General features: G+C 32.7%; 1 protein-coding gene across 2 annotated transcripts; it reads right to left on the bottom strand.

Moving 5' to 3' along the window:
* Window positions 1-14,661: 14,661 nt before the first annotated feature.
* On the bottom strand, window positions 14,662-52,099 carry LOC148272187 (formin-binding protein 1-like). Of its 2 annotated transcripts, none has more exons than XM_088240389.1 (14): window positions 51,989-52,099; window positions 44,866-44,916; window positions 43,025-43,169; window positions 41,546-41,707; window positions 40,905-41,051; window positions 38,750-38,887; window positions 36,201-36,446; window positions 25,631-25,729; window positions 24,895-24,988; window positions 23,591-23,723; window positions 22,653-22,757; window positions 21,575-21,786; window positions 19,559-19,718; window positions 14,662-17,569 (listed from the first exon to the last, which is right to left on the bottom strand). In XM_088240389.1, the coding sequence occupies exons 3-13, from the start codon at window positions 43,139-43,141 to the stop codon at window positions 19,564-19,566; spliced, it is 1,608 nt and encodes a 535-aa protein (XP_088096515.1). In that variant the 5' UTR covers window positions 43,142-43,169; window positions 44,866-44,916; window positions 51,989-52,099; the 3' UTR covers window positions 14,662-17,569; window positions 19,559-19,563. The 2 variants fall into 2 exon arrangements, with proteins under 2 accessions (XP_088096515.1, XP_088096516.1); XM_088240390.1 differs by having other exon boundaries at window positions 25,631-25,705.
* Between the last annotated feature and the right edge of the window lie 18,320 nt (window positions 52,100-70,419).

The raw sequence follows: 70,419 nt of genomic DNA, 5'->3' as shown, positions 1-70,419 counted from the left end.
AAATGTTTTTAGAGTGTATTTACATAGGAATATTATACAGTGTAATGTAAAATTTATATTGCCATGTGAATTTAGTATAAGGAACACGATTTAAGTAAAAAACTTTTGTTTTAAGTATAATGATAAAATATGTGGTGCGGTATTATAAATTGAATTATAACCAAAGAATTTTGAGTGAAACCTTGTACATAGATAAAGAGTAAATATATTATTAATTGTGTATTGCATGCTCCAGGGAGAAAGCTTGCCCTGTGCAGAAGATCTTAAATGACACCATTGTAATTTCAATTTTTCTTTAAGTTAAAATGTTTCATAATGCATCATTTTCGTATTTATTAAGCATCATGTTTATAATTAAGTTTTACAAAGCTCTTAGTTTAGACAATGCAACCAACTATCAGCAGCTCTAATATTTTAAAGGTTCCCAAATGACTGCCCTTGCAAATTCTCTTGTCCCCTTCAAAGTAATTAATTACCATCGGATATAATACATTTATATTAGAATTTTTTTCGCATCTTATAAAATCGCATCTTATAAATTGCATCTTACTAGTTTATCTATTGAAAACCAACCGGGTGTCCAAAATGGCGAAAAAGAGACAGATTAATTATAAACTAGAGTACCGATCTAGGGAAAAAAATAGACCCTCTCAATTACATTTAAATTCGAAATTAAAATATTCTGCCTGTTTTTTTTATTAACCTCGTGTGGTAAATGAATTTTGGGAAAATGTGATATAGATTCTTCCTGGGCTGGTATTCCAAACGAAATTATAGCGCGGTATAGCGCGTTTTTACGTACTAGATACGCATTATAGCGCGCTGTAAACGCGTTTGGAATACCAGCCCTGATAATATTTAGAATTTACTTGTGCATTTTTAGATATGAGAGGTTACAAATTTACTATAAATTGCTAATGAAGTTGGCCATTTAAAGAGTTCGAACTCAATTTGTATTGATACTTTCAAATGCACAAACTTTCTCAAAAATATCAACCCTCGGTTGAAAATAGTCTAAAAATGGAAAAAACAAAAAGTGAGTCATAAGAATGCTGATATATTGGTATTTCATCATCATCATTATCAACCGTGTCCAATGGTAAACATAGATCTCCACATCTCCCTATCCCGAGTGAACCGCGTCCAACCACTTCCTGCGACCCGTCTTATGTCATCAGACCACCAGCCTGAGGCCCGCTGATACATTTTATCCCTGTTCTGGGTGGCCATTCTAGGAGTCTCTGGTTCTGGCTATGTGACCGGCCCAGCTCTATTTCTGGTTGGCAACCCTGTTGACCGCACCGGTGACCTCGGATCTCGCTCTTATTCGTGCATTAGTCTCGAAATATCCAGCGTTCTCCTTTCCTTAGACCGTTGTGTCGCTGGTAATATCTTTAATTGTTAAAAAATAATATCTTTACAAACGGCAGTCATAGTGTCTATTCATTTATTATAAATTTGCATAAATCACTTTTTTTCTATCACTTAAAGTTAGTTCTAGAATCTTCAGCCAACCGAGGATTTATTTTCAATGGGCTTGAAGATTTTATTGACACATGTTTGGAGCTAGTTTATTGATAATATTACGATTCTTTTTACACAAAGCCACGATGCTCTATAGGTGCTCTGACATAATGAATAAGTTAAGTTAATTTCTGCTTATGTTGCAAATGAATTATGTTAATAAAGAAAAGAGAGTATTTATTTTTGTATGTATATATTATGCATGTTGCGTGGAATGACGCTCAAAACCGTTTGCAATTGCTAATAAAATAATTTTAATTTAGTTTTAAGTTGTATTTTTGCACCAAATGCTTCTCGTAGTTGATTAAGACGTGAAAACATGAAATGATTTTTGTATTTTCTTTTACGCAATACTATGGCAATTATAATGCATAATATTGACTAGTATAAATCTTTTAAAAGTACAATTTACACATATTTTTATTGGGGAATTTTAGAACAATAAAATATGGCAAAACGAGTACAAAAATGTGTTAGTATAATTCAAAAACATTTTAAAATAGAAATGAGTTTTATCGATGTTACTTAACCCTTTTATTCCCAGCCTATTATGCATAGAAGCTGCAAAAAATCTCTAAAATGGTAATTTTCTGACAAAATTATTAGTTAATGTATATATATTTTTTATCTCGGGTAACATCTACTGAGATGAATAGTAAATTCAGTTAAATTAGCAAAATTACAAAATATTTGACCTACAAATTTGTATGAAAATTTTGAGGCCAATGATCAAACCCGGTGGGATTAAAAGGGTCAAAGCAATTTGGATGAGCTGTGTGACAGTGTATCTACAAAGTATTGTTTATCTTTTATGGCCTTATATTATTTGTTTGGCTTCTGATTTTAATGTTATAATTGTATAATGCTAGCGTGGTACATGGTTATTAAAGTGACTGCTTAGTATAAAAAAAAAAAATGTCTTATATAATTTTGTTTTAAACCACTAAATATGAAAAAATATAAAATATTGATATCAATCCCGCCAGGGAAAAACTCAGAATTGGTCTATGAAGATTTGGGCATACCCAAAATATTGCTAATAAAAATCATTGGTTTTAGTTTTGAAATATAGATTTCTGTTCTATAAAAAAAAACTTACTCCTTTCTAACAAAAGATGTCGCTAGTTTTCTACATATTTTCATTGTCTATAGTGAGCCAACATATGTGAATATGGAAGTCAACTACCTTTAGGCAGAGTGGTGAATGTTACAGTGTGTAAAGTGACAGTTCATAAGCTCTGTAAATGCCTAGACTTCTACGTTCTCGACAACTTTATCTCTGTTGAAAAAATATCTAATTTAAATTTTTAGTGAAGCATCCCTTGATTTTATCAAAAAATACATTTATTTAACATCTATTTGTACTTTGCCAAAACAAGCAATAAAATAAAAGGGGCGCTCAATTCTTCTAAATTGAGTCTTTCATTATTAAAATAATCATCTAGTGGTTTAAAACCAATCAATATATTCATAATTACAATGGCAAAATTTAGCTTAAATAAAGTAGAGACCTCACAGTGGATTGAAAAGACTGAATTAAAGGGAACGCTTTCACGACTCGACTAAATGGATAATGGCGCTTTTTGGCTGTACTCGGTCCCTTAGTGCACTAACCATTGTAATTAATATAGTACGGAGGCTTATTCCACTAATGCTCGTATTGGAGATGCTTTAAGTAAACTTTAATCCAAACTCATCCAATGTGATGTATCAAAAGTGAGCAAATTATACAAGACATGTATTGTTAGATAATTTACATTAGAATGAATATAATTGTCATTGAATAACTGAAAATCGATAAAGTTTGTTTTAATGTAATGCAAAAAATGTCCATAATTTTTTTATTCATCGTGGTTAAAACTTGAAGGGTTGTTGAAACATTTTTGAAAATTGACATAGGTTTTTGTAAAGTTGCTAAGCAATGAACGATTTTGGTATTTAAATCAAATGTATTATAAACAGCTTTCTTATTAAAGATAAAACATTAAAGACATTCTCTGTATTTTGACTTATTGTTGCAGTTACTATTCTGTAAATTAACAGGGAGTATGAAATTGCATTTGCCCATTATTTTTTTTAAAGCTTTTGTTTTGTAAAATACCACAAACTTTTTTTTGGTTTAGTTTAATAGTCTATTAACATTTTTTTTTCTTTTAATAAAAACAGAAATACTTGAGTTCCCATTATTTACTATAATATTTCAATTTACAGACCATTTCTTAAAAGTTCAACAAAAAAAAGCTGAACTTCCTCATTGAAAAGGAGCGTTTTTTTTAAATATATGATGGGTAATATAACTCAAAACTTAAAATTGTTGACTTGTCCCTCTATGGAACCGGGCCATCAATTTTTGTTTTTTAAATACCTGTATTTCAAAATATCTCATCTTTTGCTTAATCTAACACGACGTTACAGCACTATACCCTGAGGGGTTTCTTCGCAGTCTTTTGAGAGTTAACATCGTATGATCACTGGTCTAAAAATGCACATAGAGTGAATTAAAATAAACAAATGGAAGTTTACCATTGTTTTTCATTTCAATACTGCTCCGAGAACAGTGAAAACAACATAGTTTCACTTAAATTTTAATTCAAATCAAGTTTAAAATCGCATAAAACCTCTTTTGAGGTAGTGTTACGAAAATTGGACTTAGAAAGTTATCCACAAAAATATTTTAACTCTCAAATGAAAGTTAAACTATTTTTCAATAAAATTAATCGTCATTCAATTCCAACAATCATTAATACGGAGAATGTCTTAAAATAATTAGTCTTAAAAATAAATTTATTCATATATGTTTAGTTCTTTCACTGCGAAATATTATTTTGTAGTAAATTTTCCAACAAATGCCATGAATATATTAGTAGATGCCCTATAAATATATGCCTAAACTCTAAATGTGTCACCTAAAATAAGGAATTAAAATCATATCTAAAATTGTACAAAAAAATATAATCATCAGATCCTTTTAATATTTTCATTGTCACGGAAATTATTTACACTTTGACTTTGATTTTTATTTTTTTAAATGAATTTTATTCATATAAATGAGGCAGTTTATCGAGCAATGAGGGACAATATTTTGTACCAAGAAGATGTAAGCATTACTGTAATTCTGTATGTATGTGTACCAAAATAATATTTGTACATACTTTTAGAATAACTTTCCATCGTTGGATGCTATCTATCAACCTAATTTACTCTTTCCCGTGATTTTGATTGGCTGAATATGTTTGGCAACAGCCAATCTACTGCACTAGCCGTGTAAATATATTCACTGTGCTTAAATCAATGTTAATATTATAATAAATGAACCCCTATAAAGAATACCTTGAAATAAATTATTCATTGTATAAATGTCTGAATGTATTACGATAATTTGTATTACTACTGTTATTATGTGTAACGTGAATGTTATACTAGTCGATGGATTTCTAATTAATTAGCGGGCTCAATAACACGAAAAACTACCAGGACAACCGAAAACAAGACAAAAAGTATTTTTTACCAATGGTAATTTTTCAAAAGCAAATTTTACTTGCGGGTAATAGTTTTATTTATTTTAGAATGGATAGTTTTATCTATGAATAAAATATTTTAAAAATTTAATAAACCAGAAATTTTCAAACATAACAATTGTCGAGTTTGAGAATCTCTAAGTTATATTACATAAAAGTATACAAGTTGTATTTCTGATTGTCTAATGGCTTGTTTTGTCTTTTTAAGACCTTTATTAATAATTAGTTTTTAAATCACATGTTTATGGTGTGTGTAGTCTTTGATGTGATTCGCAAAATATTTATTGTCAACATTGATAATAATTAGATTCTTGTATAAAAATTTGAAACCCGCATAGTATATTAATAAAAAAATCGAAATTTTCATGAAATTGTGTTGTAAATTGCACTACATTGAAACAGTGCCGGATGCATATTTACACTGATGATTTGTAGAATATAAATTGTTCTCTGTTTTGTAAATATGTGTTTCGCATTATATGACCAAACGAATGTTATTTATATTACTCTATTCTGTTAATCATATCATGTTGAATCTCATTTTAGGCTGATGTATTGATAATAATTGTTAACTCGGTGATGTAATAAGTTTTACTGTAAGGTAATTATCAACTTGCTCCTGTCGACAGGGTCACACGACATAGTGAAAAGAATCTAACATTTGTAAATTGTCTTAAGTATCCTTTGTCAAATACCTTCCTATTTCTTAATAACTTACTCCTTCTTAGTATCCAAATGATATATAAATGTCTCCTAGATTTCTTCAATATGTGAATATTTTATCGGCATAAGAAATATCTCGATTGCTTCTCTAGTTACCCCAAATCTTCTTCATATATATAATATATAAGTATTTATAAATTAATAATAAACGCACTCGTTCTATCTCCAAATAAATGTTAAATCTTTTTATGATTTTTAGATATCTTCATGTTTTAACCTATAAAATTAGATGATAAAATAACATTTAAAAACTTGTAAAAAATAATTAATAAATGTGAAAAATCCAAAAAACTAACCATTATAAATATCTCAGAATGCATGAATTATTTGTAAATTTCCTTCATTATAGTTTTCCCTGCATAATAATTTAAGTACATGTGGTAAAATTATGATTGAAAAATGATGAAATATTTATATCTAATTTGTAGAGAAATACACTTTTATTGTATCACTGGTTTGCCTGAAATACAAGTCAATTGGTGTACAGTATGGGTTGCACACACCTTCCAAGATAAATGTATTTTTTAATGATCGAAGCTGGGTTTTGGTGACACCCGGGTGCTGTTTGTAACTGGGGGAGGGATGCTGTGGATTAAGAAATAAACACAATATTTTGAAATAATATCTTTTATTTTAAATAGATATGTAGTTATTTTACTTGAGACAAATAATTGACTCCTTTTTAAAAATATATATTTTTCAAATGCATAATATAGATAAGGAACGAGGAATGCCAGTGATTTTTTATTTATCAATAGACAATCTAATAGTCTTGGCCAAAAAATATATTTATATGTATCACTATTTATGTATGATTTTTCAAAGTTTACTAGTTTTTAAATTACTCTGCATGTGACGTCACTGTTAAGTACTGAATTTACATTTTTTATACTGACAACTCATATAAGACTGTAAATATCCTGTTCCTACCTAAATCCTTCTTATTTCAAATTGTTCTTCTACCGTCCTGTGAGCAAGTCACATTGTGAAAAGTGTATCTCTGATAAATCCTCATCATATCCCGAGTCTGCATACTTCGGACAAAGTGAAGCTAGTGCCATATATAAACAGCCTAAATTATACAACTCCTTATCATCTACACGATACCGGTATTTGTGCAAATAGCAAAAGTGAAGTGCCTCGTGAAAGAAACAATCGGAAGATCTTAAAAGTGAGAAAACAATTTCCACACAGTCCACAAAATTCTAATTCTCGCTGTTATCAGTGTACAATCAATGAATCAGGTTATGGTCCTGTGGCTAGTGTCTCAGACTCGCGGATCAAAGGTCCGCGGCTCGAATCCCACTCTACCCCAACTTGATCACCATTTTCTATTAGCGATTTATTTACAACTGGTTGAAAATGGCCCTCAAAATGGAAATTTGGGTAAATCATAAGAATGCAAATAATTATTTTTAAAAAAAGAAAAACAATGCAACAAAAACATTCCTTTTTGGTCCTGTTCGAGATGAATAATATAGATTATAGATTCTTTTCTAAAATTCATTCCCGATTTCTATTACAGTCTTATATGAAGTTTTCATTGTTCATTTGTTTTTTTTTCTATCGGTGACACGCTAATTCAAATAACGGTCGAAAATGAATTTGATTTGTAGTTTATGTAGTAGGAAGGTAAACCTTCACAATATTTCTAAGGCAATTAATTATTTTCTTATGGCAATTTAGGTACGTCACAATTCACAATAAGAATTATAATATAACATAAATGTCAAATGAAAATCTGACAGCTGTCAAAGTGAAACAATACCCATTAAAAGTGCTCAAAGTTCTTTCTGTTTTTTGTATATGTTTTTGTGAAGTTTTTTGTAAAATTTGGGTTTTGGATCATTCCTTATTCTTTTTTACATTTATCTAGTTTATTATATTCACTAATTTTTATATTTGATTAAAAAAATTACAGTTTTTAATTTTCAGAGTCAAATTGCAACAATAATCAAAATTTAAAATTTATTTTTCTTTTGTTATCAAATTTTATTTATGGATAAATTCTTATTTTAGAAATATGGAGAAAGGGGAGAAACTTCCTGACCCTCCGGATGGGTAAAGAATAGAAAAGGTTTTAGAGGAGAACAGTTGCAATTTAGGAAGTCTTATTTTGCATTTTACCAGAATGAGAGGCAAACGGCCTCTTAAGTCGGACTCTTTTGAGGAGGTCCTCCCGCCTGCAAAAGCACTGAGTTTGACCCCAAAAAGAATTCGGAGGAAACTATCAACTACATTTATTCTGATAAAGATGCGGTCCATTTATTGTGCACATACAAAAAGACATTAAAAATTCTTCCTCATCTATCAACTGTCTAGATGTAGGCAAATACCTACATTACAACAATGTTCAAAATATTGTTCCTCGAGGAAGAATAAAAACCATAGGCATAATAGGGTGTCAGTTGAATTCAATTCTTTCTCAGCAGCACATTTATTTACTGAAAATCACTCTAAATGATCCTCATTCCAACGACCATTTTCCCACTATCCTAACTTTCTTTTTATCCCGAAAAAAGCCGATTGGCACAAATTTTCAGAATTCCTCGAAAAAAATATCTCTTTGTTAAAACCTATCTCTGACTCTAAAAGTACCTCCGATTGTTTTTCCTCGCTGTTAGACACAATAGTTGCAGCTGCGGAGCCTAGTATTCCAAAAACCAATTATTGCAGTGCAATCAGTCACGCGCCTCGGTGGGATGAGGACTGTACTAACGTTGTTAAGGAAAGAAAAGAAGCAATGAAAGCCTACAAGAATTTTTTTTTTGTCTGCTAAACACTCGAGCGAAAGCCAAAAAACTTTTCCGCAGCAAGAAACGTCAAGGATGGTACACAATTTGTTCTTCATTAAGCCCAGATACCCCATTAACTTTAGTATGGGAAAATATAAAACGCTTCCGGTCTTCTTTTATTCAGCCCATCTGAAGCCATCTAGGTCAGATTGGTTACAGGATTTCGTCAATAAGTCAGCTCCACCGTATGTTCCCAATGAGTATGAAGTACTATTATACAACCTTTTTGCCTTATTCGCGGGGTGTATGTTAAGTACTGAATTTACATTTTTTATACTGGCAACTCATAAGATTGTAAATATCCTGTTCCTAACTAAATCCTTCCTATTTCAAATTGTTGTTCTTCTACCATCCTGTGAGCAAGTCACATTGTGAAAAGTGTCTCTCTGATAAATCTTCATCATATCCTGCGTCTGCATACTTCGGACAAAGTGAAGCTAGTGCTATATATAAACAGCCTAAATTATACAACTCATCATCATCTACACGATGCCGGTATCCGTGCAAATAGCAAAAGTGAAGTGTTTCATGAAAGAAACAATCCGAAGAACTTAAAAGTGAGTAAATAATTTCCATACAGTGGACAAAATTGTAATTTTCGCTGTTATTAGTGTACAATGCCTGAAAGGTATTGAGCTGACCATACAGTCACTCTTTGGTGAGTTGGCTGGCTTCCCGGAAACCGGAAATCTATCACAACAATATCATTGGTTGATTTAGAGGAGCTTGTGACATCATTTAAAGTAGTTTATTTTTATTAATTTTTTCATACAATTTAGAGAAACATCACCATACAATTAAATGCTCTAATTTTTACTGGATGAAAGCCGAGTGAACACAGTTGAAATGCGATCTCCTAGACGAATGTATGGGAAATCAATGTATGACAGGGTTACGAATGATGAAATCAGGCGAATGTAAATCTGAGTCAAGTATAATTGATAAGATTAAGAATTAAGAAACTGAGATGGTTTGGTCACGTAGAACGAATGGACGACGAAAGAATGGTAAAACAAGTACATATGGCGAAAATGGACGGTAACGTGAGACGAGGACGGCCAAGGAAGTTGTGGCATGATCAGATAAACCAAAATCAAAGTCTGGTCATGTCAAAAGCAGACAGAACCGAAGGGCATGTATGACAAGATGTATGAATGTGGAAGAAGCTAGAAATGTATGCCAGGATAGACGTGTGTGGCGGTCCGTTGTTTCTGTCTACCCCTACGAGGAAATGGCGCGATGGTAGTAGTAGTAGTAATATTTTTACTGCATTTAAAAAACATGTTTTATAAATAATTTCTCATGGCACTGAACTTCCTCATTATGGCATGAATATTTTTGCCTTGCTTCTTTTAATAATAATCTTTATGAACAATATTATGTTGCATAAAAACTTTGTGATTGCGAAACTGCGAGAGGTTGTTTTTTAAACTCATCTGTTTGGCCTATTAAAAATAAAATAAAACTATGCTAGGGCTTTCAGTATACAGATAGGAAAGGATGCTATTCTGCCATTGCATAAGAAAATGTTAAAGATAGTTGACCTTTGCAAGATGTTCTCCGGAGTGTTTTTAAAAAAGTTTTCTAATAAAAGCAAAATGTACCCCGAGTGCCGAGCATTTTGCCTGCGCACACTGATTTTTTAGCCTTTTTTTTGAGAGCAGATCTCAGCTCCGGCGCTACTGATAACCGATACTGAAGTAGAGAGCTGAAATCTACACTCTGGCATTTAAGCGGTTAAAAGCTGTTCCTCAACCAAGTATCGAAAAAGCTTCGATGTGAAGTATCCCACAGCGAGATTGAAATATTATAATTATGAAATGAAGACACATGTTTGAAAAAAGATTAATTTATTTATTTTAAATTTTAGACAAATAATTTGCAATACCCAATAATTGTTTAGTGTTGTCTTGAAAATAAATACGGCTGAAGAAATTAAGTATCGAGTATATATAAGTATTATATTAAGAAGCGAAACATATAATTTTTACTAGCTAAAATAAATCAAATTCATGAAATATTAAATGAATATCTTTACATGGTAATTAGCTACTTAAATATTAATAGCACAAACACAAGATATGTTTAGGGAGAAGCTTGCAAAACTACAGCAAGCTAACAAGGAACCATATACTTCAGGCTCTTACAATATTCAAATTAAATTAAAATAATGAATCAAAAGCATAAAACAAATCAATTTAAAATAAAACATAAAAAAACAAGGGAAATGATAATTACACCTCACAGCGTGTCCGAAAGAACATAAAATAAAACAAAATATAAAAGAAATAATTTTTAATATGAAAATAAAAACAAAATTATAAAAAATGAAACAATTCACATTCGTCTATAGTTTTAGCACAGTTATGAATATAAAATATATACAATTTGTATCGCACTAAATAAATTTTCAATTTAATATAAAGGGACATCTTAACATGAAACATTATGGCGTGGAATCCACATTTCCACATAGAAAACAATCAATTTGTATTAAACTTATAAATATATGCACAGAAATACATAATGATTGTTCAACAATGGGTCAAACATAAATATTACATTAACTTAAATGAAAATTTAGCGTAAACTCTCTAATATACAGCGGACCTTTTCCAATCAGTTAAATTGTAATCGACAATAGCGAATAAATATTAATGAGAACTCGTGTTTGAAATGCCATCTTACAAAAATATCATTGTAATAAATAGCCAACAACATAACATAATATACATTTTCTACTCGAACAAATGTTGGAATGTTAGCAAATCTAGCTCTCGCAGATGGAACCGAGTGTCCGCCCTATATCGGAGATTACGGCATCTTTTGTTCACAGCGTTTTAAAGGTTAACACCGCTGTTTTACCAATTCATATCATGTAGATTACTCTTAGATTCAGAAACAGCAAAATATAACATTTCACTCAATAATAACACGGAGTATAATAATATGCGCAACAGAACTAAATTCTTCCGTCGATTGAATAATTATTTTACAATATTCACTAAAATTACCGTATTCATTTTGAAACGACACATTAAAAATACAGTCACGCCCGCAAAGTTGAATAATACTACATTTTAATGTCCCTAACCGGTTCTAGGTAGATTAGAATAATTAAACTGTACGTAGATACATATTGCTTTTCAAATGAATGTAATTAAACATTACATTTTTAAATACACACAAATTTAGATTGTTATTCACATTAATTTATATTCTGATGATGAAAGAAACTGTATTTATTCGGAATCTAATTTTATGGGAGTGCTATTTTTAAATTCAGTGTTCACACTTCTAACGATCGGTACAACTTCGTCAGAACAAGGCGGGCGGGGAATATATTTCAATAATCTATTGCCATTGTGTCACTACTGTTGTATTTGACATGATAAATATTGATTTAATATTTCGCTATAAAATATTAAGTACATTATTAGCACATAGTACAGATATTAATGTCGCAAGAATTCGATGTTTTAAATATTATTTTGGAATTCTGATTATATTCAATGTAAAGATGAATTGAAATGTTAAAGGAACACAGAGCTACATTGGTAAATCTCAACGCTTTCTATGAATTTCTGATTGCAAATCTAATTCCTATGGCAACTCAATTTGAATACTAAAGTTCTACGAGACAAGACCCTGTTTCAATTGAGTGTTTATTATATAACATAGCCAGCCATCGTTGTCATTAAATTATTTCTGTCTTAATTTCGAGGATGTTAAAAAAAAAAACTAACAATATGGCTCGAAAACTGAGAAATATAAATGTCTGAATCATTTTTAATAATTATTATTAAAACAATCCGTAAAACACTTCAATGTAAGAATGAATTTGTGTTTAAAATATAAACAAGTTAATCATGTACCCTTTTCAATAAGAAATGTAAAAATATATGAATGTTTAGCATTTTTAAGAGTACCTTTTTTTTTACATTTACATTTTTTTTTGCACCACATCAGGCCAAGGAGGCCATTAGGCCTCCTGTAATTATACAGTGGTGAATTACATCACAGAGCACCCAGGCTTGAGAAAAATCACATTTTAATTTTTGTGTTCTCACCGGGAATCGAACCCGGAACCTTCCGTGCGTGAGTCAAGCGTCTTGACCACTACACCACGGAGGCCGCCAAATTTTATAGGCCAAACGGTTGTGCTGGACAGCAATGGAATATTTTCAGCGATCAAATATTTATATTAATGGTACTATCTTTTATGCTTTGAAAATTTATTTCAATCATCGGCCCCAAGAGAGAATTTCAAAATTTCCCCTTGAGAACTCCAATTTAATGTTCAGTAATATTTTATTCAGTGCCGGTCTCGTGGTGTAATGGTCAGCGCGTTTGCCTACCGTGCAAGAGGTCTCGGGTTCGATTCCCAATATGGTTCATATGAAATATTTATTTTAAAGGGTGTTTTTACACTAGAATATTTCTCAGTCCCTGGACTGGTACCTGAAGCGTAAGACTGATCATCTTACCTCCATGTAACAAAAATGATCGAGATACGCCGCAATTGGTGTACCGATGTAGTGCCCTATGCACCATTAGGTGTGGAAAGGAAATGATTACTGTTTTTGTAGGAAAATTGGTTGGAATTTTTCCAAATATGCTAACATCTATCCAAAATAGGTTAGCGCGACAGTACAGTTATTTGAATGCAAAATGCTTTTAGTTTCCGTATCCCGTCTGTTCAAATATCCTTATTTAATTTAATAAGTTGAGTTTTTGAAAAGTTGTAGCGGAAATGAAGAGATAATGGTTCAGAACTCCGTTGTTATTATTGGATAATGCGAGTAATATGCAGATTTCACAAGCAACGATGTTTAGACAACCGACGTCGGTCGGTTTGAATAAGCTCAGTGTAAGGTAAAGTATAAAAATAATTGACACCCTTAATAAATTCACTAGGCGAAATGTTAATTATTGTTCTAACACATCAATAGGTGCAAGATACATGAGGCATACAGGAACAAAAGGAAACTATCCACGAATACTCAAAAATAGAGTTTAAAATATTTATATTGGCGACTCCCATAGCATAAGTGTGCCCAATGTGTTCTGTGCCATCAATTCACCACGGTAGTAATTAATTGGATTGTTCTCGGCCTGTTATGAAGTTTTACAAAAATAAATAATTGGCTCACTTTTCGATAGATGAAACTTGCCGACAAGGCGATGTTTCATCTCTCTGGGAAAATAATTGTACATTTATGCGTGTTTATAGTTTGAATTTCTTTCCAACATATTTTATATATCTCATTAATTACTTATTATATACCAATCCATGAGGGTCAATTCAATGAACTTGTCGATCGGTTTAAAATAATGAAAAATGTAATTGTAAACGAAATGCTTTTATACGGATTTTTCAACAATATTTCGAATAACACAAGTTCCATTATTGTTTCTATATGGCTCATACGCAGTAAGTACAGACTATATTATTTACACAAGCAGTTCTTATATCACATAGCTGTACAGATTACTCTCCAATAAATACACAATACATGGGACCCCTTCAGTTAGCGTTTATACACTAGTAACGTACAATTAGTCTTATAATAATTAAATGGCATGTATCAATATGACAATACAACTTTGTTAGTATTAACATTAATTACATTACAGCCTATGTTCATACATAGACGGTACACTTACGCTATTCATATTGCGTTAACAAAAATTCATTTTTAATGTCGGATATAAAAATAATTACATTATATTGTGTTTTGTAAATCGTGAAATTATTCATCATCATCTTCATCTCCCTATCCACACCCAGTGGTGCATAGGGCACTGCAATAACACAAACGCCACCGATGGACCGTGCAAACAAGATAATCCGCAACAATTTCAGATCGATAAATCGCTACGATATATTGTTACGTGTGTGGGAATCTTAATAAAATTGGTTTAAACAGTACAGAGAAGACATTCCTTATTGTTTACGTATTGCGTTATTATACTACGTATTACAAAATTAAGGCAATTTATCCCAGGAAAAATTTATAGAATTGTTTTTACCGAGGAAAAATGTAATTTAATGGAATTAAATTGCATAAATTTCTGGTTGGTTCACAATACTTGTAGGCTTTATTTTTTGGTAAAATGTAAAAATAGCATAGATAATAAAGGAATTATTCTTACATAGAATGCCTGTATTGATTATTTTGAAGTTAAAATCTCGCAACTGTGAGTAATTATCTATACTTTCTATTGTCGTATTTCTAATCGAGGTCATTGACAGTTACATTTTAAAATATTATCGTTTGTTCTAGTTGTGAAAAAGTGTGAATTTTCCGGAAGAAATATTTGCGCTTATATTAATTAATTGATTAAATTACATATACTTTACATAAATCACATTTAGAGCGGGATCGTAACTAGCTCGAGTCTTACGAATTAGACCAATATACAACGGGACGTCGAGTAAAAATAATAATTGAAAATTAATCGACTGGCTGCTTCGAAACAAACTTTTTTTTTATACATTATTTAATGTGCATTCTGTAGGTGAACATATAATATAATCTGCGGCTTGGGTCTAGAAAGGCCAATGTCAGATTTCATATTTTTCTTGCCACCATTCCTGTTGAGGGTCAATGTCAATTAAAAAAACTTATATTGAACTATTTTATGCACACGCCCGTGTTTTTTTTATTAATATTTGTTATCAAAGACGCCAATTAGTTCATTTTAGTACCACAAAATGGCTAAATAATCACACTCCTGTGTAATATTACGATTTACGACATCGGCCCTTATAGATCCAAGCCACAGATATATCATCCGTGATACTGCAATACCGCGTAAGCTCGAATATTTACAAAAATGTTTTTATGGCATAAATTTATTATATGGATGAGCCGATAGTTTAAAATTATTGACATTTTTACTCTAAATAATGATAATTGTTTAAATACCCCAAAGGTATTTTTGGTTGGTTAAAATCTAGTAGTGGTAGTAAAGTAATATAGTATCAGAACATTTTCAGGTTCCCCTGTCAAAAAATAAAATGGATAGTTACGCGCGGTATTGTAGTATCACCGACAATATGATGAAAAAACACTATTTTGTGGGCAATACAGTTTTTAAGGTATATTTAAATTTTCCTTACAATATTTCAAGTGTATTTTTAAATACCTCTAAACTGCTTGAATACACACGCAATGTTGTTTCTCCTGTATACAGTAGTATTAATTTAAAAATCTCATGTTTAGTAAAAAAATTCTGAAGTTTTCAAATAATCCGTTAGTCAGCATGAGGATCATAGACTAAAAACAGCGATACATGCAGTGTCCAATTTATGCCCCTATGTATTATACAAATCAAAAACTGGGAGAATATTGTGTCGGGTGATACACAAATTGATTTAAAATCTTGTAAGCAAATAGTAAATTTTAGAACACGACCTAATGTTTATTCCATTTTTCACTCGTGAATACTGCGTGAGAGCAGTCACTATGATGTTGTTGAGAATGACAGATTTATTATATTTATTGCATACGCCCGCAGACTAATTATGAAACAGAAAAATGTACATTTGGCCAGTTTTATAAAACATCCGTTAGTTAACTTTGTGGTGCCTCAGAAGTAGGTACCGGCAACTGTGAAGGAAATAGAGCTAAGACAACAAACACGACAGGTTGGCAACGCAGAGGATCGGTGACGTAGGTAAACATATAAAAACGCTCCCTCTCTTCTCCACCTTTGCAGCTCGCCACCTACAACCGAAATCCGAGATCTTCGCACTTTAAAATTATTATCAACCGCGTAGTAAAAATATACAAATTCTAACTTCAATGCTCATTCGTATTAGGAATGTATTCAATAACGAATCTCGTTCATTTTTATTTGTATTTCATAGCTAATGCTATACTATGTCCTTTAAATAATGGTTAAATGGTAACTATCAGATTTCGAGGGGTTAAATAAATGCATTACAACCTGTTATCTTCAGAATCTCTGTCATATTTGACACTGACAGATATTTGGACATTGTTTTTTGATAATTTATTCTCTGCTTAGTTCATTTGGGATATGTGATTTATTTTTTATTAAATTAATTACCATTCTAATATTTTTTACTCCGCTTTGTATTAGGCAAAGATTATACATGTTGTATTACATATAATGTAATGGCATCAATGGGTCTACCAGCAATCTTATATATTTTCACACTATATATTGTAACTTTTTTTCTGTGATTTGTATTTAAAAAAAATATATTATTAATTTACTTATATAAAAAATTGTCAAGATTTGTGATCAATGTGTTGGTGATTAATGTATAATATGTATTTAAATCCAGAATAAAGCAATGCGTAACGTTTGCGCTTAACAGATAAAAATTATTATGGACAATTGACAAAAAGACCAAAATTATTACTAAAATTTGAGTTACGATCAAAATTCACCAGTGACCGTCTGTCGTCAACAAAATCGGTTTATAAAACACAACCGCCGGTAACGAACGGTTAAATGTTCTCAGAGCTGATGGAAATTTTACATATTATTTATAAAACTGGCCCAGTAAAAATTGGCAAATTTAGCTACAAGATTTCTATTTTAGAATAATGTTCAGATTTCTGATCTATATAATACATATTAACTTGGCTCGTAACCTCGTAAGTTGGCTACAAAGCAGTCCGGCGAAGTTTACATTAAGTATTGAGTATACATTTTTATACAACAGTTAAGAGATAAAATTGTAAGCACAAGCGACTACATATAGACATTGAGCATTCAAATTGCACTAATACGGTACACTCACATTCTCGGGATCGTTTTCCACACTGCGAGATGAAAAAAATAACATTTCACCTCGCCGCCACAATGTTTCGTCGGCAATATAAATAGTACTTATAATATCGTTTACAGTTTGTGGGAGATGTAAATATACACGGGCGCACTACACTCGGGGCGGTCCTTGCCCTACCCGGGGCGGTGGCTGCTCGGAAATTAATTCATAAAACATGGCAGGAAGACCGAGCGGTATCTCTGGAAGAAGAAAAATAACATTAATTCATTACAAAATAAGTCAAGATGTTTTTAGACAGGCTGGATTTACTCTTTAGAACCAAATCTGTTGAATGTTACGCAGAGTGTAAAGTGGCCACTTAAACCAGCCAATGACAGTTATAAACCCTGTAAATGCCTAGAGCTCCATATTCTTTTCAAAAATCTTTTCCCTCCCTCTCTTTTGCAACAAATTAAGATAAATATTTGTGTTTTTAAGACTCTCCCAAATATTACAATTTTGGGGACCATTTTTTACGAATTGTAAATAATTAATTATTAGGAAATGGGAATAAGCCACTTTGAAAATGAACCTAACTGACCATTATAAACACGTTTGAAATTCACACACTTATACAGAAATAAAAAATCAACTGGCATAAATACAAAAAATTAACTGCTCGGTTACTTCAGCTAAATTGCTACTAAAATAAGTTTATTTGTTTAGTATATTAACATATTTATACTGTGTATTTCTTATTATGTATATACATATATACGTGCTGTAACGTAAAACCCACGCACAAACTACGCATATGAGATTTTTGTTTTACTAACATTTTATTCTGTTTTACGTGCTGTGAGAATTTTTTTCAATAAGTTGGAGTACAGTGGGGAACAAACTACAGATTCGTAAGCTCGCAACACTAGCCACAGAAAAACAATCCAGTTAATCAATACAAACATATCAACAGAAATAAGCAGGGTAATACCGATGTCTAGACAATCATTGGTTGAAAATGATACGGCACCGGGAGTTCTTATAATAGCAACACAAAGCACTTATTCTCCTATGCGGGTATACATTATGACACCTAACTTACTAGGGCAGGTGCATCATAAAATTCTGAAATCTCAAAATGTATTGGCTGATTTTTGTATGTATTTATTTATTTATTTAAATGTACAATACAGCGCACTACAGTCAATTAAAATGTACATAAATTATATTACTAGGTAATTACAAAACATGCTTAAAAAAAGCACAATAGATAGAATAGAGTCCAACAGATGGTCCATAAAAACAATAGTAAACAAAGACAAACGAGGCACTAATACACATTATTATACATAGTTAAAGAGGAAGAGTCTAAAGCTGGTAATCCCAGCATGGAAAAGATCCACGCTCAACAGACCAATCATTCTCCCCACAGGCATCATCAACGGTAAATTTGTCCTGCATTCTGGAAGAACAAATGGTCTGTGTTGCCTAGCTCTTAAATAGTTGCTCGGTGCATATAATTTTATGCACTCCAAAATAATAATGTAATATACAAGAACTGTAATATAATGTACAATATTACATAATATTTTATTTTAACACTTTATCTACATATATAGTTTATATATTGGCGGCCTCCGCGGTGTAGTGGTCAAGACGCTTGACTCACACATGGAAGGTTCCGGGTTCGATTCCCGGTGAGAACACAAAAATTTAATGTGATTTTTCTCAAGCCTAGGTGTTCTGTGATGTAATTCACCACTGTAATTGGGGCTCCTGGCCTGTTGTGGTGCAAAAATAAATAAATAAATATACATATAAGGGCGGGCATATTGCCTTAAGGCAATATCTTCCTACCTACCCAAACCGTTCAGTTTGAGAAAATTACAAGTACATGGACATATTGAATCTTACAAAATTAGACAAAAATGAAAAACAAAGATTAAGAAAATAAAAATACATTAAAAAATTAACACTATACTATGAAGAGAGGAGAGGGGATGGGAAAGAAAGAAGAAGGATAAAGGAATAACTTAAATATTTAGATAGTGACATTTCAATCTTGACTTAAATGTAAATAATGTCTCTAACATTAGTGGGTAGGTTATTCCACAATCGAGCAGCTACTACTGTGAAAGAGGAGGCAAGAAAATTAGAGCGATGAAAGGGTATTTAAAAGGGTTCTCTAGTCACTAGAACGAAGAGATAGTCCGTGTTGTGATAGAGGTAATAATGATAATATAACTCACACCAACTATGTGTAGAGTGTGCAGTGTATGTAGGTCGTGGGGACGAAGCCCTCTTGGTGTAGGTCGGCCCTCCGCACCCTCGTCCAGCCATCTCCCTGGTCCAGCTCCACTAGTAGTAATTCCTCCCCTTCTCTCATCCCCATGGAGCCCTCTGAGGTCGCTACAAATCAAATGTTAGATTAGAACAAAAAAAATAATCTGCACGCGTATACGCTTTAGAGGCAGTTCCTTAGTATTTGCATAAGTGCAGTACACTGCCAAGTAAAAATATGCGTACGTAAATTAGTAACTGACAGTAAAAAATCATGTAATACAAAGAAACCGGGACTCTTTGCACTATTATATTTGTACAACATTATATTCAATACTAGCGCCCAATGATCTAGAGAGATCAACTCTAGTGATCGATATTCTCATCTTGTCTATGCATGCGCATGCGCAATCGTCACCGTGCATATTCTGTTTTGCATAATCTTTTACCCTGAATTTGTATGAAAAATACCATATCTGCTAAAACTATGATTTGAGTGAGATAAACTATGAAGGTATCAAGCGGTGAATCGTGCGTCAGAGGGAGAAGACAATATACATACTCCAAGAATTGCCAACGCACGCGCAGATTTGAACTATGAGGTTCGTTTGTAACGTCACTTTGACCATGCCCAATGACAAAATAGCAGTACGAACTTAGTTGAATTAGTTACGTAAAATGTTAGTGGACATAAAGCAGTATGCAAACAAACACAATGGCAAATTTAGCGTTCCTTGTTCCGATGCGCATGCTGACATATTACTATCGCTCATTTACTATGTCAGACTTATCATATTGTTATAATACTATTTAACTTAATATACAAGTTGACAAAATGTAAAGAAATGCACTGCCAAGGTTTAGGGTCAGGAGCCGTCAGTGGTACGCCAAGTACACACAATATGCGTATTTATTGCGTATCACTTGTATTTAACACAATATAAGAAACAAAAATAAGTATTTGAGTCCTTATTATTTACTCGAGTTCAATTTTCAGACCATTTCTTCTTAAGTCGTAGATAACTCGCGCAGGAAAAATGCAAATTGAGTTGGATTTGAATATCGGGCCTTTGATCCGTGAGTCCGCAACACTACCGTGAGACGACAACCGCGTTCATAAAGTATTGCGCTATGCCTGAACATCGCCCAATACGCAAGACCGACAACAGAGGGCGCTGCCAAAATGCTATAAAAGGGGAACACGAGAGATCGTTCTTTTTTCCACTCCGACAGCCTCCAATCTGTTATGTGACGTTTAAGCTCCTGATTACATATTCTTGTCATTTGTAATTTCAGTGAGAATAAGTCTCACGCAAGTTATCCTAATCACGTATAATTTAATGATCAGTATAGTTTAGCACCAATTTATTTCCCAACAATATAACGAGGAAGTTCAGTGGTTTAAAAAAAAAATATTTGTTAATATCAAACTATGCCAAATTAAAAAAAAAAAAAATTGCATCGTATTATCAGTGCCATGTTTTTTTTAAGTTTTGTAATTTTGAAATAACTCCGCCTGTGATGTAACAAGTCCCAGTCGGAGAGTTCTGCTGATTGGTGAGTTGGCATCCCGGAAACTGGAAATCTATCGCAACGCTCTATCATTGGTTGATTCTTAAGAACTTATGATGTAGTTCATTTTTGTTAATTTTTTCATACGTAAAAATATATTTTTTATATCCTATTTCCCATAACACTGAACTTTCTCATTCGTAATAATTGAAAATGTTAATTTCATGCAATATATGTGTTAAATGATTTCACTAATTCATTCTTTCTTTCTATCCCTGTAGACATAATGATTGCCGCAGGCTTATTCCGTCACAATTTCGTTTCGTAAGTTCATTAGTTTGTCATATATCCATCTCACTCTGGCGCAATCGAAATCGTAATTCGCTCTTGTTCACTGAATGAATTTACAAAACGAATAAGTTACAGAATAAGGCCACAGAAGTGTATTTTGTATGTAACTGTATGTTTAGTACCTTCGAAGTGGTATAGGGCTTTACAGGTGCCTAGCGGTTGGAGGATCTCGGGCTCGTAGAAGTCGTCGGTTTCGGCGTCCATGTCACCGCCCCCGTCGCCCCCCGCGTCCGCCTCCCCGCCCCCCGGGCCTGCTGCCCCGTTACTGCCCCCCGGGCCCGCCCCCAGGCTGTTGTGGGACGTGCCCAGCCCGGACTCCGGACTGCCGCCAGATCTGGAACAAGATAAATTTTACCATTACTCCTGTGGGTAGAAAGTCCATAGATCAATGATACATACGCAGAAAATATGGATGTTCAAACATAGGCAGAATGGTGAATGTTACAGTTTGTAAAGCGGACACTTAAACCACCTAATAATAGGTCATAAGCCCTGTAAATGCCTAGACTTCCACAATCCCTCCCCGAAAATGTTTTCTCTCTCTGTTGCAATAAATGTTTCTTCTGATGTATAGATCTATATAGTTTCTCCATTATTTAAATATCTACATCTCCAAAGAACTGAAGTACTAAGTGAGGAGCAGGTATGTGTCTTTAAATTATTATATTTCTCAGGCATTTCAAACAAACACAAAATGTAAGAAATGAATATGCGTAATTATATCAGCCTAGTTAGATTTCCAAGTTCAACATAAAAATATTTTTTACAGGGTGATATTTTTTAGTTCCCTTTCCTAACAGTAACTGAGACCAAATGAAGAGAAATAAAGAATAATATACTTTAACCTTTGGAGTAATAACCCAATAGAGTCGCCCATAAGGATGAAAAACCATTCAACAATTTTTGACCATGACGTTAGCTACAGATTACGGCAATACAACGAGCCGTAGGTGCTCGGGTAGACAATTGCGAACGCGAACCGAAACCGTCCATTATACGTTTGTTATTAAACTAAAAACCAAACTAAAACCAAACCAAAAATTTGGAACGCTTTTGTTCTATTATTACTTTCTACAGGTTAAATAAAACTTTTGTATGGATACGCCATGCATCTGCTAGCCTTGTTTGTCCGTTTCTAGCTCATGTTGTTACGCAACATTATACATAGGGAAGTGTAGTCGAGAGGAGAGAAACACTTACCCGTGGTGAGGTTGCGGCGTGTGTGGTGCAGAATGCTTGGCTTGTCCGACACTACTATCGCTGGCTGATCTTGACAGGGACTCTTCGTTACTGCCAATGGAATGTCTGCAAAATAAGTGCGCAAGTTCAAATGTTTGGTGAATCCTCATAAGCAGTTGTCAATATACAGGACTGTCTAAATATCAGTACAACATCAGGGTTGGCTGACCTGTTTCAAAGTGGATGAGGAAGCACTTCTTCCAGCGATGCTTTGACATTTCTATAGCTTTCTAGTAGAGCATTTGTCCGACCCCTGCCAACAACTCATCTACACAGCACATGAACTCATTGTCGGCGAAAAAATAATTTCTACTGAAATGTTCCTCGGAATAGCCGGTTGTCACTGTGGGCTAAATAAGGTGAATGTGGGAGGTGTTCAACAAATTCAAACCCAGCTTTATGACTAGTAGCCGTTGCCTTGTGTGCTGGAGCTTGTCCAACGTTTTGCAGTGGTCAGCGGCCTGTTGTAACTAAAGTTTTGAACTGAATTCACTCAGTAGTTTACGCATAGACATATTAGGCAACACAATGCGTACAAATCAGCTCGAATGGTCCACTCATAACAGGTCAAGGGTGAAGCGTATCAATCAACCTTCGTCATGCATCCAAATTTTCAACTAATCGTAATCAACTGTGCTAGGAAATGAGTATCAATTTGTGGTAAAGAGCGGAGTTCGAAGTTCAAACCTCTAATCCGTGAGTCTGCAACACTACCGTGGAACCACATCCCAGTTTACTTTCATTATAAATATACCCCACTGGGTAAAATTTGTTTTGGTCATACTTCAGATCAGATAGTGGATGCTGCAATGCTGTCTGACAAAACTAAATTGTAGGACCCAGTTGTTAATAGTCAACAGGTCTTAAAGTCTCGCTCAAGATGTAAAGTAAAGTGGTACCTATGCCCCCCTCCGTTGAGGCCGGAGTGAGGTGGCTGAGTGGCCTCCCCCGAGGCGGCCTCCAGCCAACCCGTGTACCGAGCCAGCTCCCCGCGTAACTTCTCCAACTTGTGTCCGCACTCGTTTAGCTGACCTGGAAACATTTAATTATTTCATGTATAATAAAATAACCACAAAGAAGTTAGTGCTTCAAATACAAATTTTGTATTTCATGAATGTTTATATGCAATATATTTATAATTAAATATTTCGGTACTGCATCTCATAATGTATATATCGCACCCCGGGAATAACAGTGGCACAACTCTAAAAACTAATTTTTACAGAAAAGCGGTTACAGACACTTGCATTCTCAATAAAATAACATTTATTTCCAAGAACAAAGGCACGACTTAAAATCCACTCGCTTATGCCTTCTGGTTTTAAATGTTTTCAGAAATAACAATGGCATAATTATTTCTATTTTTATATATCTTTAGCTTTTTAATCTTTTTTTTCTATTGAATATGTTCTGTAACTTGAATTATAAAAATAAAACTTTTATTTTATTGGTTGGTTGGAAGAAATTGCCATTTGGCAATAAGCCCGCCAATGTACAAATAACATTATGTACAAAAAGTTAAATAAATAAAAATAATGACCATTGTGTCTTGAATTAGAGTTAAAAAAAATATGCATAACAATGTCATTTTTGCTTTTAAGGCCACCAATTATGCAGTTAATTGTGCGGGTAGAAAATATGTACAGGAAAATTTCATATATAATATAATCATAAATTGAGTGGAATATAGTAAAATATTAATTTTATGTATCTTTTAACGAGGATGGAGATTTTTTTCTACCCATTTACGGGTTCATGAACTATTATTGCTCTTATCACCATCATATTCCTATCACCACCCCGGGTACACGGGCTGCTGCTGTAGGCTGCTGCATCATTTCTGCAGCATTCATAAACCAAATTTACCATATCTCGATCGTTCGTTATATGATAACAATAATTATTATGCTCAAGATCCAGTCCAAGCATCGTAAAATATTTTAGGGTAGGAACACCAATATTGAATGTCGACCTTGCGAGGAATCAAACCTGGGACCTCGAGCATGTTAGCTAAATGCCCCAAACGCTAAACTACGAGGCGGACTTATCTCCGGAAGTAGCCATTGAGTGTAAAACACCTATCCAGAATCTGGTTCTATTCCATACAGAGAGAATTCTTGTATTCTTTACCTGTGGGGACACGTTACTCTTTTACTTCACATAAGGAAAATTGAAGAAATAACAAGATGAATATTATCATTACCTTCGACAGTCATGGGGTCACCGAGGGCGGGATTACCTTCGTACACTCCTTTCATTTTCATAAGACCGTCCATAGCAGCTTGTTCTTGATTTACCTGTAATTAATATTCATAGAACTTTTCATTTGAACAGATTGAGTTTCTCCGCTGACATTTCTTGGTGGAACGGATTTTAATTATATTTTTTAAATTATGAATCTTTCCTCTGACTGGTGATGACGAAAACCAGCCAGTGTTGAAAAATTATTACAATGTTAATTTTATCTACACATTTACGCCCAAGGGGCATTTACAAAAATAATATTGGTACAAACAGTAAAAATAAAAAAGAACATAAACTAGATAAACCGAAAAAGTATGCTGTGAACATAAAAATAAAACCTCAGATAGGAATTTGCTCAAAAAAAAAACAGCCAGCCAGAAACCAGCTGTTAAAAACCTGCTTTATAAGAACCTGCTGACTTGTCAGCTTGTTGTATGTATGCAACTCAGCAGGACTTTAATTTAAGACTATTTTGTAAATATTTTTGAAAAAAAAAAAAAAAAACTTTTCTGTATAATGCCAACTAAGAACTTTAGCAGAAAAAATAGAGACAAATTTAAGGAAAAATTGTCACTCCTTTTTAATTTCGGTAGGTATAGGAAAATAAATCTTAAAATTCAAAAAGGGTTAAATTTGGCAAACTTATTTAATATTCATTAATTTTCAGTGATGTAAGGAGAGCGTTTTTCTAGTACCTGTCGTTTTAGTTCCTGTACTTTAGCCGCAAGCTTTTTCCGTCTCTGGTTTGGTGGTAGATCTCCGTAGTCCTCCTTTCCGTCCATAGATATATTATTCTGAAAAAAGATTTTACAATAAATAATTTTTTATAACGGTAAATGGTTATTAACAGTGACACACAACAAAACATCATCGCTAATTTATTTTACTAACACAAAATATTAATGATATTATTTATTAATTTTAAGCCTTAACTCTATGGGCATTGGTTAACCAGAGATAGATCAGAATTTTAAAATTATTTACCAACTCAGTTTTTGCTATAATCTTATTTTGTGATTTGATTAAAAGAATCACATCCCTTCCCCTCTAATGCGATAAATTTTCGATCCGAGATGTTTTTTTTGCTATTTGTATCATATGGTACATCTTCCTAGTCGGTCCCTCGGTTACGAGGATCGTGACCATCATGCTCCCGGACGAGTCTCCACCATCCTTCTCGGTTCTCCGCTATTCTCGTGGACTCATATAGGGTGGCACCTGGGACTCTCTCGATTACATCCGTACACCTCATTTGTAAACGTCCCCTTCTTCGACTAACATCGACCGTTCTAAGCATGATCTGTCGCTCCAGACTGTCTGGCCCTGCTCTCACAGTGTGCCTACAGAGACTGAGGACGCGCTGCTCGCATTGTGTGGAGACGCCGAGTTCACTCAGTAAGGACTTGTTGGTTCTGTGCTCAGATCGATGTATTCGCAGCAGTCGTCTCCAACACCACATTTCAAACGCGTCGGTCCTCTCACATTCCCTGGACCTCACTGAAGACACGGAACACCAGCGATCTGACCAGCCTCACGTTGGTTGGTAGCCCTTGTAATGTCACGACTTCCCCATATGATACATGGGCAGCTGTGATTAAAGCACTGGTTGCTATAACTTGATTTTTAATTATGGAGATATGAGATGGTCATATCTTATTCTTAAATTCATCATATAAATCAGTCCGCAATATCAAGTTTATTTGTAGCTGCTCGTCAAACTATTATTGACAATTCAATTCCATAAATTAAAAAAATACTTGTTTATTTTTATTACCATATACTTGTTTTTTATTTTTTACTATTATATCAAATTGCATTGTAGTATTGGCAAATACGCAATTCATAGATACATATTTTTATTTCTTATTTTTTCGTGATAATATATGCTTGCTTGTTTATTAATTTAACTTAAAAATGTCTTTCTTGCTTACCGTAACACTTTATTTATTGTTTGCTTTACAGAATTTATTTCATAAGCTTATATATTTGCATTTTTTGTTTATATGCTTACTGTTTTTTCTTGCATTTTGTTATTATTGTTTTGTTTTTTTTACTTTGTAAAACTTTTTATCATATCCTTTTTAACTAATTTCACAATTTTTTTCTGTGTTTATTATTTAGTATGTTAGCATGTATTTCATTTTTATTTTTGTAAATGCCTTTTGAGCGTTAATGAACAAAATAAATAAATAAATAAAGTAACAAATTGAGTCTGGGACTTGATGCATACAGGGCTGTCTCTGATGTAGGAGTTCTCAAGGCCACAAAATTTGGGGCTCGTTTTAGAAAGCAAAAAATAAATAAAAAATTGTCATGACATTTCAAGGTCCCCATCAGTCAGGGTCCCACGAAGACAGCCCTAGATGCATGTCAGTGCAATGCGCTAACTATAAAATCTCAAATCTGAAAAGATAATAAAGGTTATTAATAAAAATCGTGTTTGTATCTGAAAAAAAATCTGGATGAATATTACTTCAGACATAAAATACAATAAATCTTAATATCGCTATAAGTTTTTCTATTTTAATTATGACTTAACTCTGTTTTACCCAAGGCCACAAAAGCTTAATTTTTCTATTGCTATGGTTTTAACTAAAATGGGGTTTGATAAGCGACCAAGCATAAGCGACATACCTTGATGGAATTGCACGCCTCAATCAACTTCTGTCAGTCCGTATGACAATGTTAGCGAGTTGGTAAGCGTGAAGAAATACAAATAAACATTTTATATATAATACATACAGAGGCAGCAAAATATAAATTACAAGCCACAATATACATGCTGACTAAATCTATATTAAAAAGCACCGTTTTATAAGAAATATTTCAATGGTTGATATCGCTGTTGAATAATATTTTGATTCATACTTTATTCATTTTTGTACGAAAGTAATTTTATCTCTTTGAGACAGACTAGTGAAATAAATCGATTTCATAGATGCTACGCAGTAGAGAAATTATGCATCTATAAAAATATATATTACATTTTTTTTAAAAACAATAATTGAAAATTAACCAGCATTTTCTATATTTTACAGGAGATGAAAAATACAAGGTTTATTAATAATCACAGGGATATAAAAATGTTCACCCCCTTTTTTCAAAAATTAATAGCTATCGAAACACATTTAAAAGTGAATGTGACTGAAATCGACGACAAGCGAGATATCTCGAGCATGGTACAGAGCAACTTGAACATTTGCATGTAAATATCTGGAATGTGTTTTACTGCCAACATAACACACTCACCTAAAATTAATAGAGAGACCATTCCACTTTTGATTCCGCATGATATCCTCGAACTAAACGTATCTCTATTAATATTATTTTTCTTTCACAAAAGCATTTTAAAATATGCTGAATTTGTCTGGCATTAAAAACGGTTAACAATCGAAATATACAGAAATTCCTTAAAAGAATAATAAATAATAAATTAGGGAAGTAATGAGAACGAATATTTTTTTTGGAAATGTTTCAGTCATTTTTTTCATATCACGAATATTGATAATCGGAGCATACTTTTTACACTTTCTTTAATCCGTGGAATTATCTACAAATCTAAAATTGTACGGGGCTTTACTTAACTTATATTTAACTTATATTTAACTTAAGGCTTAACTTTTATTTATCAGAAGAAGGGAAGATGATAAGTCAAATGAAACAATAAAAAATAAAGTAGTGGGAAAAAATTATAATAAAAATTTGTCAATCTCCTTTATTTAATGAATTTTTCGTTGTATGAATGTGTCTACTTTTTTATTACAATTTCGTATAGAAATTTATAAGATGAACATTAAAGTGAGTATAAAGAACTTTAAAAATAAATAATGCCCTTAAATTGATGAACAAAATACGGAGCTACATAAATTAGCCATAATTATAATGCTACATTATGTGCGTAGACCCAAAGATGGGCGCAGAGGATACCATTTTAAAACAAATCATTTAATCTCTCTTCCAGTGTTTTTAACCATTGATTCCAACGAATGTAAGTAACCGCATGCGTAACCAAGGAAAAAAATAACAAATGAACAAGGCGATAATTCTATTTTCAAATAATCTACTTACATGTTGATATAAATAGATGTTGTTGGTATATTTGGAAAGATTGTATAGAGCAGCGATGATGTATCCAAACCCGGGTGAAGGGGAATCATTATCGGAGAGATGGAGGGGAACATGTAGAGGAGAGGGAGAGAGAGGGGAGGAGCGACACCAACAGAAAAAAAACAATGTTAATTATATGATGCATATAAATATGATCAATACACATAAGGGAAGTTGACATAAAAATACTATGCATATTTTCAATATAAGGTCAACTGGGCCCTTTAGGTTATCGCTCAAAATAAATTTACTAAAATAATTATGTTAAATACATTGTATCGTATTGATTCTACATTAAGTTATACTAGGTGTTATAAGTTGTGTCCGTTTTTTTATGAATTTAAAAATGAGCACCAAATGTAAAACAAATTGGTAGAGGTCATTGAATAGAAAAAATTCTGCTCTACAAGATACTGTGTTTGCTGTTACATATATTATTTGATTTGATTACAAGCCTTCAAAATGAAGTAGATGAAAGTGAGCATTTTCGACGCCTGCCTAATGAAATAAAAGTTGAATTTTTATTTTTTACTTGTTGTGTCCTCTTGTTCTCTGAAGAGATGAATTTTTCTGTCTGTTTATTTCCAAATGAAAAGAACGAGAGGACACAACCAAAAAGTCAATGTATTCTGCTTTATTATTTTACAACAAATTAGGCAATAATTCATAGCATCTTTGCTTTATCAAACTTTCATGTCTGAGTTGAGGTTACCATTGCTCTCCACCAGAAAGACAATTGCTGACCTCACTTTAATGCACAGAGTGATATGCACCATAGTAGATTGCCCAAAATTACTGTCCCTGATAAACTTTCGTGTACCCTCAAGAACCACCAGACTCCGAAACATGTTCCAGTAGGAGTACAATAGGTCAAACTTCACCCGCCATTCTCCCCTCCCCACCCCTAGTGAGCATCCACAGAACAGCTAATAATTGAACATAATTATGCAGAAAGCAGCCAGTCCACAATTTAAAAAAAAAATAGATATTTATGTTATCGTGTGCAGTAAGGTCAATCCTATGTTTTGCTAAAAACAGCCAAACCGCTGTCACACAAAAAACTGTATTAATCACCTTCTGAAAATGGTGTCGATCACAAAAACGGCATTTCTAAATTTCCAAAAAACACCCACAGCACTAGACAAATCTTACTGTACATTAAAAATCATTAAAACTGGTCAAATACATTAGATTCTTATTTGTAATGTAAAAAAACTAGCGTATTCATTATTTATCATTTGTTATAGTCAAAAACATTCCAACTGTGTAGATTCGATTATTCTCTCTTTTCACAAAAGAGCTATTATCTCAGTTTCACTTTTCTATGGCTGGCTACTTTCTGCATAACTACGTTCAATTATGCTGAGCTGTTGGACTTGCTCCACACCACTCCTGCTGCTATCAAATTAGCTGCCCTATCCATCGAATGGCCATCCCTCAATTCTCCCCCATTTAATGTGTTTCTCCATTCATCTTCACTTTATTTCCTTTTTCTTTTTTTTATATTTTCAGAATGAATCACATGTTAAGTGTAATAGTTATGATTTAATTTTTGTTATTTTCTGTATTTTTTTATGTACTTTTTACTGTACATTGTAAGAGCCCTCTGGGCATTTATTAAATAAATAAATCTTCCATAGTACACTGCGCAAATATCGCAAGCAGCTTTGCTTGAACGCAAACAGGTGTCGAAAATGCTCACTTTCATCTTCTAGGCATTCCATTTAGAAGGCTTGTAATCAAATAAAATAGTATATGTAATGTAAAAGCGAACCAATATCTTGTTAATCAGAAATTTTTCTTTGGAATGACGTTTACCATTTTGTTTCACTTTCAAATTTACAATATAAATTTGTGAAAAACGGATACAACGTATGTTATAATAAACTAGTATGAAACTTGATAAAAAATAGTTGAGTATTTTTGTATACGCATAGGGCCCTGCATTGTTGGTAAACCGAATGCAGCGTATGCAATGTAATGCATTTATTTTTATATAGTTGTACAAATAAAATTTGAACACCTAGTTATACCTCAACTAGTAAACAATACAAAAACAAAACATTGTTACAAAAAATATTTAGATCATCCGTTAAATGAAGGTAAGGTGATCAGTCTTACGCTTCAGATATGAAAAAATCCAAGATCAATGGAATATTGATGTTCAAACAACCTTTAAAATCAATATTTCATGTCCACAATGCCAGGAATCGAAACGGTCCATCCAAAATAAGGATGATTTGAGCCATTGTATTAAGTCCTTAATTAAGAAAACGAATGAACTAGAAATTTTGCTTCTAAATCTTGAGGCAACTGAATATTTAAATACTTGAAATAGGTACATATATTATGTATTTATTGGTAAAAAATCAACCATGCTAAAATCATAATCAAAATATATTTTTATGCACTACATTATGCAATTTGGTTGCACATTAGAGTCACAATTATCTAAACTTAATGCAATGTGTAATTGATGTTGTCCAGTTATTTTATTTATTTATTTTTTACCATCCCTTATCTGCATCTGATGATGCATAGAGCGCAACAATTAGAATATAAAATATGTAAAAAATCTAATATGACATACAGTGAATCCTCTATATTCGTCAACCCCCAACCCATTTTTTTTCTCCCCTATTGGTTAGTATTTTCCGTATTCGTCGTCACTCCCACCGCCGGCACCGGTGCTGAGTATGGAATTATTTTTGGCGGTTTTGTTTCAACTGATATCAACTCTTGTTCCTAACATTAACCTTCCTCCTCTTCCATTTCTACTACTATGTTTATCTGTTAGTACGATAAAGTTAAAGGTTAAACAATTTTTTTAGGAGTTATAGTTAGAAACACATCAATTAAAGTTCAGTTATTTCTTATTGGAAAAATTGTTACTATATTTGTCGTAATCTACATTCATTAGACTTCCAAGAAAAGATTAGTGACGAATATAGAGGTTCCACCGTATTCGTCTTATTATATTGGTCGGTCAATCCAAAAAGTGGAATAATCGGGACTCCAGTGCAATAATTTTTTGATTTGTAAATTCTTATAATTGAAGCGTTGATATCAAAAACAACACATATCAGTTTAATTCTTTTTTACTTTCACTGGAGAACATTCAGAATTAAACTGCAGTTTAGTACATTAAAAAATCACACATAACAAATTGTATGTAAAATCTAAAAAGATGCAGTAAACCCTGCAGTGCATTTTTAGTTCCAAAAGTTCTGAAATGTGTTATTTTTTATATGCCTTCAATTAATATCACAACTGCGATCCAGCAGAAACAAAAAAATACTAAATACCTAACCCGATGAAGTATAATTAAATAGACATGTTACAAGTGTAAAGAAAATGGCATTTAATTTGTGCATTCCTTGCGCAGCCTTCCTTGGCTTCATTCTCAACGGACCAAATGGATAAACAGTGACGCTACGCATAAAAATGTTGTGTGTGGTGTGAAATGCTTTAGTTAAACTATAACTGTGAAAAACAGAACGGCCAGTGTCGTTGCTGTGGTAACGAGTTACACAAAATACGAACTAAGGAAATGTGTAATCTCCTTCTCGCTCATACTAATGTTTTCGTTGTTTGTTGGGGGCAACGCAATATTTGATAAATAATCATCAACCATGTAACGTGTCTATTTGTAATATCTCAGTGACTTAACCTCACAAAATGGGATATTAAGTACATATTAAAATAATATTATATGTATTATATCCATACACAAATTTTGGTTCTGAACATTTGAATATCGACGCTGAAAAGGAAAAAGTTACCAAGGGACATGTAGCAACTTTCTAGAAGAGCCAATTAAAGTTCTTCTGTTAAATAAAGAATTTCGTATATATATATTTTAATTATATAGGAATCACGCCAAAATAATACGTACTGTATTTTTCGGACCATAAGACAGATTTTTGCTTTGAAAATTCAACAAAAAATTGGGGTGCGTCTTATTATTATTATTTATTTTTGCACCGCAACAGGCCAGAAGGCCCAATTACAGTGGTGAACGACATCACAGAACACCCAGGCTTGAGAAAAATCACATTCAATTTTTTTGTTCTCATCGGGAATCGAACCTTCCGAGTGTGAGTCAAGCGTCTTGACTACTACACCACGGTGTCCGCTGAGTCTTATCGTTTGCAAAATATGGTACGTTTGATATTTTTTTAATAATTAAAACAATACTTTGCTCCAGGTGCATAAGGATAGCCTCCCATCGGACCGTATTACGGGAAGGTTGAGAACAGGATGCCTCGCTCTACCGAGAATCAAAACTACCACGGCCAAACATCATTATACTTACATAGGACGGAAGCTTTTCAATAATTAACCTCAAAATCTACGTCAAGAAATAAATTACGAAACAAAATACAAAAAAAAAAAAAAAAAAAAAAAAGCTTCTTAACATAACTCTTGACATCTTGACATTAACATTAACTGTATTTTAAAAAAAGAGATGTATGTTTAATATGTGCCCGTGTTTACAAATTTTGTGTTTTTACTTAATATATTTTTTTTATATACATATTTTTTTTTTTTTTAGTGTTATATTTTCTCAATTTTTAAAATTGTTTAATTTTTTTATTTATTTTATTATTTTGTTTTGCATTTTATGTTTTATTTTTATGTTATTTTGTAAACTTGCCAAACACAAGAGCTAGACTCTTTTTTGGCAAGTTCAACCTTAACCGTTAGAATGCTACGCGGCGCAAAAGCACTGCGATCGTTTGTATCGAAAATTGCGGCGAGTTTCAGTGTGTTTTCGGTGCTCCGCAGGAGTGCACGTACGCTAACCTCGCACTTTATGTTTAATAAACATTAATAAACAATAAACATTTTATCTTTATAATGCAAAAATAATTAATAAAATTGATTGATATTTGTCTAAGTTAGAGTGTTTTATTTGACACCATTATTTTTTCCTCTAAATTAATCAATATGTGTATAGCAATTTTCATTTATTTTTGCCAAAATTGCTTAGCACTAAAACGGTTAAGTGTTTCATTTTTCTAAAAAAAAAAAAAATTGTCTCTTCTGTAAAGTTGCTGCATGTCGCTTGGTAACTTTTTCCTTTCCAGCGTCGATGTAAACTTTATTTAACAGCTGGATATATTTTTTATTGACCTGGGAAATCTGTACAGAATGTAAAAAGATTGATCATTGAAATTAAGAAAAAATCTTAGTTTCGATGATAGAACTTCAGAGTCCCAGCACGACTTTTGACCTAGCAGTAGGATACACATTTCTAGGCCTGTTAGCAGTATGCATTATTTTTTCATATGTGTAGGATTTCTTTCTCTCTTGGCATGTTTTTGAATTATGTTTTTACGATCAGTCTAGCCGTAATGGCTGCGAATATAATATATCTAAATCTTCCGGAAGGACACATCTCTGGACGTTCTATTAATAAGTTACAATCCGGCATAGCTATGAGATTTTGTTCAGAACCAGTATACAAATAAAACAAATTGTGATACAACTAAGCATATAAAATATGACATGAAAAACCACCACCATTTTACTGATTACAATTAATGTCTAAGCAGGAGTATTTAATGATTGCAAAAAGCGAGTCCACAACCATCTACAATCTTGGAAAACAAATACATAATAAAATACTATAATAACAAAATGGAAACCTTAATTTCTTTAAAAATTTCATAAATTAATAATGTTCCTCGTAACTATGAAATACCAGATAAAAAAATAACATTATACACATTTATCAGTGTTGTATGGCTGCCTGAAATATTGAATATTACAAACTGGTGTTATTGTCAAAGTATTATTACATATATATTATACGAGGGTTGTCCGTAAAATAAGTTTCCCTATTTTTTTCCACAATGAAAACCATTTTTATTTACAACGAGCAATACATCGTTGGAAAGCTTAGACTTTCAGCTATTTTTTATATAGTCTCCGTTGACTTTGATGCACATTTTTATCCGGGTGATCATTTTTTTGATTCTCTGGTCATAGAAGTCTCCCGCCAGGCCACGAAGGTAGCTCAAAACCTACAAAGTCGGCAATGAAGAGTTCTTGGACTCCATAGTCACCGAGGAAGAGACGTGGGCCCACTACCTCACACCGGAAATAAAGGAACAATCCAAACAGTAAAAGCTTTCGCAATCGCCGACGCCGCATAAGTTCAAACCAACGCTGTCTGCCGGCAAAGTCATGGCAACGGTATTCTGGGACAAGAAAGGCCTAATGTTGAAATAATTTATACCTACCAGTACAATAATAACTGCCGATTGCTACTGCAAAACTCTGGAAAACCTTAAAAGGGCCATACAAAACAAGAGGAGGGGTATGCTGACGAATGGAATCCATTTTCATCAGGACAACGCTTGTCTGCATACAGCCCGCGTCACCACCGCGCTCATCGAGAAATTCGGATGGGAGATCGGCCCCGAGCGACTACCATCTCTTCCCTGATTTGAAGAAACACCTCGGTGGAACGCATTTTGCAAACAAAGAGGAGCTGAAAGAAGAGGTTCTGAGCTACCTTCACGGCCTGGCGATGACCAGGGAATCAAAAAGATGGTGACCCGAATGAAAAAGTGCATCGAAGTCAACGGAGACCATGTAGAAAAATAGCTAAAAGTCTAAGCTTTCCAATGATGTATTGCTCGTTGTAAATAAAAATGGTTTTAATTGTGAAAAAAAATAGGGAAACTTATTTTACGGACAACCCTCGTATAATATATATATACATGTATAAACGATATGAAACCTTTGTACATACGAATCCAGAAAAAAATATCGAACTTCGCCAGCTATTTTTCTACTCCGAAAGAAGTTGTGGGTTCAAAAAGCTTAAAAAACACTGACGCGGTATTGCAGCATCACCAATGATATATATATATCATACAATCTGTTTTCCATAATTCATAAAAACAATCATGTAATTTGGGCCTCTTATAGCAAAACATGACTTCATTCTTTAAAAACAATAAGAGATGTATCAAGTCTTGTATTCTACATAGACTTATGTGACATTATAGTCACACAAGGGTTTATGTTTATATTAGAGTTAATAAATTATTATGTATAAAATTAAACTGAAACACCCTGTAAAAATATTCCTATCGGATACAGCCGAAGTTATAAATAGATCGTGAGTGAGTCGAATTGCCTCACCTTGTTGCTGCTGAAGATGCCGAAGAGGCCGACCCTCTTCTTGAGTTTTGTAGCGCCGACGGTGCCGCGCGTCGTGAGCGTGGTGGAGCGACGCGGGGCCCCGTCGAGGGCGGCCCGCCCGTCAGGGGCGTCGCGCCCCGCCACGCCCGCCGCCGCCCCCGGCGCGCTCTTGGACAGGTCCTCGAACGGGTGGTCGCCGGGCGGTGTGAAGCCCGACTTGTAGCGCTCTATCACCATCATAGTGTCCTGGGAAATGCCAATCATAAGCGTGCTTCGCTGAGCGAACGGTAACATAATAAATTGAACTCTGAACCTTCCGTACGCAAGTCAAACGTCTTAGCCATTACACCGTGGAGGCCACCCTAAGCTTTTATAAGTAACACATATTAACCCATTATATCTCAACTTCTTTAAAAAATAAAAGTACTAAGTGTTTTGTAGCTTTCTGTAAATTATAAAATAAAACACAAAACAACCGTTTTCCAAATTTTTCAAAGTTGAAAATTGAAATGTGACACTGTGTCACATTGTGTTACAATGTCTCAACCTCGAGTATTCTCAATTGTTAAAGAAAAATATTTTTGAACAACTGTTTTGGTTATTTTAACAAAGCGCAAAATACTTGCTAGATAGCAAGTGTAAATATTTATTTTTCCAATATTTCAAATATGCATCACTGTAAGTTTCACTTCACGGCGAGCGAATCTCAAATGAACTTTTTATCAACCAAAGTCACTGCGCAACTCTGCTCCGGAATATCAAAAAGAACTACGCATTTAAGATGAACTGGCTGACAGACGACAAGATAAGCTACATTTACGGCGATGGGAGAAGTTATTAAACCTGTACCCAGAGCACTAAATTCATTAAACGTACATTTTATATATATATTTTATATTTATTTAAATTTTACAATATACATAAGAAGTAAAACAGAGTATACAAAAAATAAAGGATAAATACATAGCAATGAAATACATATTAAAAAAAGTAAGCTAAAAAATCCCACAAAGGCATGGCCTGTTCGTGGGTATACAAGAAATGTTTATGAATTTTTGCTCCTATAATAAATAGACAGGTATAATATTTATTACTATTATTTGCAGCCACAGGCCCTATGACATGGAATGCTCTCCCAGCAGATGTGCGAAACTGGGAGAGTGAAGTGATGTTTCGGAAAAAACTTCAAACCCACCTATTCTCCGAATTATTTTAACAAATCTGCAACATGTCATGACAAAATAAATTGTTTAGCTAAAATTTTAAGTCAAATTAAAATCAATACCCCTAGCCTAAAGCAACAGTGAGATGAATCCAAAATTTCCAATTTTGAGATACACATGCTGATATGTTCATAAATGAACAAAATTAATGTTTTCAAATAATTAAATATTGAAGTTAGATAGTTTAACCTTTGTGAAAATATAGAATTCATAATCTAATTCAAATATGTTTTTTATTTTTATTTATTGGGGATATCAACAGTAATACATGTAACAAAAAAATAACAAATAAAATATACAGAGAATAAAACCAATGACAGATATCCACAAAAATACATTAAATACACGTACAATACATACAAGTGTGTTTGTGAGTGTAAGTGAGTGAGAGGGTGGCTGAGTGGGTGTTATATTGGAATGAGGGTGGACATGTGTGTAAATATTGCACAAGTGTCAATTGTCGAAAATATAAAATATTAAGAATTAGAGATAAAATAAAATAAAATAAAAAATAAAATAAAATTTAGTCAGACCCTTTGCACACCTCAAAGTCCGATTATCTCAGAAAATGTTCTTCAGAGATATCTCACTGTTGCTTTGGGCTAGCGATATTCATAGAATCGCTTTGTGCGCATTTCTCGAGGTACATTACAAAAATGGCACTATTTAAGTTATCCATAATAATAACTGGATTAAAATAATTTGAAAATATTAAATTTATTTCAACAGAGAGGGAAAAAGTTTTCGAGAAGGGAATATGGAAGTCTAGGCATTTACAGGGCTTATGACCTGTCATTGGCTGGTTTAAGTGGCCACTTTACACACTGTGTAACATTCACCATTCTGCCCATGTTTGAACATCCACATTTCCTCAACTCTTCCATCTGTTGACTTTTGTGAAGTAAAAGAGCTGAAACCTTTATCACGTGGGTGAGATTCATCCGGCTGAACCAAATCACCTACTAGGCAACGCCTGGAAACAATTTTCCAATTTTTATACTTCTTCTTTTACCAGGTAGTAATTCAACAATGTTTGATTATGTCCAAATGCTTGCAGACTGGCTGGATTTCCTCCCTAGGGAGTTGTTCGTACTTAAATTTATTTCAACAGAGAGGGAAAAAGTTTTCGAAAAGGGAATATGGAAGTCTAGGCATTTACAGGGCTTATGACCTGTCTCGAAAACTTTTTCCCTCTCTGTTGAAATAAATTTAAATACGAACAACTCCCTAGGGAGGAAATCCAGCCAGTCTGCAAGCATTTGGACATAATCAAACATTGTTGAAAATATTAATTTCAGATATATAATAAAATGAACGCTTTTGTACCTCTTTTTCATTAATAAGGTCTCCAGCTCTGACGATTCCATCCAAACACTTGGCAATAATGGGGAAGACATTTCTCTCTATATCTACGGAGCTGTGTATGAAGTTCTTTATATTTTTAATTCTCTTTTCATCTAATTCCTGCAAACATGATCACAATATTAACATTCAGAATATAAAACAAACAAATAAAACCTAAAGGAGATTTAAGTTGATTTGATTTATTATTTTAAAACAATATAATTTGTTTCATTACAGCGGTAGCAGTAGTGTTATAAAACTAATACAATGCTACACATCAGGCCGGGAGGCCTAATCGTGGTAGTAAAATACGGCGCAGAAAACTCGGGCTTGAGAAAAATCACATTCTTTGTGTTCTCAACGGAAATCGAACCCAGAACCTTCCGCGCGTGAGTCAAGTGTCCAAACCACTAAACCACGGAGGCTGCCAAATATAATGTACATCTTATTAAATTAAATAGAAGAACATGCTTTTAAAAATAAATTGACACTTTTGATACAAAATAATAATATCGGGTGTCTTTTTAAGCACGACAAAACATTAAATTGAAATAAGAGAAGTAAAAAACATTTGTTGGTACGAGTCGGTTTTTATTGGGTTTGAAATAATAAAAATGATATCCGACAAATGTCCTTCGTCGCTAGCAGTTACATAGCACATTCTGTCGATCCGATATCTGGGCAGTATTTCCAAACATTATTTCCATAACTGCGCGTGTTATATTGGCTCTCAATGTCTCCAAGAGTCATTGGTTTGCTTCCATAGACCATGGACTTAACATAGGGAACTGCCGTTAAATAACAGGATCATGGAGGCCAATTAACATGATCATTTCTGTAAATAACATTGTTGCATTTAATCTGTCTCAGCTGGTAAAAGCATGAACTTATTGTTCTACTAATTTGAGCGTCAAGAGAAAGGTTAGAATTAAGGATGACTCCCAGTAGTTTAACGGTGGGTAAAGCGGTACTCCTTACATCGGGTAGTGCCGTATCCTGAATCAAATTCTGTCGTCTGGCTGAAGCCATCCATAGTTGTTCCGTTTTAGATGGGTTAAGTGTTAGTCTATTTTCAGCCATCCAGTTTCCTATTTTCTCAATGCATCCATTAATCAAATTAACAAGCACATTTCTCTCGCTCAGTTTACAATAAAAATAAATCTGTGTATCATCTGCATAGCAGTGAGACCAATGAATAAAATGACTCGCCTACAGTCTGTATTGAATGCTGCAGCGAGACTTATTTTCGGAATCTCTAAGTTCAGTCATATCACTTCACTACTTCGGGAATTACACTGGCTACGTTTTCCACAGAGGGTCGAATACAAACTCTGTTGGCTTATGTATAAATCACTGCACAACTCTGCTCCGGAACACCTAAGGGAACTACGCCTTCCAGATGAACTAGCTGACAGGCGTCGCACGCTTAGATCAGCTACATCAATATCGAAAGGAAAAGTTATTATACCTCTACAAAAACAGCGCACTAAATTTGGCGAATGCTCTCCCAGCAGAGGTCCGAAACTATGAGAGTGAAGTGATGTTTCGGAAGAAACTTAAAACCCACTTGTTCTCTAAATCATTTGAATAAATTCTTAGCATGTGGTGACAAAGTACATTATTTTTCTTAAATTAAAAATTAAAATTAAATTTATATCTTTATATAATCACTTTGTAAAGCGCCCTTGAGGTATTATATTACGAAAATGGCGCTATATAAGTTATCCATAATTACTATTATTTTTATTATCACGCAGTAAATTCACGGTTTCACAAAGAGCCCCGTATGTTTGGCAAAGTAAACTCTGTTTTTTGTGATTGTGTATGTCAGCTACTCTTGTCAGAGAGATGTCATCGTCTTAGAGTTTTCTCAGGCTGTCTATGTCTATGTCTAGGTGTTTTAAAGTTTTTATAGAGTTCTACCGTCAGGGTAGGGTAGTCTAGATTATGTGTATTCGATCCAGTGGATAATTAACATAGGTCATGTGTACTATGAAGTAGGATATTAAAAATATATTTCGACTAGACTATAAAAAAACTCAAAGAAGATCAAAAAAGGAAAACGAATGGTCATTTTACACCATTTTTTATTGGTTAATGACTTGATCAATGTATTGATCAATGTATTTCTCAGTACCTGTAATTGCCTAAATACTTCTGGTAATGATATATTGAAATGTGATCTCCTGAGGTCATTGGTTTTTTGTAGTTGATTAGCATACTCCGTTTTCGCATCTTCACACTGTTGGGATTTCGCGGCCATGTTTACTCTCTGCTTTTCAACCTGCAAAATAAATTAACAATTGCCTTTTTATATTTTCAATTCATACTTTGTAATAGAAATACATTCTTAAATGGGGATGTTTAAATCCATTGGATTTGATTAATAGATGTGGTATTCATGCCAGAATAATTCTAAAAAATGGGATACTACTACTGCTAATTAAATCATTTTCTTATATAAATAAACCCATAATTTTTTTCTACGCAACACATAGTTTACCCTGAAGATGGCTTCTGCAACGGAAGCCGAAACGTATGAACGAATCCAACCCATGCGGGATCACCAAAAAAAGGCGATACATAAGATTAAATGAGTGTTCAGTACATACAATACTATTGACAACAAACTGCATAAAGTTACAGATAAGACAGAATCATCATACCCAGCACAAGTTATTTATGACTTTTAGGAAATGGTCTAAAAATTGAAATATTTGAGTAAATAATAAGAACTTAAGTATTTCTCTTTTTTTTTAAATAAAAAAATATGTATACCTCCGCTCTGCTCAGGTTGAAGTCCGCGTCCGCTCTCTGGTAGTGGTCGAGAGCTCTCTCCGCCTCCCGGAATGCCTTCTCATAGTTCCTTCTCGCCCTCTCCAGGGAGATTTCTTGTGCTTGGAGGGTGGTGGACATCTTGGCGCCTTCGTTTAATTGTTTCTGCAATCAATAAAAAAATGTGTAAGAATTCATTTAAAAAACAGTGATATATAGTTGGTTCACTTGCGAGAAGTCACTTAGTGAAATTGATCAAAATTAAGTTATCAAGTGTCTTAAACCAATTAATGTTTTACTGTGATAATGAAATATGTCAAACTAACTCCACAAACTCAAAAAACTCAGATCAATCATCAGACTACTATAACATTAAAATAAAGGTATTTCAGAAAACAATACAACACGCTAAAAGAAAAAAAAAATGTTAAAAAAATATTTAAAATGAGTCAGCCAAACTACCACGAGACTACAATTTAATTTAATTTAAAGCGGGTTATACAAATTCATAAATAAATTAGTTGAAATGTTTGACCACAAAGTTAATTCTTTAAACTTAAATGATACAATTTTTATATTTAAGAGGAAACTTTAAAAATCGGAATTAAAACTGTTTTGTGATTGGAAAAGTACAGCTGTTTTCAAATTGTTACAATAAAATTACAATATTGTATCAGACACCAAATAAATGTTATTATGCTTTATTTATATAATATAAAATAACAGTTTTTTTTTCCTTCAAAAGGCAAATTTGTATTAAAATTTGCTATTTTATTGTATAAACCAATTTCGGCATTGAGACGGTCAAGACGAGTTGGTACTACGCCGCAGATCTTTCACTGAAGTGGGGTTCGGAGAGTCCGACCTTTATTGGGCAGCGACGCTTACATAGGGTAGCCGGTTCCAACCTTCTCCTGACAACGGAAGTATCCTTCTTACAAGGGAAAAACACCGAAAAAAATGGTAGACATCTGGCTCATGGTCCCTGTACCCGCCCCCGGTTCGGGGTTCTGCCCATACTAGCAGTGTACTTTGCCGGCTCCGGATTACGACACGGAAGCGATAACCAGACCGGCGGTTTATTCGCTGCTCGAACTCTTCACTTTTGGGTGATGTCAATTGATTTCTTCTCTTGTTTCACCTTCAATGAAGTGTGCTACCCGAAATTGTAACACTCTACCACAAATTGTTTTCCATTTTCTTAAAGATTTATGACTGAAGGAAAATGGTGCCAAAATTTCAATATTTGGGTAAATCAAAGGAATGTAAATATTTATTTTTACAATAAAAAAATTAACAGGGTTTCTTAAACATAAATAAAATGGTAAAACTCCTCTAAAACATCTAAAATCTTCATCAATTTACAAAGCGGATAAATGTGTACACTTTTAAAACACTTTTTGCAATGCGGAGCCGTTTTGTAATTTGACTAACAGGATAATTCGGCTGCGAGATATATAATATGCATATAATGACTATCACCTTTCTCTCTTCCTTGATCTCCTTGGTGAGGAGTGCGAGGTCCCTCACTACGCTGGCCTGCAGGTTCTCCGCCACCACCTCGTGCTGCCCGGCCAGATCGTTGATCTCGTTCATCATAAGCCGAAATGCCTTGCAGGGGGTGTACCTGGAAATCGAAATGTGTTCATGTATTTATTTTGTGAACACAAGCAGTTCCTCTTTACAAATTTATTATTTAACTAGAGGCAGCAACTGGTAATGATCATTCAACGCAGTAATTAATAAATTTATGAATTAGCGTTTTTAATTAACGTGTCTTGAATCATAAATTATTTGTATTCTAAGTAAGTGTTTTTGAAAAAACACTAGATAATTAGTTTTTAAATATGAAAATTGATTATTATTGTTTTAACACTTAATTAACACATAACCTGTAAATAGTCAATTTTATATGTAGTTACATATCAGATATACTAGCTACTTCAGAACAGATGTATCTTTTTTATACTTTCAGCTTACAGTACTTATTTCTATATAAACAAACAAACAAACAAACCATCACGATAGAACGCCATATCACTCTGTCTTTGCATACAAACCTCGCTTCCTCTACATCCATATCACCCCAACTTAACACAGGACTTAGTTCCTATGGAGTTGGGTCCTGTGTCTCAATAAATGTAAATTAAATTAATATTGTGTATAAATAAATTTGAGTTTTGACGTGTCCATCTTTGAGTGTTTGATGGATTTGGTCATGCCATGTCTTCGGCATTAATATAAAACAATAAAGTAAATTAATAAACTTTGGCAAATAATGTTAAATAGTGTAATGTGATTACATAAATCAACAAATGACAGGTCATAAGCCCTGTAAATGCCTAGACTTTCATATTCTCCTTTTTCTTCAGCCTGTAGCCGTCCACTCCTGAACGTAGGCCTCCTCCATCCTTCTCCATGCCAAACGGTCATGGGCTATTTCTATCCACGCTGTTCCCAAATGATTCACAATATCATCTCTCCGGCGGAGCTGGGGTCGTCCGGGGTTTCTGGAAGTAGTCCGAGGGTGCCAGCACAGGAGGCGTTTCGTCCATCTGTCGTCTGAGCCGCGAGCGACATGACCAGCCAAGCGCCATTCCAACATTGCAACTCAATAATGTCCAGCGCTCCTGTTTTGGTTTTTATGATTTCATTTCTTATTTTATCTCTCCCCAGCATCGATCGCTCCACGGCTCTCTGTGTGACTCTCAGTTTAAACGAACTTTTATTTTATAATGTGATGGTCTCAAACTCATATGTGAGTACTGGCAAAACACAGGAATCAAACACTTTTCATTTAAGATTGATGGGGGTTCGGGCAATTTTCAAGATATGACCAAGATTTACATTTTAAATTTTGATTTACTTTGTTTTATTTTTTATCTTATTTCAGTTGCACTTTTGAGCACCTATTTTTCTCTTAAAATCATTTAAAAAAAAAACATTTATGTTTATTCTTGAATTTAATCATAAATCTTTTATTTTTTTGTATAATTTAATTATTTTAAACTATGTCATCTTGTTTTGATAGTGTTTTTATTTTTATCTTTAAAAGCATCAAAACCATAATATATATGTTAATTATTTTATATGTATACAATATTATGTCAGTACTCTTTTATTTAAATTATTGTTAACGCTAATGTTTGAGCAGCTGATGACAAACTAGGTGATAGTTTATCAGGACAAATATGTTTAATATTTAAAAAAAAACATGAAAAATAATATTGTAATAACATGAATATTTTCTGAAATAAAGATTATATCTAATTCAGTGGTTGAGACTAAGCAATCAATTAGAAAATTTACACAAAAATACTCACTGGTAATCATCTTCTTCCTTTTTTTTGGGTTGGTAATTTTTCACTAGCCTCCTGTAAAAAAAAAAATAGCAACATTTATGCATTTGACCATACAATGATATTGTTATTTTGAATTTTTTAAATTTCACATTATTTATATACTCTTAGAACCCTCACATCCCATATTTTTCAACGTTATGTATACTCATCCACATTCCTTTTTTTTAAATTTACAAATTTTGTCAAATTTTTAGTTTGACCGGTCTCTGTCTTTGAGCAATAAACCTCCCAAAGTGAATGTATGTTATATATACGCCCAAGCGGAATTCACAAAAATAACAAATACAAACACAGGTATGATAAAATAAAAAAAACAACTTTAAAACGAAAGATGTGTAAGAACCAAAAAAGCATGCTTAAGAGTAAAACGAGAAGGGCTCAATTCCCGATATGGTTGATATGAAATATTTATTTGAAAGGGTATTTTTACACTAGAATATTTCATAGTCCCTGGACTGGTACCTGAAGCGTAAGACTGATCATCTTACTTTCATGTAACAAAAATGATCAAGATACACTGCGATTGGTGTACCAATGCAGTGCCCTATGCATCATTAGGTGCGGAAAGGGAATGATGATGAAGAAGAGTAAAAGTCAATGAAGCAAAAAAAATAAAAAAATAATGTTAACAAATTATTAGATATGTACAAACTAGATACTATATTTAAAAAAACCCGTGTAAAAAAGAGGAAAAAATTAAATTGTACAAAACAAGACATTTAAAAAAAAATTATAGTAGGTCATTAATTAGTTATATTATGTTTATCGTGTTTGTGAATGTATTGTATAACATTATTTTATTGCCCTTGTTTGTCTTTGCTACATAGTTTTTTTTTTGTACAGTTTCTTGTATATGTTTCTTCATACAACTGTTGAATTTGGCTAAGGCCGTATACAGAGTGTTCTTTAAACCCTGTCACATCCGAAACAACAATGATCAGTATGGGCAAGAAGACATATTAGCATATTTAAAAATTATTTAGGACAAAGAAATTTATAAAAAATAAATATTTAAAAAAAAACAAATGGTTGCGTACTTCTGCAGGGGAGAAGTGAGGGAAGCGCGGCGCAGTATCAGACTACCCCCTCACCCTTCTCGTTTCTGCCCTGCAGAAGTAAGCAACCATTTGCTTTTTGTGATATTTTATTTTTTTAAATTTTATTAGTTCTAAAAAAATATTATAATGTGCCAATATGTCTTCTTGCTCATACTGATCATCGTGGTTTCGGATGTGACAGGGTTTAATGAACACCCTGTATATAATAAATAAACAAATAAAAAGTAAGAGCATAAGATAATATCGTCAGGTTTCTGGCACAAGTTGGTAACTACAAAAAATGAAATTCCTTCATAAATGGTATAAAATAGTCTTTATTTAAAAAGTAAATAAAAATATTTCGTATTTTATAAATAAAAAAAGAATATTTTATAATACTCAGGTTGTAGTTTTATTTGAATTGTTGATTTGGGACGAGCTTTTAAGTATCGCATAACTAGTGCCAGAAACCCGACGATATTATATCATCGCCATCATCATATATCGGTAGCCAAAGGCAACAGTGAGATAAACCAGAAATTTCCGATTTTCAGATGCGCATGCAGACATGTTCATAAATTGAAGGGAAATATAATTTAATTCATTGCTTTACAAACCTAAAAGTCCGATTATGTCGGAATAATTTTAAAAAAATATTTTTTTATTTAATTAAATTTATAAAAAAATTAACACTATCGCGCCAAACTTATAATGAATAAAAGTTTACCGGCGTGTTTCTAATACAAATAAAAATAACAGGAAATTATCGTAAAAAACAAATAAACGCAAAAATAAAACTATTAGTACTAAAAAGGTAAAAAGTAATACTGCGAATTTATAAAAAGGAAGAAATAAAGTTCACTACATTTTTACACTTAAAAGTTTTGTTTTTTGACGAGGAAATCCTTTAATCGTTCGCTTCTTTGCTCGATAGTTGATTTCTTTACCTCGGGGGGAAGCTTGCTAAACAGTCTCGGTAAAATTAATTCTGTTGTTCCGCTTCCATAGAAGTTTTGTGCTTTTTTTTATTTGTAAAAGACTATTAAACTAAGCCAAAAAAAATTTATTTTTTTTTACTTTTCGAGCGCTATGATTTTTTAAAGTTTTGTATTTCTGAAACAACTCCGCGTGAGACGTCAGAGGTTGTTCCCTGTTAGTTCTTCCCATTGGTTCGTTTACGGTAAACCAACCGGATATCCTTTCGAACTCTCGCATCATTGGTTGGTTCATATGAACCAGTGACGTCAATCAAAGTAGTGCGTTTTTATCAAAATATTTTTTATAATTTTTTTCGTACATTTTCAAGAAACTTTGCCGTACAGTTTTATGCTCTAATTTTTACCGCGCGCAAGAAGACATTTTTTGTATCCAATTTATGCAATTAATCAACCCACATTGGCTTAAAATTCCCCAATAGGTATTCTAAGTATTATCGTTTTCATAATTTAAATTAATGTTTATATCTCCACATAAAATTACATTATCTTTTCTTGGTAACATAAGATATCAACGATTCTATTTCGATTAAAAAAGTATTTTTGTTCATGTTCGGCGGACTATAAATAGCGAATATATATTTGTAGTTTCTTTCTTGTCTAGATTTAATTTGACTGAAATTATTATGTTCGTCAGAGATATCTCACTGTTGCTTTGGGCTAGCGATATACACATTGAAAACGGAGAAAACATCGCATGAAAAGGTAACAATATGCATAAGTAAATAAGTTAAACAATAATATAAAACAATGAACACGGAACTAACAATGCAGACATGACCCAGTCAATTCTGAATAATACTTTATTCAATGAAGTACCTATATAAATAACAACATATGTATATTTCATTAATATTTTAATATGTCATCATTTTTATAATTATTCATAATAATAACAAGTAAAACGGAAATGTTTGGATATTGTAATTTCTTTAAGAGTACGATTAAATTATCACATTTGAAGGGTACAAGATATAAAGGGGGAAAAAGTCAAAAAATAAGTTTTGAGATAGAACGTAGTTAAGTTTTCAAACATCTTAGACATTTAAATAAACTTATACATATAAAGAAACATGCTTAATGTAAATAGCCTTCACTGTTTAATATAATCTAAAATGGTTTTCATTAATATTAAATCATCGCTTTCTTTCCAGTAAGAAAAATAGAGTTTAAATTTAAATTATTTATCTCTGAAGGCCATCAACAGTTTCAATAAAGTCAAGTAATGTAACCGAGCAGTGGATTGCTGCACAGGACTACTATAGTCCTTAAAATAGAGTAATTAATATTGACACACGAAAAATCATTCGTATCTGTCAAGTTAATTTTTTTTTTAATACAATACTTGAAATATACATCAACATAAATATTTATATATAGCTGATTTTATAATCAGCTTTAAAACAAAAAAAACTAAAATAAACCTAATTATTAACGACGTTCTTACAAGGTTACATCATTTTGCAAAAACGTTAGAGATGGGACAAATTGATCAGTGTAAATTGATCGAATAAAAAAATAATTCATTTGATGTTGTTCATAAAAAAAATATAAATGTCTTTTTTTTGGTGAATAATTGTCTTAAACACACTATAATAGGCTTGTTTTGCGTTTTTATATCAATTTTCGGAAACAGAGTTTCATGTTTGCATGAAAAAACTGATAAAATCGAAATGACCCAAATATTAACATTTAGTTTTATCTTTCTTCTTGACTCTTAGTATAATATTTATTTTCTTGTATACCTATGAATATGTTCCGTTAATTTTGTAACCAGTAAATCCACAATTTGTTAACCTTAGAACGCGCTCTTGTCTAGTTGGGAGGCAAATTGTAAACCGCAAATATAAAAAAAAAACTATATATACATTTTTATTTTAAATACATATTTTTAAAATATAGTAAATCAGTGTTCGGTTTTTTTATTACACCGAAAAAAACTTAGCTACTTGAAGTACAAGTAAAAAATGTTTTGACTCTCCCCTGAATAAAAGCATGTTTGGGACGAGTTAAAGTTAGGCCGATGATATTTACAATAAAACTACATCATTTCGAAATATTCGATTGCGTATATTTAAAGATTCGTCGTAAATCACGGCCGCAAATACCCTTTTAGGCAATAAAATAAAATCACCATACATAACACTGATGAGGTGTTTTTATCTAACGTTATTACTATAAAATGAATTGTTAGTATGCTAATTTATGGTGAGTAACCGGTGATGCATCATTTTAGTGTTAATTGATGATCGCAATAAATTTTACCATTGAATCGATACAAGGGCATTTGTGAAATCTTGACTTACACATATGCACAAACTGCAGACATAACAGTTCTAATTACGTATAGCAAATGGTGACTTTAGAAAACCACGATGAGCTTTGTCGTGTCACGTTTTAAAAAGTATTTTCCAACCTTTTTGAATACGCGACCCTTTTAAGAGCAAAAAAATATCCGGCAACCCCCCAGGATCTTAATTTAATTATACTACTCTTTAGTGACCGACCGAAACAAGATTTTTGGCCGTAACCGAAATTCGGCTTCTGTTCTAATTTCGGCCGAAACTGATAATTATTTAAATAAGTTAAGTCACATGAAAAGGTCCAAAATTAGGTGTTTTTATTGTGTAACTTTATGAATTTTTAGTGTTTAATAAAATACACAAAAAAAAAGGCATAAATTTAATGAGTAAATTTGTTTATTTTTAGCGCTTTTTGGTTCGTTGTTATCGATCCTACGATATCGATCCTACGATATCGATATTACGATAAACAGGAAAAGGGAATAGAGAGGAAAAGAGGAGAGATTAAAGAAGGGAAAGGAGATGTTTTTTCAGGCGTGATTTATCCAGAGATACTGTAGAAACATCTTTGATAGTGGATGGGAATTACCTCATAGTAATAATGCGCTACAGAGCAGCTGTGGAGACGGCATATCGCTCCATTGCATATAACAAAACCGTCGCGAATATTTGATTTGGTATTTGGTTTAACAACAGACGTGTAACGGACGATTTCGGTTTACGCTTGTGATTCTCGACCCGAGTACCTACGGCCCGTTGTTTTGCTGTAAACTATAGCTAACTTCGTGATTCATAATCCTAGAATGTTTTTTGTCCGTATGGGCGGCTCTACAGTCTACAGCTCTGGCGCCTTATTACTCTCTGAAGGAATTACAGAGGGCGTTCTGAGAATAAGAACGAAGGGGTAAATTATGGGTTCCACATTCCTAAACCTTTAATATGCATAACATAATGTAATTTAATAAAGTTCATTAAGAAACCTAAGACAAAATTAACATTTTCATACTGAAAACCATAGAACTAATTATGGTTTTCACCCCGCCTTGCCCAGAATTCTTAGGTCTGCCAACAAATGCCTCCTTTCATGCGATCACTGCATCAAATTTAACTATAACCATCTCTCTCCCGCTTCCATTCCCATCTAGTCTAATTTAGCTCCCTCTCTTGTAACAATAATTTAATATTCTTGTACTTTAACTACATAATATTGTCTTTTTTTTCAATTAATGTATACCGTCCTTAAAAATGCCTTCTGGGCGTATATATAAATAAATAAAACTACCTATGGTACCTATTCTCAATCCTGGATTTTGTTTTGCTTTGGGTTGGAGTTATTTCGACATGTCTCATTACCTCATCGCAATTCCAAACATGTCCATTAGACACAAAAACCTTGTCTTGTTAATATAGTTGTAGGCTACCATGAAATCAAAGTAGAAATACAGTAGAACTCCGTTTATCCGAACTCCAGTCATCCTGATTGCCAAATATCCAGATCGTAATCAGGAAATAAAAAATACAGAAGTTTTAAATAAAATTTGATTGTGCAATTAAATTTTGCTTAAGTTAGTTTTTAATGTGATTCTAATTCGATTTGTTATTATTACTATAATATATTTATTATTTTGTTATTATATGCGTCCTGAGTGCTTTTACGTGAGACGTACAAAATAACAAATCAAGCGTTTCATTACAAAAGTTAATATGTAGGTCTTATAAACATGTATCAAATAAATTCTTTTTTTTTTAAAGTATCGAATTACATTATGCTTCATATATATACGTAAATGAAGATTAAATATTACATACAAGTAGGTAGGCACATAATGAAATATTTTCAAAAATTATAACAGTTTTAGGCAAAAAAAATCAAGTAAACAGTAGGTATTTTTTAAGTGTAGGCAAAAAAAATACAAAAAGTAAGTGATTTTTACAGCATTCGAATAATGTAAGTTATTTTGATTTTATAACCGTAAGAATAATTTTTATTTATTTATTATTTAAGAAGGTAAACATGAACAGAAAAAAATAAAAGGAAAAATAATGAAACCCACTAAACCGTGAAACCGGCTTGTCAGCAGGTTTTTTATGTTAGAGAAATTATATAAATTTTAAAAGTAATATAAACATTATTAAGAACTGAAAGCATATGTATTTTTTACACAAAATTTATTTACGAAAACTTAAATATATGACTGTTAACATAAAATAATAATTAATATTGCCTTGCTACATATTAGCCATTTAATTATTTTTTTCATCCATGATCTGCTTAGGAATCTTATTGAAAATTTTAGGAATTGTATAATGAAGTGTTCTTTGGCCATACTTGTTTACAAACCTCGGTACTGACGAGCCTTCACGTTGTGCTAGCCTTGTATTATGTGTATGTATATACCTTTTCTGGTAGTTACTATCAAATCGATATCTAGTAACAAATTTGAGCCATAAAATAGCATTTACGGACAGGCACCCTTGCTTTTTAAAAAGTTCGGCTACCTCTTCCTTATCAATTCTAGCTGATCTGTTAATTGATTTGAGAACCGAGTTTTGTAAAGATTGAATTCTTTTAATGTTGGTTTTACAAGAAAGGCAATTTACAATTCTTTTTTATATTGTTTGAAAAGCAATAAAATCTGGCACTCGTTAAACCGGACAATTGGAGTTTTACTGTGCATCAATATCAACCTCCCAGCTCCCAGCATATTTCCTTCATTCGTATAATGTACGCGAGTGTAAAGGACCTTACCTCAACTTGCCCGCATACTCCGTCTCTATGGCGCAGCGGTCCTTGATGAAGTGGCTATACTTCTCCAGGAAGTCTATACCCTTTTGTGTGTGCAGAGACAGGTTCTCGTACTGGTCCTGGAACAATAGGGAAACACACATTAGTGACGGATCAAACCACCGGAAGAAGATACATTTTTATAGTTGATACGATAACTTTTAGATTGATTGATACAATAAAGATATATTATTTTTGGGTTATACGACACAATTCTGATTTATAAAACGACTATATATTATAGATTTATAAAAACGACCATAGTAATATTATCGTCTGTATTACGAGATATGTGACGAAGAATATGTGGTTGCTCTCGTTCAATCCTTGAACCAGTAAAAATAGCACAAAAATGGATCATGAAGATCATTCTCAAAAAATTCTTGAGGTATTCAACGGAAGATCTATTCGCTGAGTTAAAGATATTGGATGTAAGACAATTGTTTGTAAGGTGCCTACTACTTAAATTTTATGATAAATTAAGTGAGGTCAAAATAACCCAACAGAATATAAACACTCGTTCAGCAACACAAATTAACTGTATTGTCCCATTTGTATCAACCGCCTTTGGTAAAAAGCAGTACAATGTAATTGCTCCAAAAATATGTAATGATTTATTGCCAAATATAAAAGACTCAAAATGTAAAACAAATTTTAAAATAAAAATAACTGCACATATAAATAGTGTAGCGAGAGATTTTTTTGAAAAATATATGTAAATCAATAAACGTAGTACTTTATATAATTGGTACAAATATTATTTATATTTTTATGTATTTCATTGCTTTATATTTGTTTTATTATATATTATACTATATTATTTATGTTTAAGTAACATGTATTCTTGGCACATATATATGTGCTTTATATTTGTATAATAATGATTTTTAATTTCTTACATTTGATTAGCTAGGCATTTATAATTAAGTAGTTTTAGTTTTTCTTTTTTATGTTATTGTTTTATTAGTATAGGACTACTTACGCTCTAAAGATAGACAATCTCCATCTTAGAACAGGCTGTGCCATGTTAGATGGAGACTATCATAAACAGAGAACACTCCGTTTTCATTTTACATTAATTGGTTTTATATAGATTCCCTGTTATTAAGTGTGTATATTATTTTTTTTGCAATAAATTTATAAATAAATAATAATATGTGAATACAGATTCGTGCAGGATGATACCAATGAAAGAAAGAAATAACAATGGCAAAATTTAGCATTGTTATTTATTGAATTTACCATATCTACCATACTCAGTGCTGAGGCTAGTTTACTCGGGGCTAGTTGAGCCAATAATTCAATATGGATTAAGAATACGGGGCCTAAGTTTCAAGTCTTATACCGACCGGGTTTTGAAATGAGAAATTGTACAAATTTTAAAAACCATTGTACTTGTGAAAATAAAGATTGAGGCAAAATACAATGATAACGTATTATTTGACTATGTAAACGTTTTGCCTATTAACACACAGTGTCAGGATAAGATAATAACAGATCATTTCCTCGACTGCAGTTTTAAATTCAAAGTAACCCACCAGATCGTGACCCGACACGTATCGGCGCAACAGCTGACGACGGTGCCTCGACAGAAAAACTACCACGGAGATAGAACAACGGGGAGTGTAGTACCAAAACTGTTTAACTTAATACCCAGTAAAAAAACACGAGGAAAAAAACAAAAATACATTTTTTTAAATCATCAAAAACTTATTAAAAAGAACAAGTGAATCTTAAGTGTGCACAAATTATTTTCTTCATTTTTATGAAACTCTGTACCTACCTTTAATAAAAAAATAAAATGTAATGTAACCCGCAGACAAGCCTCGGCTTTGCGGGAACAACAATACAATAATAATTGCTATTTTATTGTTAAATAAATAAATCATTTAAAATATTAAAAAAGTAAAAAATATAGTATAACATCGACAGGCTTTTTACTTTGAAAGCATAAATATTATTAAGAATAGGGTATTTTCACAAATCCAGTATTACTTTGAAATAACATATTTAGAGCGGATTTTTATGCTCCTAATGATATAACTATCATAATGTTTTCATTAATACTTTTCAGGTTAAAAAACGAGTAAATACTAAACAGCTCACAGTTGGCGTCACGTCGCATTGACGTCACGCGTCATGTCCGCCGAGTGCACTTCTAACAAGCATTGCGTAAAAGTATGGCGCGGTAACGTAATACGCGCCGTTTGCCCCATAGGGCGTGAAACGTCTCGTTTTCAGGTAATTCAAAATAAGCGTATTTTAAATCAATTTAGACGATGTACGCGACTCGCGTCGCAGCAACTTTTCTGCCTGGACTTGTGCAATTATTTGTGCAATCGCTCGGGTGCGAAGTTCGACATGTAAATAAGCCGACACCCCTGAATGTGGCGTGGCAGTGGCAATACACAAAACGATGTTAATGATGAAAAGGAAAACAATAAAACAGGAATTAGAAACGGCACAGCACCAAGCACAATGGAACGAAATTACAAATTCTAAACGCACTAATTTTAAAACTTCAAACAGTGCCGATGGCATAAAATATAAATGGTTATAAATTCAAGGGAAAAAAGCGTCTAGTGCAAGGGAACAGGTCCGAGTCCAACCACTTGATATACATTTTCCGGCTCAGTTTCTATGATTTATGTAAAATCTACTACTACTACCACCATCACGCCATTTCCTCGTAGGGGTGGCAGAGAAGATGAACCGCCACACACGTCTAGCCTGACATACGCGTTCCTAGCTTCTTCCACATTCATATATCTTGTTATACATGCCCTTCGGTTGTCTGCTTTTGACGTAGCCAGACGTGAGAGTTTAATTTATTTGATCATGCCACGTCTTTCTTGGTCGTCCACGTCCCTAGTTACCATTAATTCTAGCCATATATATCTGTTTTACCGTTCTTTTGTCATCCACTCGTTCTACATGACCAAACCATCTTAATGCCATCTCTTAATATTATAAATTACACCTATCTCAGATTTGCACCCACGCCTGATTTCACCATTCGTAAACCCTGTCCTGTGTACATTGATTTCTCACACATTCGTCTAAGCGACCGTATTTCGACCGCATTCACTCTGTTTTCATCCTTCCTCTCCCAGTTCCATACATGAGAGCTAGGACTCAAACCCCGGGGTGCACTGCCAGTCTAGTTTAAATTGACATCTTTTTATTAGCAATTACTGTGCTTTCTCCTTTCAACATCTTTTTCGACTCTTCCATCTCCTTACTTGCTTTAGACATTTATAGATTACATTTATTATGCACTCAGTAAGCTCACTTCCCCTTTCAAATTCCATAACTTTTGACTTACTTTCGTTCATCGCCAATTCGCTCTCCAGACACACGACACACATAATACAACCAAAAGACAATTTGTTGCAAATATAAAATAGTTTATACAAATTTACAGCAAATAAACGTTAAATATTGGCGTAATAAATAGGATTATTACGAAAATTTCACAACAGTACCACATTATATTTTTTTTATTACAACTATAAATAAATGTCGAATACAAATTTAAATGAGAGCTCACTTCATACATATACTATTTCAATTGAGTACGTATATATTTATAACACGCTTATACAATCACAAATCACCACTTAATCATTAGTTTTTTAACAATGATGAAGTTCAGCCCTACGGGGAATTGGATATGAAAATGTTTCCTTACGCGCGGTAAAAATAAGAGCATTCAATTTTACGGCAAAGTTTCTTTAAAATATATGAAAAAAATAAATAAATACGAACTAGGTAGTTTGAACGACGCTCACTAATTCATATGAATCAACCAATGATAACAGACTTGTGAACGATTTCCGGCTTACGTTAAGCCAAAGGACCGATCGGCAGAACCGACCGAGAAGAAGCGGAAGAGAACTTGAGACGTCACACGCGGAGTAATTTTAGAAATACAAAACTTTAAAAATCATGGCGCTGATACGATACATAAAAAATAAATAAATAAACCGCTGAACTTCCTCATTCCAGAAACACTGAAAATGTTAACATGATAACACATTAATTATAGTTAAAATGCATTTCATACGTAACTGTTGGTAAAAATACCTGCAAATATTTGTAGAGTGCATTTTGTTATTTAAGTATGTGCATATGAATAAATAATTAAACGCATTTAACGAATTACATTGTTCAATGCTGATTAGCGTGATTTGAAAAGTTGAACATTTATTTTGATGTTTAATTAATCGGGTATCGAACCTGGAACCTGTGCGTGCTAAAACGAACGTACATTCCAAAGTCGACATTAAAAAAACTAGCGTGAGTAATAAATATTACGACTGTCTAAATATGTAAAGGTTTATCGACTCCAAATCGAAGAATTCAAAAATAATAAGTCTGTAGTGTTACTCGTATTACCCGTGTTTAGTTCATCTGTATCATAAGTATATAAAACCAAATCGAAACCGTTACCTGTAATAATAATAATTATTATTTACTCTTAGAATACTGTGCTAAAAAATCCCTTTGGAAACGGTATTGCAACGTCGTGTTACATTAAGCAAAATACGAGATCATTTCAAAAACTAAAATTTAATACACTGTTTCATAATCTATTTTTCATAATTTATAAAAATAATTATATAATTTAGGCTTGTTGTGTCAAAATACGACTTCATTATTTGAAAAAAATAGAGTATAAATATAATAAAAATACATCATCAGACTGGTCGATGTCGGTCACGACGATACACGGTCACTGGTAAAAAAAATATAAAATAATTATAAATAAAAGTGGAATAAAACTATAAAGTATTTTTATTATTAAAATTAAAATGCAGTTCCACCAAGAAATGTCAGTAGAAAAACTCAATATATTAATAGGTATTGTATTCTATGTAGACTCGCGTGACACCATTTGTAATATAAATAATATAGATGTACATAAATTAATTGTAAACATAAATACGTAATGTTTAAAACTGTCTGAATATTTTGTTAATTATCTCTGTTTATTAAGTTAGTTTTCTTCTCAAATGTAAATTTTTTTTTTCAAATATATTGTTAAAATATATATTTAAGAACCAAAATTTATTTACAAGTAATTCAAATAGATCAAGTCAAAGAAGGAATCGTGTGTTAGAAATACCACATGGTAAAACGAGGCTCGCACAGAGACATGCATATTTTATAGGCCCAAAATTTTTTAATTCTTTTTTTACTGATAATATTTCATTGTTTCCAAACTTTCAAAATTTTCCTTCTTTTAAAAAACATGCACTATCCTGGATTCAAACTAAAGATATGAACTCTTTTTTTCTATGATTTATTTTGTTGCCCTTTAATCATAAGGAATATTTTGGTGTTTTTTTTAAGAATATTTTTTAGTAAAAAATACCATGTTATCTTATACAGAATATTTTATTTCTTCTTTTTTATATTATACAAAAATTTTATAACTGTCCATTATTTACTATAGGAGCAAAAATTCATTAACATTTTCTTGTATACCCACGAACAGTCCATGCCTTTGTGGGATTTTTTGTTTATGTAATTATGCTTTATTTTCATTGATATGTAATTATGCTTTTTTTTAATACTCTGTTTTATTATTATGTTTATTGTAAAAAAAAAATTAAAAAAAGAAAAAAAAAGAAAAACAAAAAGAAAAATATCAAAAAAAAATCCTAGGTTAAGTTTTACTTTGTTTTATTTTGACCGACGAGTGCTTTCACCTATGCAGGCATATTTAAAACTAGATTTTAGCATATATTTTATAAATAAAAATAAGCTACCGCAAAAGCCGCTCTCAACGCCATGTTTTGGATAAATGAAAATCCCTCAACAACTAACTTTCGTTAAAATAAACTAAAGTACATCTATCAGCTTTAAGCTGCTCGCTCAAAACTAAATAATAATAATATCAACATATCGATGCAATAAGGCTGAGATAGCGTCACTGGTGACATCAATAGCCGACAATACAATAAAGTCATACCAGAGAAGCGGGTCGGATAGGACAACCAAAAGCTGCGCTACCATATTTGAACACTGCACTTTTTAGTAGCACGATTCGCAAAATCTCGCGGGACAGCGAGAAAAAAACGGAAAGAGAAAAAAGGGAGAGTACGATCACTCTAGTACATATTCAACAGTTTGGATAAAATTGTGATTTTTTGTCAAGATCCTGCTCGTTTTCTTTTCTGGTGGAGCTCAGGTGCTCTCTCTCTATACGGAGATGAAGACCCGTTTGCCCCTAACCAGTTCGGCGACTGGCGAAGAATAATGGAGTGGGCGAGACGAGTGGAGCATTGGCGCGATGAAGGGAGCAATTTCGGCCAATAAATTATTGTCCGCTTGCGACATGCAATCTCAGTTAACGGCGGCTATTTCTAAGAGAAAGATTGTAATCGGACGATTATTGTGACGTGACCACGGGTGTTAATAGCTTTTGGCACAAAATATGCAAACGCTATTCAATATTGATTGAATCCTCGATGCATAGTATAATATATTGTCCCGTAAATATAAATGTGTTTTTACGTACAATACATTAAGTTTGTTGCGAAATTAATATCAATCGCATATATGCTAAGGTGTGATTTTTACTTTCAATAAATAGCAAATAATGTAAAATTTATTAAACAATGTTTTGAGTATGTGCAAATGTTTGCAGGCAGGCTGGATTTCCTCCCTAGGGAGTTATTCAGATCTAAATTTGTTGCAACAGAGGGAAAACATTTTTGAGAAGGGAATATGGAAGTCCAGGCATTCACAGGGCTTATAACCTGGAAAAGTTGAGGAAATGTGGATGTTTAAACATAGGCAGAATGGTGAATGTTACACAGTGTGTAAAGTGGCCACCTGAACAAGCCAACGACAGGTCATAAATAAGCCCTGCAAATGCCTGGACTTCCACATTCCCTTCTTAAAAATGTTTTCCCTCTGTTGCAATAAAATTTATTGATTCACTATTTGGAAGTAAGCATTACCTATATCTATTATGGCAATTTGAAAGTGCACAGTGTTTTTTTAGCAAATAAAGTTTTCTTTAACTTGAGATTACCCTTGCGATATCATTTCAAATAAAAAAAAAAAAAATGCCACAAAAATATGACATCTAGAAAGGCAATAAAATTCGAAATAAAGCTAATTCAATGCGAGTAGATAACGCATAGATTTTTCAAATTTTGAGATCGAAAATAGGCTTTCTTGAAATCAATTTTAATAACACACAAATATTATACAATAACATATATTTTAATGCAAGTTGTAAATTTAAAATACTCGGTACACTTCCAATTAGTTGTTTGAGCAATTGGCACTCTATTTTTAATAGAATTACTATGGAATTCCATCAATAAATAACATAAATCACATGAATATTCGTTTTACACGACTGGAACACGTTTTGCAGACACTGATTAAATAAATAACAATTACGAAGTGTAGGCTGTAAAGAAACGCGTAGTCAACGACCGATTGATTGAAATGCGTTTAAATTCTACAAGCCTTAAATTATTTCTGGCCTATCATGCAATACCTAATTTTTTAACAGTTATACAGCATCGTGTGATCGGTTATTATCTTTCTAAATCGGGATTGAAAACGCGGGAGTATTATTTTATTACCTTTAATTTATTACAGCCAAAAGGCATCTCGTTTTACTACGATTAGTTTGTGTAATGTAATTGAAATATATAGGTAACATTGCGTGCGTTTGTCCAATGTAATGGCATGGTACGTTAAATGATTGACCGCAATTTGTTATAATCGAATAAAATCCGAGCTACCAAAGTTAATCCTGTAATTTATATCATCCCTACTTTAAATTACAGCCGAAAGATTTAACTTAGCTAGGATATAATATTTATATAAGCTACAAAAATCGTTGAACCGGTATCTAATGATTTAAACAGGCAGTTTTTTAAAAATATTTTTACTAAAGCGTAATTATTACTTTTAGTTTCAGTGACAAAATATGGCGTTTATTGGCAACAAAAAAATAATAGCACATACTTGTAATACAAAAACTTGCATGTAAAACTGCGAGACAATATTTCTAGCAGCTTCACTTGATACAAAAATACCTGCTCTAAAGCTTCATATGGATAAGTAAGAATTAATAATATTAATGGATCAAGTCCGACTTTCGTCAAATTTGAGTTTGATGTTGCTATAGGACATAAATAGATAAAACAAATTTCTATGTTGTGTGTTAATAACAGGATAACGGTCTTTTCATTTTCTCCGTAGATTGGAGATAAAAAATTGAAATTCTATTAGGAAACTTTTAATATTAAAATATGTTAAGTGTTTGCGGGGAAAATATCTGAAATTTATTAAAAGTTCCTAACTTCAATTCTAAATATCTCCGGATCAGGATAAATTAACGTGATCCATTCATATTTTTACCATTAATCGAGTACAAAGACACAGTTTATAGTGACTCAACCAGGAACGACCCTCGCATGTCCACTTATTTATTTGATTTACAAAAATGTGAAAATTATTTGTACCATTGTCGTCCTATAATTATGTATCTACTGCCTTAACGAATATGTTTACTACTTCTGTCCTAAATTGAGTTTTGATAATTACGAAAATGTAATGCATTATGTTTGATATTATAAATTTACAAACAAATAAATAAAATTTCCACCGAGTTAACGTGAATCACGAATTTTCCGTTTAGTATAAAATTTTCAAATGACTGTCGAAGATTTTATGGAAAGGTGCGGTATAGAAAGATCGGAGCAGAAATTGAGAATAGATTGAATTCAAATAGCCCATTTAAATTTCCGCCTTGTTGATATTAATTGTTTGTCACAATTCCGAAATAAAATAAAATGATATTACCATTATTTATTCCTCAATTTTATAATCCCAGAGGACCATGACACGGCGTGGGTGACGGATGTTCTACAATCTATTCGATATCATCAGGAAATGAAGAAAATTTTTAAAACCGAAGATAACAGAATGAATGACTAGAATGTTAATTCAGTGTCGTGATTTCCTATCTATTTTAATATTTCGCAGGGGCATTTTAATATTACATTCACGTCAAACAACACGAGATCGGGTGGTAGGAAGTAGATCTTAGCGTTAAATCTTTTAATCTCATTTATTCCATGCCATTTTAGGAGGCATATTATTATGAAAGCATAAGAGTTTACAGGGTTTTTTTCCATTGCCTGGTTTTAGTGTTCACAATGTGTAAAATTCATAAAAACGAATATTTTTTTCTGCCTTTCTTTCTATGAAATGCTTCCTACATTCCTACTAGAACATATTTTTAAGGACACTAGGGCCCCGATAACAATGGAAAGTTAACATTTATCTTCAATTTGATCTACAAATCAAAATTAAGTTAGCGATTTTTCTTTATAGATCGTCGAAGAAAACTCCCATTGTAATCGGGGCCCAGATTCCGAATCCGGATAGGGATATGTATCGTTCTTTTTGGGTGATCCTGTGTAGGTTAGATTCGTTCGGACGTTTCGGCTACCGTTGTGAGAGCCAAAAAAGACGATAAATATTTAAAATAGTGACCGTGAAAATCTATTCGATTCGATTATGGATATACATTTTGTATATTCGATAGTTTCGGTAACAAAACCCCGTAACATCCGTATTTCCAACATCTCACACTTAACCCGATTGTTTTATATACTCAAACACGTGCACATTACATTTTTAATCAGCTTTATTCTGAGGAGAATGTAATGCATCTAGAATTATAATAGATATATCTGGTTTATAACCTCCGTTGCACTCGTTATACTACATTGTTGAACACAGCCAAATGCAACACCGGAGCAGCTAAAAATGTTCTATCATTAGGAAAAGCAATCAGTATTTTTTCAAAACATAAGTAGATCTACGATTTGAACTTGTCCAACGACTCAGCTCTCCGCTACAGACGGAAGCTGAGTCTCATGGACATTAAAAATAATTAGCTTTTTTTTTCTCTAAACTTTGGTAAAGTAGATTTGCTACTCCTATAACACGCACACACAACATTCCACATACCATAATCCACACTCCAAACACACAAAACAATAACAACACAAACATAAATAATATAATATTTATATTTGAAGCACTGACATTGCGGTTATTCATTATAATAAAATAAATATAAAACAACTTTGTTTTTAAGCACTTTTTTTCCTACCGATCGGTTTTAAAGCTACACAAGCTTCTTTATCGAGGTATAACAAGTACTTAACTAACAAATTCTGTCCTATTTTATTTTCACCGTGATCACTTATGTAATCCACTGTTTGCTGATTCTTATTTACTTTACATACCTGCTGTTTTTTTTTCTTCCAATGCATATTTTTATACCTAACTATTAATGTTACATTACATCCATATTTTTCCCGTTTTTATAACGCAAAGTTTTACATTGTAGCGTGTTTTTTTGGTTTCTACGTGAATAAAAAAAACAAAAAATATCGTGTTGTTTATTTTTTAAATTATTACTATGCTTGTACTTACATGTATTATTTTTGTAACAGCACCTTGGGCGAATAGTAAATTTTTTTTCAAAATAAAATATTGTGTGACATATTTATTATTCATAAATCTGTCAGAAAACAGCGGACTACATTAGTAATCACTGTAAAAAATAAAATAGGATAAAATTCATGAGTTAAGTATAATCTTGATTAAGAAGCTTGTGTAGCTTTCAAACCGGTCGGTAGACAAAATAAAAAATAAGTGGTTAAAAACAAAGTTGTTTTATATTCATTTTATTAACAATATCATCTGTATTCTCATTATGTTTATCTTGTTCTTATTAGGTATTTATATTGTGTTGTGTACGTAATTGGTGCCGAGTTGGGATTATGTACTGAAATATTTCTTTCTTGCAATATGTAAATATAAAAATTTTATTTTTTATTTTTATTATGGATTGTTTAAAGGATGGCAAGCGGATGTATGATTTGTATCATATATTTGCTTGCTATCTTATTTTAGTTTTTATGTACATATTATTACTTGTTACTTTATTACTATTTGTTGCTATATTATTGTTGTTAACATACCTATGTGTAAATATTTTTCTGTCCCAAAGTGAGTTTGTTGTAACTCCTTAGAGTACAAAAAAAAAAATTGTATGATTTAATAAATAAAATGTTTTGTTTTTTTTAATCATATTTATACATAGGAATATAGAACTGTGTGCACAACATTAACATGAAAAAAAAAATTATCATAACCTTTGTGAAAATTGTAAAAACATCTTTAAAAATGCATACAAACTCAACTAGATATAAAAATGAGATACTTTTGAATATGTAAATAGAATGTGTGTCTTTGGTAACAAAATGCTCATTAGCACACAAGTGTTAAAAAGCAAGAATCAAACAATTCCACTAACTAAAGGCATAACTATCGCAACACACAATACAACAATGACGGAGAGTATGATTTTGCAATTCATGTCGATCCGGTCGCTAAACATTTACGTTACTCAGAGCCCAGAGCCATTGTTGTATTGAGGAGGTATTATAAAATACAATAAGACAGAGATGTTTCTCGGCGTGTTCGTCATTCGTGACGTCACGGGGGCACGGGGATGAGTCACGCTAGGTGGAAAGGTCATGTCGCGTATCTTTCATAAAAAGTATATTTATTTGAGAAAATGTTTTGTAAATAAAAAGGACTTCTGAACTTTGTCAATTTGTGTAGAACCAGTCTCCAGCTGGGCATTATTTAATGATGCGATTGATTTATTGTTTTTACAAACAGATATTGCGTGAGGTTTTCCTGTAATTTGAATTATTTCGTATCAAAAACACGTACGACTTTGTGGCTCCGAGATTGTTCAACGTCCTGAATAAACATATTGAGTTCTCGATAACGAGAGCCATTTTCGGGAGAAGCGTACGAGTTTGCATTTATTCTGAGGGAAGAGACCGTTGCAGGAGACTGCTGCGAGACATTGTAGGTACTATTAAGCGTATTGTTCAAATATTGAGGGAGACATAAACAAGTTTGAAATACTACAAAATAGAGCAATGAGAATTATACTGAAAAAAAGCAAATATAATAGTGTTGAAAAAATGAGAAAACAATTGAACTGGATAGGAATAAAGAAAAGACTATTGTATAATGTATTTGTATTTATATATAAAGTGTTTAATAATCTCATGCCAAAGTATTTTATAAGTGAAATTATATTAAATAGAAATGTACATAAATATAGGACAAGAAATAGAAATAGGATAAGACTACCACTTAAGAAAAAAACAAAATCACAAAATAGCTTAATGTATTAAGGGTTAAAACTGTATGATGAGATGCCTGAAAGTATGAAGAATGAAAGAAAACTTACGGATTTAAAAAAAAAATGTTATGTTTATTGTAATAATGTAGTTATGTAAGAAATATTTAATAAGTATTTGTTATAATTGTAAATATATTAGTTAATATACAATGTAATATTAACTAACTTAAGTAAATAAATAAAATAAAATAAAATGTTATTTTTTGTATTCTTTAATAATATGCATGCTTCCACTTTCCATTATGCTGTATCCCAACTTAATACAGGGCTCTTGGCCTTATAGAGTTAGGGATACGTTATTATTTGTAATATGTATCATTGTATGAATAATTAAATAAAAAAATAAATATAGCTCGCTTCCTCTACATTCATATATCTTCTCATGCACACATGAATATTATTTAACTAAATTAAGAAATAATAAAATAAATATTGTTTGTATTAATAATAGTGTTGAAAACAAATCAATTTCGTGAACCAAAAGCCCTCTAGGTATAAAAGATGATTGCTTTTACATTACAACTCAGGAGAGGTAATTTCTGTGAAATGGCGGTGAGTCACCGGCGGGTCGTGACGTCACACTCCCTCTCCCTGCCCTCCCCTCCCAATAAATTTACCCCGACAAGGTCGACTGCGAGATGGGGCTGTTTTATTGCTTGGGAAAAGTAAGAAAAGCGGATAAGGTTTGCTATCTAAAATTTTGCAAATATTTTGGTTTGTTTCTAGTGAATCAAATATTTGTTATTGTTTTTTTTTATAGTGCGACATGTGCTATTCTGTAATAATTGTTACTATGATTATTATTATTATTATTAATTTGAAGCGAGCAGCTTAAAGCTGATAAGCTTAAATATATTTCAACGAAAGTTAGTTGTTGGCGCACTTTAACTTTTCCGAAACAAATCTAGTCCATTTTTGAATCCTAAGACTACACATTGAGATCAGCTCTTGTGGCAGCTTATTCCAACCATCAACTTATTTTATATAATATTTTTACAGCAGCTATTTTGTTAAAGATTATTATTCGTCCCAACTCGACAAACGACTTAGGTTCTATGAAAATGTGACGTATATCTCAAAAATTTTAAATTGAATATAGTAGGTACGCCGAATAAATAAATAATATATTGAGTTTTTCTACTGACAGTTCTTGGTGGAACTGCATTTTAATTATAATAATAAAAATACGTATTTAGTTTCATTCCACTTTTATTTATAAATTTTTACCAGTGACCGGGTTTTGTCGTGACCGACGTCGTCAGACTGGTGGGAGACTAAACAAATTTCTATGTTATATACAAGTGCGAGCGGGGGTTTTATATTATGATTTTATATAATTTTGGAAATAAAAGAGTTTAAATTAAAATCATTTAAGTATAAGGTAATTACAAGTATATGAATTTAAGTTTTGTTTGAATGTATATAATAAAAACTGGTGTAAATTATGTAATTTTATGAAGTTTTATAATGGAAATGTTAGTGAATTATATGTACTTAAATTTAATTAAAACTATAACAGGGGCCGCTGGTTGGTAGGTCACTGGTAAAAATTTACAAATAAAAGTAGAAAAAAACTATATGAGTATTTTTTTTATTATACGAGTAATTAATAATAATTTGAAAGAAAAAACGCAGATTTTCGTTACTTATAAAAACAAAAAATATTATGAGTAAGCCCATATTATATTCGCCTATATTTGTCCATATATTTGCCCTACATTTGTCCACATATGGAAATGAAACCTCATTAGATTTAATCAAGAGACCATTTCCACATTCCCTAAATATTCCTTCAACTGGGTTGAGACATAATAGCGGCCTCCGTGGTGTGGTTGTTAAGACGCTTGAATTCGGGTTCAATTTCCGGTGAGAACACAAAATTAAATGTAATTTTTCTTAAGCCTGGGGTGTTCAGCGCTGTAATTCACCAATGTAATAGGGCTTCTGGCATATTGTGGTTCAAAACATTTAAAAATAAGTTTTCCTTCATTTCTGTTTAAATATGGGTAGAGCTTATTTTGTTTATTGTTTTTACGGACACATAAATAAACTAATTATAATACACGATTCGTTTGTAAAAATAAAAAAAACAAAGCAAAGAAACATAAAATACAATGCACACAATACGTGCACACTTAAAATCAAACAAGTATTTCAATGGTTTGTGCTTCGGAAAATCTGCGTCTGAGCGGGTGAAGAATACAGTTATGTGTGTGAAATAGAACCAGAATCCTTGATGAGTGTTTTGGACTCGATAAAAAGGAAATCAGGTGGAAATAAGTCCTCCGCGTAGTGAAGAGACTGAGACTGAGTTAGATTCCTGGGAGGGACGACATGAAATATTTATTTATAAGGTGGTTAACATTGCAATGTTTCATTTTCCCTGGACTGGCACCTAAGGCGTAAGCCTCATCACTTTACCTTCCTGTGACAGATGATCGATATACGCTGCATTTATTGTACCAATGCAGTGCCCTATGCGCCATCAGGTGCGGATATGGCTTTGATGATGTTTTGATAGAAAAGCTATTATGGTGATTTTCATAAAAATGGGGCAATATTAATAAACCTTTACGCAATTATCTTGATTATACGCCAATAGAGGATGTTATTAAATGAATCGGATTTATTTATATACCTAGCTTTAAATACATAAAATTATATAAATAGTACGATGGTCTAATATAAAACCCAGTGAGTCATCGGAGTCTGGTTGTGACGTCACTCCACCCTCCCCTCCCCCTTCGAGAAGGTCGCCCGGGGGCGGAGGTGCTGGGAGGAGGTAGCTTCATTATGGGTGCGGAGTTAGGGGAACAGGGGTGGGGTGTTATGTAATGGGGTGAATTTGTAATAAACACGATGTTATAATCCAATCATGAGAAAATATATTGCAGTTGTCGGGCACCTTAGTGGAATTATATGGTACAGAGAAGACTACCTTAAAAATGAATAAAGTTTTAATCTAGAATATTTAGAATTTTATGTTATTTTGGTGGACGACAATTTAGATATCGCACATCCGATAAAATACAGTCATAAGATTAGAAAATCTGAATTTTAGTTAAGTACACATAATAAATTATAAAAAAACTTTCATATGCTAAACAATGGATATGAGGGTATCAGAAGCAAACTTAGAAATTTGCATTAAAGAAGTTCTGAGATATTTGCGAAAAACTTTGAGGTAAAAACCCTGAAAAGGAAAATCGTGTGGAGACAGTCCGCTTCGTAGTGAAGTGCCTGACGAGTTCGCTTACCATGCTTAGTTCAAGAAAGTTCCTTCGAGTTGGAGCATATGCTCAACTCAAAAGCGGACATGGAATGATGATGATGATGGTGACTTTAGGTTAGTCAATTATCGAATAATTAGAAAAAAGTTAGTGCAAATAACGTTTTTCTGCAATTTCGATAAAAGATATTTGACGTTTATTTTGAAAAGTACTGGTTCAAAAAAAAATATTTTTTAATGGTTTTTAAGGAAATTGGATTTTTTAGACTTTTCTATATTTTTTATCGTGACATGAGCGGTGGTCGTTCAAGGTCACAAACCTAAGGTTTTATTTAGGGCCCTATGTCAGCCGATCCTGTTAAGTTTTAAAACACCGCTATTTTGATAAAATGTATTTGATGTTCAAACGTTTATTTCAGAAAAATATTGGTCCAAAGTAAAAAAAAATATTACAATTTTTAAGAATTTTTTTTTTCTTGGACTTTTGTATATTTTTTTCTATAAAACCTTCAGGGACGTAATTATACACAAAAAAACTGATTTTAAGCGCCATTTTTTCAAAATCGCGGCATGAGCGTCGGTCATTCGAGGTTACAAACTTGAGGTTTTACTAAGGACCCTATATCCACCAATCCTGTTAAGTTTCAAAACATAAAAACCTTTTTTTTTGTGAAGTGAAAAAAGTACATACCGAATGACCTTGAACGTCCCATACTAATAATAAATCTCGACAACCACCCGATAGATCTAAACCTGGTTTTCACTGTCATGTAACGTGTCCTAAAACAAAGCTACTCGTATTTGTTATATCTTCGAAAAATAAAAAATAGTACGTCATTTTCGGTTTACTTTATACTTGGCAACTGGCCCTACGGGACTGATAAAATGTTATAAAAAGGAGGTTAGTAAATAGATAAATCGGATTACTGAACTTTTACAGTAACATAGTAGGTTAATGTGTGATTATGCAAATACTTGCGAAACACGACTGCAGTGCACGTGACGTTACAAGAGTTACAAGGTAAACAGAGTTGGAACACACGAAGCGGATATATAGTTCCGCATACCAGCATAATACAATTATTTTATGAATTTCCAAAGTCGGTATTTTACCAACTTACAAATGAAGTCTCAGAAAAGATAAAAATTCGGATACTGCGAAATGAAGAATTTTGTTCCACATTATGCAACTGGCTGATCCTAATCTTCCTCTGCTGTAGACAGAATAGTCTTAACCCCGTAATGCACCGTGATGGAAATTTCCATCAAGCCAAATATTTAGATACAATTATTTAAAATCATAAATAGTGAAGTATTTTTTAAGTCTGGTAATAATTTACAAAAAATATCTGTGGATTTAAGAAAAAAGAAAAATAAAATGCACCCTTTGTCTATGGTTTATGCCAGTTGAAATTCTGACAGCGCGTGTTTGTAATTTTTGGACTGTTTCATCATGTTTTTTTTAGTTATTTATAATCTTTTCAAAGGCGACAAAACTCAAAATAGCAAAAACGTTAGTATGCATACATATATATTTACTTTATGTAAAAAAGATCACATTCAATATAGTAATTGTGAATTATAGCATGATGTAAATTTACACCATCATACTATTTTTAAAAAATATTTGACATTAGAAATTTTACCCCCAAAAATAAAATACACTATAAAACATTTTTTTTAATGCAATACTAAAAATCATGTACTTAAGGGTTAAATTCGATAAGTAAATCAAAAACAACCACCCTCTCATAAAACCAATTTCATTTCTAAGACTTTCGTAACCCGACGGAAATACAAAATAAGTATCGTAAAAGTTTATATACATTTATTTATTCAAAAACATTAAAATTGTGTTTAGTTAGCATATAGGTAATACAAGAGGTTGTCTCTTTTTTGGTGTGGTGTTCCGTTTTTACTTTTAAATTTGTGCTTTAATATCGACGCTGGAATGGAAAAATTACCAAGCGACATGTAGCAAGTTCTGTAAAGTTGCTACATGTCGCTTAGTAACTTTTTCCATTCCAGCGTCAATAAGTACTACTAATGTAAAAAATAAATTTGTTTATAAAGCATATTAAATAAATTAAACATAAAAATAAAAGTAAGCTTATTATATTAGTTCATTGTCATCATCTTCATTCCAAGTCCGCTCCCTAGTTGAACCCTACGGTGTCCACAAAGAGCCTCCATGCATTTCTATCGGTCGCCAGCTCCTGTGCGTCCTCCCAAGTCAGGTTCGCGTCCCGCAGTTCTGACATAAACTGTCGACGAACAGTCAGCAGCGGACGTCCAGGACGACGAGACCTGATCCCTTGTAAAGTAGGCAGGCGTGGTTAAGTAGGCAGGCCTCTCGGGAGGCATCCACAGTATATGGCCCAGCCAACCGTATCGCCTTCGCTTGATGACAGTTCTCACCGGAGTTTGCGGCTGCCTTCAAACTGTTGAATGCGGTGCCTGCTACTCCCAGTTCGTTTTGAAAGCTGCCATTTTCTGTAACATATACTCCCGGGTATTTGAAACTCTCGACCATTTCAATGAGTCAGGGGATTTTGAGCATCAAGGCACGAAGCGTTACACAGTACATGGGTTCTTGTAACATTTATATGTTTTGATTATATTAGTTACGTTGATAAATAACACATAAATTGTAAGTAAAATAAAATTTATATTAACAGGGTGTTCTTTAAACCCTGTCACACCCGAAACCACGATGATCAGTATGGACAAGAAGACTTGAAGAAGAATTTTTTTTTTTTTTTTTTTTAATTATAAAAAACAAATGGTTGATTACTTCTGCAGGGGAGAAGTGAGAAGATCTCGGTTGTCGGTGTATCAGCCTCCCCGCTCCCCCCTCGTTTCTCCTCTGCAGAAGTAAGCAACCAT

Source organism: Micrasema longulum, unplaced genomic scaffold, assembly GCF_059751315.1.
Source record: "Micrasema longulum isolate JH-2025_06_02 unplaced genomic scaffold, ASM5975131v1 h1tg002444l, whole genome shotgun sequence".
Taxonomy (NCBI): domain Eukaryota; kingdom Metazoa; phylum Arthropoda; class Insecta; order Trichoptera; family Brachycentridae; genus Micrasema; species Micrasema longulum.
Note: the sequence above shows the minus strand (reverse complement) of the source record. Positions and strands in the feature narration are given on the sequence as shown.

What these genes read in the sequence shown, in the direction of transcription:
- LOC148272187 (XM_088240389.1), bottom strand. Translation starts at nt 43,141, where the DNA reads ATGATGAACGAGATCAACGATCTGGCCGGGCAGCACGAGGTGGTGGCG. An exon ending in TACAGGAACTAAAACGACAG is followed by an intron (nt 24,989 to 25,630) that starts GTACTAGAAAAA and finishes TATTAATTACAG; the next exon opens with GTAAATCAAGAACAAGCTGC. An exon ending in ACGCCGCAACCTCACCACGG is followed by an intron (nt 21,787 to 22,652) that starts GTAAGTGTTTCT and finishes ATCTTGTTCCAG; the next exon opens with ATCTGGCGGCAGTCCGGAGT.